This window comes from Silene latifolia, chromosome 11, assembly GCF_048544455.1.
Source record: "Silene latifolia isolate original U9 population chromosome 11, ASM4854445v1, whole genome shotgun sequence".
Classification (NCBI taxonomy): domain Eukaryota; kingdom Viridiplantae; phylum Streptophyta; class Magnoliopsida; order Caryophyllales; family Caryophyllaceae; genus Silene; species Silene latifolia.
Genome location: NC_133536.1, coordinates 64,989,585 through 65,061,673, shown reverse-complemented (window position 1 = coordinate 65,061,673; position 72,089 = coordinate 64,989,585). Strand labels below are relative to the sequence as shown.

The window sequence follows — 72,089 nt, the reverse complement described above, 5'->3', positions numbered from 1 at the left end:
CAATTTGTTACCTTGGTAGACTAGATCAACAAGTAGATATAATAGCCTCCCTGTGGATACGATACCTGACTTACCTATGTTGCATTAGTTAGAGCCGGTTGGTTTTATTTTTGAAAGGGTTGCGACAGCCGTGTCAAATTTTGGCGCTGTTGCCGGGGAGGCAATTAGCCTATTTACTTGTTTATTTCGGTTTGTCTTAGTCTCAAGGGATTTTTAATTCCTTGAGACAGTTCTTATTTATTTTCTCTTAGTTTTGTTTATGCTCAGGTCTAACAGATCAGAATTAGTACCAGCTGATCCTGAACCATAAAGGACTTTTCGCCGTAGACAGAACTTACTAAGAAAGAATCGTCGAGAGGAAGTCTTGAGTACTCTTGAACCTGTTTTAGAGAATTTTACATTTGCAGAAGATCACTCTTTAGAGGAAGACACTTCTATTTCTGCAACAGTTTCTAAATCTGCGAAGATGCCTAATATTGCTAGTCATTCTGAGCCAACAGCTGACTCCATTCCTAAAGGTTTTAACCTTACAACGGAAGATGGGAATACCTTTGATATTCGTCCATCTTACATTAATCTGGTTGAGAGGAACCTATACAGGGGAGTAGCCGGTGAGGATCCGAGGTAGCACATGAAGGTCTTTACGGATTATTATTCTACCATTCCCGCTACTAAGGGAGTGACTCAAGAAAAGATAAAGGAAGTCCTATTTCCTTTCTCTCTTACTGATGGAGCCAGAGAATGGTTAACTGATCTGGATAGGACTGCAACTGGGATTACTAACTGGGAAACCTTGGCTCTTGGTTTTTACAAAAGATACTACCCTCCACAGAGAACTAATGCATTGAGAGGGCAGATTACAAGTTTCAAATAGAGTCCTAGTGAGAACTTGTACGAAGCATGGTGCCGGTTTAATAAATTGGTTCGGTCCATTCCACATCACGGGTTCGACCAGTGGTTTTTGTGCAACCAGTTTTACAATGGGTTGTATGATGACCACCGTGCTATTTTAGATGCTGCAGCCAATGGAAGGTTTCATAAAAACATTGATGACGATAAGGACTGGGGTATTATAGAAGAGATGGCTACCCATTGTGCTGAATATTGGAATCCGAGAAGTGGTACACGAACAGTTTCTAGTGATAGTAGTGCACTTGTGGATTAACTGGAAGCCATGAATGCAAGATTTGATAAGTTTCAGTTCCAGGCAGCGGGGGATCAACAGACGGTTCACTTGTTGACTAGACAAGAGACTGTCTCATATGAGAGATGTGGTGGTAATGATGGTAATACTGTCGTGGATTTCTTAGCTGAGAAGGAGCAAGTCTTTGCCTTTTAACAATATTGGCAAGGACGCTCCTATTACAATAACCAAGCTGGAGTTCATCCTAACTTGAGATGGACTAGTCAAAATGTTTTGAATCTTACACCTCCACCGCAGTAACAATAAGCTTATATACCGCCTCATAAAGCTCAACAACAAGGCTTTCAAAAGCCTCCTTCTTTCCCACCGTTGCAACAAGGTGCCTCTTCTAGTGGCATAAGTGAAATGGCCGAGTTGAAGTTAATGTTGCAATCATTGACGATTCAATTGCATAAAAGTGACCAAGCAAAGGATGCTTCCATTAAGTCAGTTGAATCATAGATGGCTCAACTGGCTACTAATCAAGCTTCGCAACAACCATGTCATTTACCGTCACAACCTGACAAGAAACAACACGAGATGGTAAATCTGATTAATCTAAGGAATGGTCTTTCTTATGAGGGACTCAAAATGCCGACTGAAAATGTTGTATTTACAGACCCGGAAGTTGAAGTTGTTGTTCATGAACAGTTGTCTTTTGACGAAAAAATGCTGAAACCACGAGATGTCCTCAATCGACTGATTTCTGGTAGTCGATCGAGGTATTATGCTAAAAAGGTTATCAATCGAGAGAATGAAAGTGCTCGATCGAGCACTGAGGAAAATGTTGTTCTCTATCGAGTGACAAAAAGTGCTCGATCGAGCACTATTACTGAGAAAAGTACTCGATCGAGAGGTGTTGTTGCTCGATCGAGTGAATCTAATGCTGAATGTGATAATTCTTTGGCGAAGAAGATGAAGGCCTAGCTATTCCAATTACGGTCCCATTTCTGAGACGATTACAAAGCAAGAAGATTGAGCAACAATTCGGTAAGTTTGCCGAAATTTTGAAAAGTCTTCATGTTAATGTACCATTTGCTGAGTTACTAACCCAGGTACCCTCCTATATGAAATTTATGAAATATATTTTAGCGCATAGCAGGCCTATTAATGACCATGAGACGGTGGCTTTAACTGAAGCGGGCACTGCCCTTATTCAAAATAAGACCCCACCTAAGTTGTCTGACCTGGGTAGTTTCTCTATACCATGTCATATTGGGACCCATTTGATTGATAATGTTTTATGCGACTTGGAAGCTAACGTGAGTGTTTTACCATTGTCTCTTGCTAAGAGGCTCAGTTTAACAAAATTTCATTGTACTAATATGACCGTACAGATGGCCGATCGTACTTTATCACGACCCTTAGATGTCTTGGAGGACATACCTATAAAGATCGGGAAGTTCTTTATTCCCGTCGATTTCGTAGTCTTAGACATCCCCGAAGACTCATATACTCCTATTATTTTAGGACGACCATTTCTATATACTGCTCGTGCAGTAATAAATGTCAGGGGCAGACTTTGAATTTCCAGGTAGGTGATGAGGAACTGACCTTTTACCAGTCTAGTGTTCCTAGGGCCCCTATGTTGGTCAAGCCTTGCAATGTTATTCCCTCTACAGACCCTGACACGGAACCTCCAATTGATAATATTGAATCATGTGCTGCGATATTAACACCTCCGCCCCAGATTGGGAGCAAGATGGAGGACCATTCTGTCATTTCTGTTGTTACAGGTCTAGGCGGATTGGACATTGGAGATCCCGGCGATAAGAGTACAGTGGGATTTGAGCTCAATGGTAAAGCTGATGCCAAAGAAAAAGGTCATGAAAGGAAGAAGCGGGACAAAGTAAAGACGAGAATAAAGGCGTATGTAGATGCGGATTACTCTTCTTCGATCAATTCAAGTTCATGGAGGCCTAAAGGGACAGTTCGCGATGCTGAAGGGACCGCCTCCAATCAGAAGCCCTTTTTCGGGTTGTTCAAGTGTTTTGGAAGATAAGCCGTAGTGCTATTCGGCTTGTAAAAAACATTTTGTAATTTGAATTTGTTGGACTTTTTATTGCATTAGACAATAATAATAGCTTAGTTAGTTTTAGTTAGCTTAAGACAAAATATAGACTGCGTACTATTATTTTGGTATTTTTACGGGAAGTATTTCTGCGTAAATTGCAGGTTAGGGGACTATGATGATCTTTGGGAAGCGTGCTAAGAGGAAAGCACTCGATCGAACACTTTTTGTGTTCGATCGAGCAACTGTGCAAGGAAAGACCTCGATCGAGTAAAAAGAAGCTCTCGATCAAGGAGGCCATATTTGGGGGCTCTCGATCGAGTAACAAAAGTTCTCGATCGAGCAAATAACAAGAAAAGTTCTCGATCGAGCAAATGACGAGAAAAGTTCTCGATTGAGTGGTTTCAAATCACTCGATCAAGCACATTGAGCTGATATGAGCACGAGGGACTATCTCTTTCCCCTCTTTCTATTTCATTTGTTCATCTTATTTTCCCCCCAATTCCCTCGACATCCCTTCATCCCCTACCCTAATTCTTCAATTTCTTCCATTATTTACCAAATAATTTACCCAAATACACTTTCAATCATCAATTAAATTATTCCCCCTTATTTTCTTCCTCAATTTTCGACAATTTTGGGGCTATATTTGAATTAGGGTTTGTGAAAAATCGCCTTATTTCGACTTATTCGTGTTTTGTTGATTTTAATTGATCTTTTGCTGAGTAATCGTCATAGGTAAGTTCCATTCCCCTTTTCTTTGATGTTTAATTGCGTTTTCTCCTATAATTGCGAAATTAGGGTTTCAAAATGTTGAATTGGGGAAAATCTGTTTGGTTGATTGTATGTTGAATTTGGAACTTGTCTTTCGATTGTAGGATGGATAGTAGTTTGTCAACCATCTCTGCCTCTACTTCTTCTACTACTCTATCTGTTTCACAGATGGTAGTCCCTGTTGTTACCACCGTCACCACCACCGCGGCTACTGCTGCCACTGCTGTTACTACCCTGGTGTCGACCCCTGCTGCGTCGACACCCACACCCGTTACCACCGCCCTTGTTCCTGCTGTTGTTACTACTTTCGCTACTGTGGTCACTACGGCTGCTGCTTCGGGTTCTCGTTCTGGGACGACTACGGGGTTTCATATCGCTGCTTTACGGGCTGCTGCCCTACGCAATGCTGACACTTCCACGGAGACTTTACTTGAGTTTCCGCGGGTATGTTTCATTTCCCCGTCCCACAGAACTCAATTTTTAAATTTAATGGAATGTGACATGACATCGACCCGTTTCTTGTGTCGACCATCCTTAGAAAAGTTGGGAATTTTTGAGCCCGTTGTTGAGCTGCTCAACGGGACGGGAATGTCGGATTTGGCCACCATAAAAGAGCTCACATATCGACAATTGACCTTAGAATTTTTTAGCTCTTTCACCTTTTCTCCTCCGGCCTATGCGACTGACCCCGGGAGCAAGTGCATTACCTTTCGACTGTTCAACAAGACCATCACCTGGACCTTAGCTGAGTTTGGGGGGCGGTTGGGTTTAGTTAGTGACGGTCTTCTTGAGCCTCCTAGGAAGGGCCTACACTTGCACAGACTTCCTTCAGTCAGCGACGTGTTGCTCACGTTCAATTACCCCCAGCCCGTTACTTTCTCCATCTGCTAGGAGAGACCATTTTTTGTCGTCACGAGCCCAACAATGTTAACAATGTCGAGCTGTCTATTTTAGCGGGTTACTTGAACATTAACAGCAGTAACTCCCTTGTTTTTAACATTTCCCATTTGACTGCTCAACATTTTAACACTATCGGGCAGAAAGTGACGGGCATGATTGCTTGTGGTGGGTTAGTGACTCGCATTGCCCGCGGCCTTTTCACCGACTTTCCCCGTGGTCTTAAATATTTAGATAAGGATAGTGTCATTGATATTCCTTTCATGATTTATATGCAATGGTTAGCAGTTGCTTATCGGACGTGGAAGGTTGGCACTTCCACGTCCGTGACTTTACCTTCACCTAACCTACCCCGTCTTTTACCTTTGACTACTGTGTCGGAGAGGGGTCTACACCTACAAAGGCTGGGCACGGGTCCGCGTCCACGCCCACGCCTATCCCTACCCCTACACCTACACCCTCTGTCCCTCAGCCGGTTTTACCAGCTAATTTTGTTGCTCCTCCTACTTTTGAGGCACCTGAGGTCATGGACCAAGGGCGTCGTGATCCTTTACTTTTGGACATGTGCAGTAGAGCAGCTCGTATGGAGAGGGATGAGGCAGTTACCTTATTCCCTCTTTACGAGTACCACATGATGAGAGGGCGTCCTGTTCCTGCTGGCTGGCCACACCCATCCTTTTACCAGTTCCCGACTAAGGGGTACCCACAGCCTGAGAGCGAGGATGACTCGGCAGAGAGGGAGGAGCGGTTTAGAGCTGAACTTACTGCGGGAGGTCATCAGAGGAGGAGGCGGGCCCCACCCACGAGGTAGTTGACGAGGAGGCTGCCAAGTAGCTACTGGACTACTCACTTCCCCAGTTTTCTGACTTGTTTGGGGAAGTTCGTCTATATTGCAAGTATTTCTTGCTTTTTATTCTTTTTCATCTCCTTTAGTTTATTTATTCTGTTTGCATTTGGTTGTATTTTTTCCGTCCCCTATTATTCTGCTGATGTATGCTGGAGGACAACGAGGGCGTTGTCCGTTTTGGTTTGGGGAGGGTAATGCATACTTGAGTCTGCATCTGCATTTGTTTTGCATTCACGTTTACTGCATTTCAGTTTGCATTGTTTCTCATTTATTTCAAAAATTGAAAAATCCAAAAAAAATTAAAAAATTCGAAAATATTAAAATTAAAAAAATATCACGTTTATTTTTGTATATAGGTTGAGTCGGAATGGTGGATCTCAATGATGAAATTGTACTACTTTTGGTCCTTTTTACTTAAACCTTGCAACAAAATTGATATCTTATTAGCTTTGTCTTTTCGCATATCTACGGGTTAATGTTAAAAATTTAGCTGAACAAATAGACTTGACCTGAAATTTTGGCAATATGCTCATATATTCTAAGGTATTAGAGTCGTATAGCTGGTGTCATTTATGACCAGTTCATGTAGGATTGTGAGTAGTTACTCCTTGCATAGCATGTATCATTAATTTACACATATATGAAATTCAATTGCTTTTTGCCTATATACATTCGGGTTAGTGGTTGGTGTCACGTGCAGGGATGTGCTTACATTCCCTTTCTCTTTCATTTTTACCCATTAAACTCCACATTTAGCCAAATTTGCCTCTTGACTTTTAAATACATCCAAATTTAGCCTTGCCTTGCCAAACTAGTTTAGTGTATGTTTTTGCGGTATATAATTTATCGTGTCGAGTTTAGTTTGTTTTGTAAAGACGGAGTTTCTAATTTATGAAGAAGAAGGAGGATGATGAAATTAAAAAAAAAGGGTTGAAAAAATTCGAAGAAAAATGAAAAAAAAAAAACAGAAAAATGAAAATAAAACCGAGAAAGAAGAAAAAAAAAGAAAGAGAAAATTTGAAAAAAAAAAAAAAAAGAATGAATAAGATCGGTTTTGCTCCTATGTTTTATTTTCATCTTATGAGTACTACTTTGGTGTAGTGAGATTATATGCCAATTAAGGGCATTGTGCTTAATTTTTGTTGAATTAAGAATCGGATAAGGTTCATTTGGTTCTGTTTAGGTAGCTAGCTTGGCTTATTACCTCACGTTCCCAAAAATATTTCGCCTTTTCTTACCCACTACCTCACTTTCCCACACTTTTGTAAGCCCTCGGCTGTGACAGACTTCGTTTGGTTGGAATGTATGTACGGTAGTTAGAATTGTCTATCATATTAGTTACATGCATGTTTATGTAGGTCGTAGTTTAGGTGAGCGGCTATTTTTCTTTCTCTCTTACAATTCATATGCTTACCCTTTGCTTCATGAGAGAAGAGTGACCCGTGAGAGTCCATTATCAAAGGTCTTGCAAGGTCGACAGTTCAGCTTTATTATAAACATCTTACAACTCGTTTGCATTTGACAGTTTTTGCTATAAGTGTCAGTTTGTTTGCATTAAACCGGTTTAAGTTGACAATTTGTAGCTAGCTCTGAGTTTTCTATTCCGTTCCATTAGTTTTGCATATAGTTTGCTTGGGGACAAGCAAAGGTTTGGTTTGGGGAGCTTTGATACGTGCATTTCATATAGTCTTTTTGAGCCTTTATTGCACGTATTTCTACGTAATTTACGTAGTGTTATGCTACAAATGGCCCCCGAATAGTCTACTTTGGGTGGTTTTGCTTTTATTGCAGGAATGTACCAAAGAAGGTAGAATCATGCCTTTTTCTGTCTCTTAGCTTGGATTTATGGATATGGAAGAATTGAAGCGGAATTGCCTTTGCCTCGGGAAGCGTGAAGTCGTCTCGAAAGCCAAATCAACAAATAAGGAGCTGGCTCACTGGTATTTGTCTTGATCGAAGCCTTTTGTTGGCCATTCTGTTCGATCGAGTAAATGTAGATGGTGAGAAGACCTCGATCGAGACCCTGCTGTTCTCGATCGAGAGGTGCTGTTTTGGGGGTCCTCAATCGAGAAATGATGTTCTCGGGCGAGAGGTTTTGTTGGGAAGTTGCTCGATCGAGAAGATTGAAAGTGTTCGATCGAGCACTTTGATATTTGACGTGAGATTTTCTCGCGTAGACTTAATATCTTAATTACGTTTTAGGTTAATAAAGTGTCTCTCTTATAAATAAGAGAGACCCAATTAGGTTTAATGATCTTATCTTTCATTCACTAGTCCTGGAATATTAAGCAGACACTTTTCTTTCTCTTGTTCGACGTTACTTTGTTCTCTATTTCCGGATCCTAAAATTTGTAATCTCTCTTTACTCTCTTGATTTAATTTAATTCTCTTTTGCATTCTTAATCTCTTGTCTTTAATTTCTGTTTTATTATTATTGTTATTAGCCTATGCAAATTCTCCTTATTCATTTATACACTATGTTTCCTATAATTTTATCTATTTTTATTGTTTTATTCATCGCCATGAGTAGTTAATTTCTTAGTGTTAGGATTAGGGGAGTCATGATAGTAAAGCAATAATGTTATAATTAGATTAGTTGGTTTATATGTGAGAATTGATTTATAGCAATTTAATTGTAATTGTTTAGTTAAGTGCACGCTTCTAAATTAATTAATCCGGTTAAGTTCAGACCTAGATCGGAAGATTGGATTGAATAGACCTGTTATGAACAATAGACTACACTAACGAGGGCGGAAGCTAAGTTAGTAGTATTTTAGGGCGGATAGCGGATCGGAAGGACCTTTCCTTTACCCTTCTCATATCAGACCGACTGACCTTGCCATTAGCAGACTTGTGTGATATCATGGTGAACCGACATCCTGGCATTTCTCTCTTTATTTGATTACAACTTTATTTCATTTTACTATTTTCATCGTTCTCTCTCTCTCTCTTTGCTTTACATTTCGTTCAGTAGTTTAGAAAAAAATTCAAACACCCTTAATTTGTTACCGTGACAGACTAGATCAACGACAAGTAGATATAATAGCCTCCCTGTGGATACGATACCCGACTTACCTCTGCTGCATTAATTAGAGTCGGTTGGTTTTATTTTTGATAGGGTTGCTACAGCCTTGTCAGTGACTTGTACATAACTTTTGTAAGAGTTTTTTAATAAATTTCAAAGAACATGATATGAAAATAAAACGTAAATAATTTAATTAGCGAGACACCTAAAAATAAAATACATATAAAAAAGGAAAATTGACCATGATAGGAGTATTTCTTTTACTAATAGAAAATAGGTAAAAAATTTGCTCAAACCAAAGTTTTAATGCATGTGGATTTAAAAATGAAGGATATAACTAACCTTCTCTCCAACCTTTTTTCCTTTTTCCGTCTCACAACCGATTAACCTAATAAAAATTGGGTGGATAATAAGGCAAGTGCATCAACCATACAAACGATATTTTAAATGGTTGTGAGGGGAGAAGGTAGAAAAATTTTTTGAAAAGAGAAGGTAGATAGTAATTCTGCATAACGTAAAATCTAAATATGTCACTGCACATTTTGCAGGGGTAGCTTGTTGTACATTCTATTGAGTGGAGATCCTCAGTCCCATTTGGTGTCCCAATGTGTGTGCCAATCCAATCACCTTCTAACACATCAACAAATTAATATAATTATTGTAATATTTTATTTTACAACAAGTGATGTGTCAAAAGGTGAGTGGCGTGACACACACAATAGGACACAAAAATGGGATAGATGATTCTTCCTGCATTCTATTAGGTTATCAAAACTTATACCCAAAACAGAAAGAGCATAAACGATACTCTGTAGAACTTTATTAAAAAAAAATATAGTTTCTTTAAAAAAACCAACTTTTTCAGAGTCGGTCTCACTCAAAATCCAAATATAAAGAGAAATATTTATCCAAACTCAAAATCAACCCATTCCCTGCAATATCATAATTAGAATTAAAGTAAAACATTTTTATCTTGGATTACTTTATTTTTTAGTTATATATACAGGCCAACATTAATTTTAGCTAAAGTTAGTCAAATGCGGGTTTAGGTCGGACGCGGATTGAGCTAACATGATTTTTTAGACCATAGACATACGGGTTCATGGTTTCGTAGACCGGCCTTTGTAAAATTTGTAAATACATTGTCCAAGCCGGCTTTGTTAGCGGGTCGGACGGGAGAACGAAATTGGTCTAATGGGTTGTCCCTCGACCTGGCAAAAGCAACCTAATCCGATTAACCCAACTTGAAAAGGCTGACTTGAGACCCGAACTGACCCGAACTACATCACTCGAATGTGACCCAAAAAGCCGAAGTGACCCGACCCGAACATGACCAGATCTGAAACCACCATACCCGAAAATGACCCGACAAAATATAACTCTAATTTAACTGAAACGACTTGAAATGATTATTTTTCTATTATTCATTGACCCGAAAATGACCCGACCCGCTTGACCCGAAACCCGAAATGACCAGTCCCAACCCGAACTAACCCGAAATCAATGAGAGATCCGGACTGACCCAGCCCGAATCCGACTCGTTGACCTGTTTTGCCAAGTCTAGTCTTGTCCCGTCCATAAACATCTCTAACTTTAACATTTGTAACAACACAAAACTTCCTAAATATAAACAATTTTCATTAACGACCAAGTCAAAATCCCTAAAAATCCCAGAAAAAACCCCAATAATTCCCAACCGCCTTACCACCGCTTCAACTGCCGACTTACCTCTCCCGCCGGCGGCCTCATCGATTCTCTTCAGGTCGCCGGTGAGAGCCCTTCTCTTTTCTCGGTAAGTCGTTTTTTTTATTTCAGTTTTATACTTTCAATTTTAGGCTTTTTCCGGGGTTTCCAATCGACGATTTGATCTTTCTCCTGCTCTCAATCGGTATCTTTTAATTTGGTTAGACGCTGCTCAATCCCTTCCTCCTTGTCTTGCTTCAGTTTTATGCGCTTTCTGTTCTTTGGTTAGTTCGGTCTTCAGTCTGTTCGGAATTCCGTCTTGCCTCTTGTTTTCTCCCTGTTTTCTGTCTGAGCTGCAATGGATTTTGAGTCTTTCCTTCTCAAACTTTGTGAGTTGTTTGTTCTGGATGAGAACGATGTGGATGATGATGCCCTTATTCAGTGGATTATGAATATGGGTGAACCATCAATTTGCACTATACAGATGATGAAAGAAAGAGGAAACTCTCTTTTTAAAAATGGCAATCTATCTTTAGCTGCTAGCCTATACTAGCAAGCTCTTACTTTTTTCTGCTTCCTTGGCCTTCCTTCCGCTCATAGCCAGCCGGCTTCCTCTTCCCTAGCCCTATCCCTTGTGCTCAATTTAGCAGCTTGTGAGTTGAAGCTCTCCCATTATAATCAAGCATGGTCTTTTTGTAATCTGGTCTTAGATTTTGAGCCCTCCAATGTGAAAGCTTTATATCGTAGAGGCTTAGCTTTACAGAAATTGAATTTCTTTGTGGAGGCCCTCAAAGACTTTGAACATGCCTTGAAGCTTGAACCGAATAATAAGGATGTTCATCGTGAACTCAATTCTGTTGTTGACTGCCTTGCTATGAAACCCAATGGAAAACGGGTTGCTTATCATTTTGACCCCTTGGGCACTGACAGGAAAGGTAAAAAACCTCTTCTTAATGTTGATGCGGATGCTAAGTTACAGAACCTTGATCAAGTGGTCGAAGCCTCTTGCAGTAGAGTGCATTTGTTAAATAACGAGATGGACTATGATAATGACACAAGTCACACAAGCCTGCCGTGATTATGGATTCTGCTCCAATGCCGAAACTTACCCTCCTTACCAAGTCGGTGCGACACTAATCCGTCCGTCACCAAATCTTCCAATTACAGTTTCTCCAAGAAAAATCAAGCCTACAAAAAATTGTCCCTCTCTTCCAAAGACTACGAGAATTTGATGTCCTAAGTAATCTGCAATTTTATCATCCAAAGTCCTGGGCCTATATGAAGATTCGCCCCCTCACCCCTCAAACTTCTATCTTGACGGGAACTCCTCATGAAATTTTTTCATGGGAAGCAGAAGTTCCCTCCTTTTCTCCTTTGGCTGTGAAGCCTTTGTCGACTACAGACTTTAGGTCTTCTGTAGATTTGGGAAATTCTGATGACGAGGCAGTTTATCATCTTAATGTTAAGAGACAATGTTTGTCCCTAAATGAGAGTTCAAGAAACAACAATGTGGTTTGTGAAGTTGCAGCAATTGACAGCCCTCCTTCCGAGCTCGCTGATTCCTATCCTTTGCCAAGTCAGACTCATTTTGCTTTTTCAGCCTTGAAGAAGTTTTCAGGTAGCAGATGCAGCCGTTCTAGCCGATCTAGCCGTTCTGTAAAACATCATCTAGCTGCCAGCCACCGTTTGGGTCGAGATCGATCTAAGTTAAAGGGTAAGTCCTTGTTGGTGAAACGATTTGATTTTTGCAGGTTTACAGATACAAGGACTGTGGATATGGCCGTTCGCTATAAAAGAAAAGGAGAATGTTCATTTCACTTTGATGAACTCTACCATTCCCCGGTTAAGAAACGTCGTCTTTGTGTTGCTTAGTCAGTTTGTACTGTTAGTTATGTTTGTTCTAAAATAGTAGGTAACATGTAAATTGACTTTGTTTTTTAATATAATAGTACACCGTTGTCTAAAAAAAAAAAAAAAAAAAAAAAAAAAAAAAAAAATTTTCATTAAAGACGAATACTTTTTATTTTGGTAAAAATTAAAGTGAGAATATTCTATATCGAGAATCAAAAAACCCAAAAGCAGATAATTTATAATTTTACTGTTGCCAAATTTGGCTAAACAACACAACAAAGCAAGATAACAAACTTATCCAACAGACCACATTTCCCAGACATTCTCATTCCCTGTGAGGCTCACTATTCGTCACTCTAAAAAAACTTCTTAAAAGTTGTTAGTGGGAGAGTAAATAAGGAGAAATTGTGGGAGGTATTTTTGAAACAATTAGTCTCCCTTGTGACGGACGTTATCCGTCACAAGGTGAAGACGGGCCAAATCAATACCATATTAGCTAATATGGATACTAGTGGGGTATGTGTAGGTATTATTATATTCATAGGGTTCTTGGTAAAAGCAAAAAAAAAAAAAAAATGGAGGAGCTCCCAATATTCCGTTTGTGGCAGGAATAATTGTACTACACTATACCTCACATTGCACCTTCTTTCCTGACTCTCTCATCACTCTCTCGAATTTAATTGTACTACACTAGAACTGGCAAAAGCAACCCGACCCGAAAAAGCTGACCCGAGACCCAAAGTGACCTGAACTACATCACCCGAATATGACCCGAAAACCCGAATTGAGCCGACCTGACCCGAGCTTTCTTAACCCGAACTGGCCTGACCCGATCCGAAACCACCAAACCCGAAAATGACCCGACGAAATATAGCTCTAATTGAACCGAAAAGACTTGAAATGACAATTTCTCTATTATTCATTGACCCGAAAATGACTCGACCCGAAACAACCCGACCCGCTTGACCCGGAACTGACTCGACCAACAAACCCGAAATAGACCCGAAATGACCCGTCCCGACCCAAGTTAACCCGAAATCAATGAGAAACCCGAACTGACCCGATCCAAATAGACCCGACCCGAACCCGACCCGTTGACCCATTTTGCCAGGTCTATACTACACTATACCTCACCTTCATCACTCTCTCAAATTTTTATTCATCGGCATATTCATCACTCTCTATACTTTAATCTCCATTTTTAAAACCTAAATTATTTCTTCTCTCTAGAAACACAATTTTCATCTCCATCAAGATCTTCATCAAATAAGGTGGTAACATTTTCATCATAATCTTCATCTCCTACATTCCTCAAGACAATGGGTAAAAAAAAAAGCTAAAAAAACACATCCAAAGAAGTTTGGAAAAAACCAATCGAAGGTAAAAAGTTGATTATTGTGTTGGGGTTTTTTAAAATATGCAAAAATTTTAAATATCTATCTCATTTTTTACTCAAAGATAATTTTATTGGGGTTTTGTTTGATTTATGTTAAAAAAACTTGAATTTTTTGTGTTTTGATTTGTAGATCTGGGGTTGTTGATAAAAAAATGAGGATTTAATCCAAATCAGAGTGGTTTGGAGTTATAATCTTAGTTCACAATATCATTTGTAAAAAATTCACCTTGGTTTAATTATTAATTTTTTTGGTGTACTAATTTTTTGTTTTATTTTTACAAAATTCTTAGTTTCAAGATCTGAGTTTTATTTGTAAATATTTTTGGCAATTTTTGTTGGTTAATATTAGATTTATTTGTGGTGTACTACTAATGCATTTTTCTTGTCATGTAGTAGCACATAACGTCGTCATTAGCTACTGGCACAAAAAATAAGAGCAAGAGAACGATATGCGCGGAAGAGGTATGACTGTAATTTGGAATATATTTTTGCCATAATGTGAGAAAAATGTAACCACCTTAGTGTTGATAATGTGACCATATTTGTTGAGAAATGTACCTACATTTGAGTGTGTTGCTATTTATATTTATGTTTGTTTGGGTTTCAAATGAATCTTAACACGTTAACATAAATGACTAAACATGGTGACATATGCGTGTGTTAAAAATGTGACCAACTCAGCAGAAAAATGTACCTATGTTTAAGTATGTTGCTCATTATATAAATGTTTATTAGGGTTTAAAATGAATCCTAAAATGATAACATAAATGAGTAAACATGGTGACATATGTGTTAGTGTTGAATATGTGACAACCTTAGTTGAGAAATGTACCTATATTTGAGTGTGTTGTAATTTATATTTATGTTTATTTGGGTTTAAAATGAATCTTAACATATTAACATAAATGGCTAAATATGGTGACATATGTGTCTGTGTTGAAAATGTGACTGTAATACCCACGATGTTTAAAGACTCTTTTGACCGACCCTTTGACCAGGAAAGACCTTAGGAGGAGATAGGTAAAGATAAGTGCCTTACGGGAGTGATTACTCGACCTAGTAGGGACTACTCGGTCGAGTAGTGTGAATACTCGACCGAGTAGAGCTTACTCGGCCGAGTACGAGAGTACTCGACCGAGTATGGCTGCTCTTGACGCGTTCAGATAAAACGCAAGTTCGCAAGTTTCATTTCATTTTCGACAGTTCCTCTTTCTCTAAACCTAATTTATCTTTCTCTCATCTATCACCCATATCTCCATACACTCTCATTTAGCCTAGATCTCAACCATGGAAGGGGACGGGGTTTGCCTAGGAAGCATGCTTGCGTGGTCGTCGTCCGTGTCACCGTTGGTCCACGTCACTAGGTAAGTCGCAGTTTGGATGTCCTTTTCAGTAGATTGTTGGGGTAGTCGTATAATAGGATGTGTTTATCGTTGTAGGATGCGTCTCGAAGTCTTGCTTGGCTGTTTGTGGATGCATTTTCATGGTTAGAGATAAGGTAGGATTTCCCTACTCAGTTCCTGTTTAATTGATTTGAGATGTTTTGTTATACTGTGTATGATTATTGTCTGCTGATCATCGTTGGAGTGTTGGTGCGGTGGTGGTGTGGTGGTAGTGATGGTGTTGTGACGATTGTGGTGGAGTCACTTGCGGGAGTGGCTTCACACCCTAGTTCGCCCTCCGTGGAACCCGCCACGGGAGGGGATGTGCACATTAAGGGACAGGGATATCGCTTGCTGATGAGCGGGATTTAGGTGGGGATTGGTTGCGGTCCCCCACTGGCGGTGAGGATTACCTGTTGCGATGGGTAATATGGCAGGGCTTCACACTTCGGTGTGCAGTCGATTACTGTGTGAGTTCGGAAGACCGGTGGTGGAGGATGATCAGCTGGTTGCTTATTGTACTTATCTTACTTTAATTGTTCAGTAACTGACCCCGTGTTGTGTTTTCAAAACTGTGGTGATCCATTCGGGGATGGTGAGCAGTCTGTTTAGCAGGTACCTTTAGGCGGATGCTGATGGGTTTGGAGGGGTTCGAGTCACCACGCTACCGAAATAGATGTCTTGACGCGAGAGCTTTATAGTAGTCGTAGTTATCTCTTTGTTTCACGTTTTGTAATTTGGTTGTAATCGACTTATGTAATATAATATAAGTGTTCTTTTATTGTCTATTTGATCTACTACTTCGGGTGACCGAGATGGTAACACCTTCATACACTGGGGTGGTCCTTGGTAATGTATCCTGGTGTGCAGGGGTGTTACAAAGTGGTGTCAGAGCCGACGAATTTGGAACCTGAACCAATGAACCAAATGAACATAGGGTATCAATTAAAATGAACCTGGTGTATGTGCGTTGGGATCCCCAGCTGATGCTAGATTTTGGGTGATTAGGCGCTCTCATTTCAAAATCATGGCCCCATCGTGCTTAAGCCAGCCACAGGGAAAGGGTAGTTAGTAGGAGTAGTTGCTTGAAGAGTGTTTGTCATGTGTGATTGTTAGCCGTAATTCTTGTAATAATGTGAGTCTTACATGTAATGATGATGATAATTGCTAAATACCTTTTTGTTGTGGCATGACTAAGTCGAATGGTTTACTTGATAAATTGTTGTGTCATACGATGGTTTACTGCTAGATGAATGTTTATTGTAGTGTGAGTATAGGGTGAATTGTGGAATTTGCAAAAGCATAATTGTAAGTGAGATAATGTGGTGAATATATGCATACAAGTTAACGGTATGGTAAACGGTATAGAAATGCGCCATGAGGTGTGATGTTGTAGCGTTATAGACTGATCTTTGCAGGTTGTGTTGCTAGTCATAGTTGTGTGTATGGATCGTGCCGTAACTGTCTATTGAAATTGATGTGAGGAACGTATGTAGTTCGTCAACTGATTTAGCAATGGTTATATATACATATGTCGTGTGAGATGCGTGTTTATGTGGTAGAATTAAGTTCTAACGGTGACGAGCTCGATTATACGAGGCTCCGAACGTCGTTACTCGTTTTGCAGGTTCTATAATTTTGATATCTCGTTTCTGTTTCGTGAGAGTCGACCGAGTATAGCTTATACTCGACCGAGTAGGCCACACTCGGCCGAGTATAGTAACACTCGACCGAGTACCCAGTAAGTTCAGATTAAAGTCGCTACTGATCTCTGGATACTCGGTCGAGCAGTCTAAATACTCGACCGAGTAGTCCATACTCGGCCAAGTAAGCCCAATACTCGACCGAGTACGGTTTATCGTGACTCAGCCCGGTTAGCTCTAAAAACCTTATAACCCTTTTTTTCTCCTTATTTCCGCCTCCCACTTCATCTATACACTTCTAAAATCTTCAAAACCTTTCTCTCTCAAAGTTCTTGGGTGAATCCTTGTAATTGCTTGTGGATTTTTCCTCTTTGTTTTCTCAACACATCAACCAAGGTAATGTTTTAATCAATTTCTTCAATTTGTTCTTAATTTATGGTATACATTTACTCAAGTTTCGAATCCCTATCAGGTGTAAGCTGAAATTGGTGCCTTTCTTTTGATATTTTAGGTTTCGTTGTTTATAAACATCGTCTATGCCATCATAAACACAATTTCCTAATTTAAAATCGCTTCTCGTGTGATACAAATTTTCTAGGGTTTTGCCCTAAGTTGAATTTTGACCCTTTTGATTGTCTTATGATACCATTTCAAGGGTTCTTGATGATAAAAATACCCCTCTTGGTTAGAGTGCTTTGTGTTTTGTGAGAAAATTTCGCCTTAAAACTTCGTCTTAAGAGTATACAATCCAAAATCAGTCCGACCATGGCAAATTTTGTTATATGTACCCTTGCTAAATCCGTCTTTTGTAGCATGCCGAAAACAAGAGCCTCAGCCAACGAGCGGACTTGTGCTAACACCCAATTTGAGGCGGGTCAATCTAGTAATGAACCCGTCGTTCCTCCAGTGGACGAACATCCATCGGTAATCTTTTCCGACTTCAAGCACGTAAGGCCTTCATAGCTTTGATGAGTCGTCCTTTCAGACCAACTCGGTGTGTGAACCCCGAGATTTTGGAGACCTTAGGGGTTAAGGGAGACATAGTCCATATCTTTGAAATCTTGGGAATGGAGGGGCTATACCACTTGCGGAAGAAATCCTACCCTCACCTGACCTTGGAATTCTTGAATTCATTTGTGTATGACATGAAAGAGAAGACTGTTTCTTTTCGTCTCATGAATGAGGACCATGAGTTGACTCTTGATAAGTTTGCTGGCTACCCGGGCCTAGAGGCAGAGGGGGACGGGTATCTTAGTGATGTATCCAAGAACAGTGGCGCACCCCTTTACCTACCATATCTGACTGGTCGACCTGCTCCTAGTGCTAGTACTATGCTGATTAATGATGTTCAGCATGTATCCCTCCGCATGTTCCTTAGGATGATCACTTGCCTTTTGTGTGAGAGGGATGATGTGAGTAAGCTGAATTCCCATGAGGTTATGTTGTTGATGTCTTACTTGAACCTCCATCGGAGGAAGCCCTTTTACTATAGTGCTCCGGGGGTGGTATGCTCTAGCCTTGATCACATGGCACGGTCCCCGAACTGTCACATCTCGTGCGGGGCCATAGGGACCCGCCTAGCCCAGCGTCTGACTGACTTTGAGGCTTCACCTCCCTCCGGAGACGATCTATTCGAGACTGTACCTACCATGAACGCCAAGTATTGGTGTAAGAACAGATGGTTGAGAAAGATGGATGACGGGTCTTTTTCTTGGAGAGTGAGGGGATCCTCGTGGATGGTGCTTCTTGAACCTTCACGCCTTCCTGTAGTTTACCATCTAGCTGAGTGGGAGCCCGTGGGGGAGTGCTTAGACCCGGACCTCAGTATTATTTGATCGACCCCACCATTCTCCTGGACCTACCTGAGCCTTCAGCGGCATCTGAGGGACGACAGGCTCCTCCCCCACCTCGTGAGCGTCGTAGAGTTAGACAGCCTAGGGTGGACCCGGTTGAGACTGAGCCCTCTTACTCCACACCGGACTTTTACCCACAGCAGTACTCGCCCTACCCCACAGTGCATGATCCTAGGATGCAGGTGAGCGACTTGACTGAGCGGATCTCGACCACCTTGGTGCTCCGCAACATGCATGAGATGGCCCTTAATCACGGCATAGGTACTGAGCTAGCACAGCCCGTTTGGTGGAGAGGACCCAGAGTAGACACAGATGTCTTCCACAGCTATGGATTCGACCCCGGCTTTTGGAGGCCACCAGCGGAGACCGAGTTTGGCTACCTCGCGGGTCCGTGGGGAGCCAACTGCGGCAGCCAGCTATGCGGAAGAGGCTACTCAGCTGAGGGTTTTCAGGGAGCTGGTGCATCAGGGGCTGGTACATCTGGTACAAGTGGTGATGATGAGATGGAAGAGGGTCCTGGCGTGTGATTTTCTTATATTTCTAGACTTGTTTCAGTTGTGGATGGATATTTATCGTTTCTTGTCGTACTCTTTTCATTTGGATGACTGTATTTGGCCTTAAGGCTGTTACTTGTTTTCGTATACTATGTTTGTGATTTGTTAGACATGAACATGCAGCTGTGAATGGCAATCATGACTTGTTGCAGGTTAGTTTGTGGGCGAATATGTGCTTAAAATGATGAAATCGCTCTCTGCCCGTGAAAACTCGACCGAGTAGAGCCTACTCGGTCGAGTACACTTTTATACTCGACCGAGTATCAGGGTATCGCGTTTTATAGTGTTGCAAATCGTTTTAGCTCCATATGTTTAATCCTTTAGTCTTGGGTGTACTATGTTATCTTGCTAGTGTCTTCACACCCCGGTATAGAGTACCTTGTACTCCTAAATACAACTTATGGACGAGTTTCAGGTATAGCGTTAACGGTAATACGTAGCGTGATTGTGTTTGAGATGGCAGTAGTACCATGGCGTTCTATGCTTGTGTAGTTCTTTAAGTAGGATATGTGCATCTTCTCCTTGCTTAGTACTCGTAGGTGAGTTGTTGATTATGAGTATAGGTATGTGTGTGGTCGTGCATCAAGTATATGTCTTATAATGGTTATTGGGTTTTCGGGTAGTCCTTGTTATTGGGTGTAACGAACTTCGGGGACGAAGTTCATTTTTAGAGGGTTAGATAACATATCGCGATACAAAAGTCCGTATAAACAAAAGTGAAAACAAATTTCTTTGGTGTTTAGCCTTCTCTCCATATATGCCTTCTTTCTATGTTCATCTTTTCGGCTATGTTGTCACGAACTTAATTGTGGTAACCGACAAGAGAATTAGAATTAGATGCTATATTTGGATAATATGGTCGTGAGTTTTGTAATAGTCGGAGTCTTGTGCAATGAGTGTTTTGTAGTAGTGCATTTTGTATTGTATTGCGGTGGTCGGGGTTTGGTACGTCTCGGTGTTATATCGATCGTCACTTAGGTGGCTAACCTCGCCGTTGAGATGTATGGGTTGAACTTCGGGGACGAAGTTCCTTTTAAGGGGGAGAAGACTGTAATACCCACGATGTTTAAAGAATCTTTTGACCGACCCTTTGACCAGGAAAGACCTTAGGAGGGGAAAGGTGAGAGGCTAGGTGAAGATAAGTGCCTTACGGGAGTGATTACTCAACCTAGTAGGGACTACTCGGTCGAGTAGTGTGAATACTCGGCCGAGTAGAGCTTGCTCGACCGAGTATGGCTGTTGTTGACGCGTTGATATAAAACGCAAGTTCGCAAGTTTCATTTCATTTTCGACAGTTCCTCTTTCTCTAAACCTAATTTATCTTTCTCTCACCTATCACCCATATCTCCATACACTCTCATTTAGCCAAGACCTCAACCATGGAAGGAGACGGGGTTTGCCTAGGAAGGATGCTTGTGTGGTCATCGTCCGTGTCACCGTTGGTCTGCGTCACTAGGTAAGTCATTTTTTGGTTGTCCTTTTCAGTAGATTGTTGGGGTAGTCATATAATAGGATGTGATTATCGTTGTAGGATGCGTCTCAGAGTCTTACTTGGCTGTTTGTTGATGCATTTTCATGGTTGGCGATAAGGTAGGGTTTCCCTACTCAATTCCTATTTAATTGATTTGAGATGTTTTGTTATACTGTGTATGATTGTTGTCTGCTGATCATCGTTGGAGTGTTGGTGCGGTGGTCGTGTGGTGGTAGTGATGGTGTTGTGATGATTGTGGTGGAGTCACTTGCGGGAGTGGCTTCACACCCTAGTTCGCCTTCCGTGGAACCCGCCACGGGAGGGGATGTGCACATTAAGGGACAGAGATATCGCTCACTGATGAGCGGGATTTAGGTGGGGATTGGTTGCGGTCCCCCACTGGCGGCAAGGATTACCTGTTGCGATGGGTAATCTGGAAGGGCTTCACACTTCGGTGTGTAGTCGGTTACTGTGTGAGTTCGGAAAACCGGTGGTGGAGGATGATCAGCTGTTTGCTTATTGTACTTATCTTACTTTAATTGTTCAGTAACTGACCCCGTGTTGTGTTTTCAAAACTGTGGTGATCCATTCGGGGATGGTGAGCAGTCTGTTTAGCAGGTACCTTTAGGCGGATGCTGATGGGTTTGAAGGGGTTCGGGTCACCACGCTACCGAAATAGATGTCTTGACGCGAGAGCTCTATAGTAGTCGTAGTTATCTCTTTGTTTCACGTTTTGTAATTTGGTTGTAATCGACTTAAGTAATATAATATAAGTGTTCTTTCATTGTCTATTTGATATGCTACCTCGGTGACCGAGATGGTAACACCTTTATACACTGGGGTGGTTCTTAGTAAGGTATCCTGGTGTGCGGGGGTGCGGGGGTGTTACAGTGACCACCTTAGCTAAAAAATGTACCTATGTTTAAGTATGTTGCTCATTATAGAAATGTTTATTAGGGTTTAAACGAATCTTAACAAGATAACATAAATGAGTAAACATTGTGACATATGTGTTAATGTTGAATATGTGACCACCTTAGTTGAGAAATGTACCTATGTTTGAGTGTGTTGTTATTTATGTGTGTTTATTTAGGTTTAAAATGAATCTTTAACAAGTTAACATAAATGTCTCAAGATGGTGACAGATGTGTTAGTTTTGAAAATGTGTCCGCCTTAGCTGATAAATGTATCTATGTTTAAGTGTCTTACTCATTATAGAAATGTTTGTTTCAGTTTAAAATGAATCTTAACATGATAACATAAATGAGTAAACATAGTGACATGTGTGTTAGTGTTAAACATGTGACCACCTTAGTGAAAAAATGTAACTAGTGATAACAAATGTAACCATTGCACTATATGTTTGTTTAGATTTGAATGAATATTATAGTGATAACATCTAAGAATAAACATGGTGACATATGGTTTGTGTTAAAAATGTGACCATCTTAGTCTCGAAATATAACGCCTTTTTAAATATTGTCATATTAGTTAGAATGTGTGAATTAATATAATAATGATAACATTTATGAATAAACATGGTGATATATGAATTGTATTAAAAATGTTACCACCTTAGTCTCGAAATGTAGCCATGTTTTTAGTTGTTGTCACATTAGTTAGAATGTGAATGAATGTTATAACGACAACATTTATGAATAAACATGGTGACATATGATTTTTGTTAAAAATGTTATCACCTTAATATCGAAATGTAACCCTGTTTGGAATGTTGTCATGTTAGTTAGAATGTGTGAACGAATATTATAATGACAACATATATGAATAAACATGATGAAAATGTTACCATCTTTGTCTCGAAATGTAAACCCTGTTTGAAATGTTGTCATGTTAGTTAGAATGTGTGAATGAATATTATAATGACAACATCTATGAATAAACATGGTGAGATATGAAAATGTTACCATCTTTGTCTCGAAATGTAACCTTGTATGAAATGTTGTTGTATTAGTTAGAATGTGTGAATGGATGTTATGATGGTAACATCTATGAATAAACATGGCAACAAATGAAAATGATACCATCTAAGTCTCGAAATATAACCATATTTTAAATGTTACCATATATTAGTCAGAATGTGTTGCCATATATTTTGTTTGAAGGGCACTTTTAATGTAAAATAATGGTAAAGTTTCATACTCATTTCACAGAAATTCGTATGCAACCGCAGCACCTAAAAATGGACAAAACAAAGTCCGACGTTAGACAAACCTCAAAGCAGTTGGAAGTGCAAACAACAAAGAAATTGGAGGTCCTCCAAAGGGTGTTGCCAAGAAAAAAAATGAAGGGGGCAGAGGCCATTCATGGACTATTATCTGTTTAACTGTCAGTTTGTAATAAAACTTATGTTTAGTACTTGGTGGTTTGTTTTAGGGCTGAGCAAAACCGTATACCCGATACGGTTTTGAAAACCGTATCGGTTATACGGTTTTTAAATTCACAATTTTGCCAATACGGTTCCGACCCAGTTTTACCGTATACCCGATTTTTGTATACCCGGTTTTTCCGTATATCCGGATACGGATTTCAGTTGTTTGTTGTTCAATTTATTGCATACGCGATAAAACAGGTACACCCTAACTTAAATTTAATAATATGTTACATATTAAAATAATCAAAATTTCAATATTCATTATAAAAATGAATTAGGGAAAAAGAAAGTGGACAAGTGAAAGTGATTTTGGTTAAATTATTTAGTTTTTGTAAGATATTTTTGGTTTTTTTTATTTCTTTTCAAAAACCGTATATGAAACCGTATACCCGATTTTGTTTTTGCCCGACCCGGATACGATACGGTTTTTAAAAAAACCGTATCGTATATACGGAAATTCGTTTAATTAAAACTGTATACCGTACCGTATCCGTATATTAAAACCGTTTCGTATATTTTTGCTCACCCCTAGTTTGTTTGGGGATATGTTATTTTGGAACAGAATTTTAGTCCCTCTTGATGTCAAACATCTAAGACAACGTTTGTTTTGTGACCACTTTAATAATTAAAAAATGTCATCATTATCTATTTAATGTGCGCATTTTTTCTTAACAATTGTAACTATGTCATCATAAACGTCTAAAAGTGTCTTAATTTTTGTCGAATATATGACCACTGGAATTATAAAATACTTCAAAGAGTAGTATGTGACCATAAGAGAGTACAATGTTACCATTTAAGAGACTATAGTAGTATATTACCTTCAGTTCTAAGATAGTACAAAAATTTGTTTGTTTAATTTCTAATGTTACCATAAGATTGTACATTGTTACCATTTGAGAATGTATATAAAATTGTAATTAGTTGGTAACAGATTTATTTTAAATAGTAACATAACATAATGTTAATATAAGATGCTAATACGTGACCACATCAATAGTAAGATACTACATACTTCGTTCTTTGAATTTCTAATGTTACCATGGAGAGTATAGTGTTACCATTTAAATTCTACTGGTAGTTTGAAATGGTTTCCCAAATGATAGCATACTTAGCTAAACTGGTGACATACTGGAGTAAAATTGTAACATATTTAGTTAAACTTAGTGATATACTAGAGTGAAATGGTAACACTTTGAGCACTTGTAATTACAAAACGTAAGATGATAATGTTATAACAACCTTACATCACTATACAACATGTACTACCTAAAGTGTTTTCCCCAAAATGTAGTCGGATTGTTATCATATACCCTAATGCCCTTCTGCGCCTTTTATATCAGACACGGGAGAACATTGTACGCGAAACTGTTAGCTGCCCGCATCTCAGTCCCTTTCCTAGCCTTCTTCTTTCCCAAATACCCTTTTTTATTACGTTGGTTGCGCCCATTGTACTACAACGTATAGGGTCAATAATAGCAGGCGCCCGCAGCTCTATGGTTAGTTGATCTTCGTCCATATTAAAGGACACATATGTGCCACTAACATAGCCGATGTCTCGTTGCTGGTAAATATGAACACATTATTAGCATATAAACTTCAGATGTTTACACATTAACATTTAATGTAACCAGTTAATAGGTAGAATGTTACCATCTTAGTTATACCATTAAAATCTAACTGTACAAAGAAGATGTGATTGAATTTGAATAGAGACTTATAATGAACACATATATGCATTGAGATGGTGACATGAAAGTTTGTGTAAAATGTTATTATCTAAGTCAATAAATGTAACCATCTACAATAAGTTCTTTGATTTAAATGAATCTTATAATGATAACATATATGAATGAACATGCTAACACGTGAGTTTGTGTTAAAATTGTTACCATCTTAGTAAGTATGTGTTGCGACTTTACAGAATGTGTGCCATAAATATTACCACCCTTAGTAAAATGATATCATATTAGACTAAAATGTAACCATAATAACAATGCTTAATTGGTCTTAAAAATGTCAACAAATAAGTGGCAACATTTATGCAAGAATGTGGTGACATAAGACAATATGTCCAAATGTAACCATGTTAGCTTATGTTCTTACACACTAAGATGGTAATATTGTGACACATTCTCCTTTGTATGCATATTCAGGTAATAACATTTTGAACACAATCAAAAGATGTGCGAAGTTGGTCACGTTCACATATATGTCATTATGGTGACAATTGTATAATAGACAAAGATAGGTACATATTTATGATAAGGTGGTCACATTCACATACATGTCACCATGTTTAGTCAATTATGTTAACAAGTTAATAATATTTGTACGTTCCTAAAATATAAGTACATATCTTTAATAAGGTGGTCACATTTTCAACAATCACATATAATTCACCATGTTTATTAAATATGTTAATATGGTGACAATTGTATAAGCAGACTAAGATAGGTACATATCTCTGATAAAGTAGTGGTTACATTCACATATCTGTCACCATGTTTAGTCAATTATGTTAACAAGTTAATAATATTGGTACCTTCCTCAAACATGGTCACATATTTGCAAAAACATACTCACATTTTCAACAATCACATATAAGTCACCGTGTTCATTATATTATGTTAACATCCTAAGGATAATTTGTAACACCAAAAAAACATAATATTATTGGTACATATCTTTGATAAGGTCGTCACATTTTGAACAATCACATATATGTCACCATGTTTAGTATATTATGTTAACATGATAAGAATAATTTAAAACATAACATTGGTACATTGCTTAGCTAAGGTGGTCACATTTTCAACAATCACTTATATGTCACCATGTTTAGAATAAGTTGATATGGTGATAATTGTATAATCAGATGGTCACAACTGAACAAGGGTGTTTTGTTTAGAAATGACATCATCTTAGTCTGAACACCCCGAAAGATCAGTACCTATGACAAGAACAACCAAATTTAAAACTTTGGTTAAAATGGTAATACTGTACTCATAAAGGTGGTCACACTTTACGCTAAAATGGTAACATATATGACTGACTGTATAAACTTTTCAAAACGCATTTTATGCAACGTTAAATTAGTGTAGAATTCGGTTTTATAGACGTATTTGTGCTCGCCATTTTATGTTAATCTTCATAATTAACTAAAACCTCCATCTAAATTGAATCAACAACAACAAAAACAACATCTTAAAATCTCATCAACAAAATCTTAAAATCTAATCAACAAAAACATCTTAAAATCTCATCATCATCAACAACAACAACAACAACAAAACCAACAATCTTCCAAATTTTCATTTAAAATCTTCCAAATTCAAAAGTTTCATCTAAAATTTTAAACCTCAACAACACCCGAAATATATTATCCTAAATATCATCAACAAAAACAATATCTTAAATAATAAAGAATACAAACATTTACTAATCAACATCATCACAAATCTTCATCGTTACCATCAAGCAATACACCATCCTCGTTATACACATAAATAAATAAAAACATTCCCAATCTACATTCCCAGATCAAAACACATTCTCATATCTACTCATAAAAAAAGACACATTTGTTGCTCCAAAATCTCATCAATAAAGACACACAATTTAAAAATAAATAATACACTATCATTATTATCAACAGCACCCATATGATCTTCTAAAACCAAGCAAACATCCTCCTCTGACATTTTTTCTTAGTGATTAATATTTGTAAAAATAATGTGAGTATTTTCGTTGAAGTTTACATGATGTTACTGGTGAAGAATAATAGATGGAAGTTTGAGGATGAAGATGATTGAATTAGCTCTAGGATTTTTTTTTTTGGAAAGCAAAGTTTTGGCTGACAGGAGAGTGACTAACGTCACTAAAAGTGTGATGGGTTGGGGTTAGAGTGGCGTTGGGTTGCTAATAAAATATTTAGGCTAGCACAAAAAACGAGATAAGCTAATAATATTCTAATGAACCCACTTGCAACCCACCCACCCATTTCAACACAATATGCTACTATTTGACCCGTCTCTCCCTTGTGACGAATATAGTGCGTCTTCAATGAGAAATTGTGTTTTTGAAAACATGTCACAAGCGAGATTTACTGAATAAATATATTGATCAAATGTGCACCTTCATATATTGTTCATTCATTTGTATTGCATCTTTTTTTGCTTTTAAACATAATTTTTCATTAAAGATGACCATTATCCGACACCAGGTGAAGCCGGATTGAATAATATCATTTGAAATCAAAATGGGTTGGATAGTAGTTTAAGTTGGGTGATGGTTGTCAGAATCCCGATTCGATCCTACGATTTTATGATCTAAACTCGCTTGGTCGATCCCAGATCTTACAATTCTATTATGGTTGTAGAACCTTACGATCCTATTCATTTAAAAATTTCTAGAGACAGGATCATAATATGATCCTACGATCTTACGATCCGGTTTTATGATACAAGAATAAATATACTTCTATAATTTATATAATAACATTTTAAAATCCGAAATTTGTATAATTCGTAGAAACATGATCACACCAATGACAATTATATATTATCGATATTTGTATAATTCGTAGAAACATGATCACAATAATGACATAAAAATTATTAATTATCAATAATTTATCGATAAATATTAATAAATATGTATTTTGATTTTCAATTTTATGTTTTTACCAAGTAAAAACACTATATTTAGTTAGTTTGTAATATTTTACGATCCTACGATTTGATTATACCGATTCGATTCTATCTATTCCACTGTCATGATGGTCACAACTCAAAAATGGTGATTTGTGTAAAAATGATACTATCATCTTAGTCTGAAATGTAAACATAATAACAATCCCTTTCTTTGGAAATGAATGGATCTTTTAATGATAACATATTTGCATGAACATGGTTACATATAAGTTTGTGTTAAAAATGTCACCTAATATGAATAAAAAGGAATCCAATATATATTAAGATGGATCAATAGGTCTCCTGATGGACCGTCTCTCACTAATTTATTATGAGACATAACATGGAAAACAAAAGTTAAATAACTTCATCCCGCCATCATGTGAGAGGTCTATCAATAACGCAATTGAAAGACGGTCTCTCTAAAGTTTTTGTGAAGATTAGTTATTTTTTTATTATGATGACTCACAAACTTTTCCGCCATTTTGGAAGGGAAAATTCCCATTTTTTATGTTGGTTTATTGTGTGTTGTTTATTAACTAGTTTTAAACCCGTGCAAAATTGCACGGGCATGCTTTATCTAATTTGTGATTTTATTTAGTTTTTTAACAAAATTGTTATTACTCTGTATATATTAAGGTTTATATAATTCAATACGTTAAAGAGTGAAGTATGATAGTAACTGATTATCAATCACCCATACTTTTTGTCAGAAAATGTTGTATTATTTAATACGGAGTATTTTTCTTAAATTTTGTGCAAAAATAAAATGAGAATATAAAAAAAATGAAGGAAATAGTAAATTGTACTTCCTTCATTCCAATCATGTCTATACATTTGTCGAATATATGTGAGTTATATTTTAATCAAATGTATAGAATTGATTGTAATAGAGGAAATAAAAGATAACAAACTCTATTATACAACTATAATTGGTTCCCTTAAGACGAGGGGTATATTCGTCTTAAAAGTAAACGGGTAAAATATTACACCACTTACCTAGATAAGATAATTATTCTGCTAGTATCTATGAACTTTTCTTTTGTTTTAGGATTAATTGATAGGAATACTCTAAACTATAAAGGTGCTGCTCAAAATACTCTAAAATATGTTTTAACTACCAATAAATCCAACAATTACACACATTCCATTTGAATGGAATCGGTATCTCTTTAACCTATTATAGCAGGTTATTTTTAGCTTGGGCCCACCCTTATCCTATTCTTCATTTTCTTCCTTCCCCTTGTTACTTCTGTAAAATAAAAATAAAAATAAATAAAAATAAAAATTCTCTCTCTCCTCCATTTCGATTGTACTTTCACTCTCCCCATGTTCCTTTTCCCTTGTTATCTGTTGGTGTCGCCTAAATGTTTACAGGCACCCCAAAAACATTGAGAAAAACTATGATGATTTTCGAAGTCTCTACCATGTTTATCTCTTAACATCCTGAATATTGCCTTTGGGTTTAACTTATTTTGGTCCCAGTTTAGTCGACAAAGATGCTGAATTTCAGAAGTCCTCTCCAATTCACAGTAAATCTTGGTTACCTTTGTACAATTGATGGAATCTAGAACATGGCAAGTAAATAGATCATGTGAAAATCATATATTCAACCCATTATACTTCAAAACTAAAGCTAGCTGAATGCCAAATATCAATTTGGTAGATTGGCCGATAAAGGAGCTGCCAATTTTTTGAAGAATCCCAAACCTGCAACCTCTTTACTTCACCAATAAGGGTATAGAAAATCCCTAATTTCATCTCTCGATTGAAATTTAATGCATATATTCATAGTTAATTTCATCTTGACTCCAGAATTTCATCCTCAATCTGCAAATATGGAGAGCTCAAATTGTGCAAAATCGAATCACGTGACATTCTCGTCGATTAAGAAGAATTTATTGATCTTCGCTCTCATATTCTTAATTATCAACCGAAACGATGTCATTACACAGTAGGATTGAGTAATAATAAGTTTCGAAATCGGACTGCTGCGAATGATGAAGTTGCATACCCTAATTTATGAGTTTTATACAATTTGTGTGTTTTAATGGAATTAATCTTCTGCGAAAATAAACAAGATCAATCACAATATTGTTCGCGAGCAATAGAAGGTGAAAGAAGTGATCAATGAGGAATAATGGTGAGATTCATCAATGGTATTTTGAAGAACAACTGAGGTATTAATGGAGATTATGTGAAAAAGTAAGAAAAAAAGGATAAAAAAATTTACAGGAAAAAAGAAAAGGTAGGTGAAAAAGGTTTAAAAAGAATGGTGACCTGTTTATTAGGTCGCCGGTTAACCTATTATAGTATGAGCGAATGGGTATAATTGTTGGGTTTATTGGTAGTTAAAACAGAATTTAGAGTATTTTGAGTGGTACCCTTATAGTTCAGAGTATTCTTATCAATTAATCCTTTGTTTTATACTAACTATTTGACTAGTCTTAAACTTAAGACAGATTGACCCGTCTTAAATGAAAATTTGTGCAAACACACACCTCCTCAAAAATAAATAAAGCCACGTCATAACGTCCATGGACCATAGGCCCATCATTATTTCACTTAAAGTACTCGACCCTGGCCCATACCGCTCGCCTACTTCTTCTTTCAGTCTTGTTTTTTTATCACTTTCGCCTCCCTTATCTCGGCTCTTCATATCCCATCATCTAAATCCCTAAATTCATAGCCATCTTTCCCATTGATTTGTCTTTTAGTTTTTGAAATCGAGTAACCTGATACAAAAAGTAGATTGCGTTTGCATGGCTCAGAAGCTTAATTTTTGGTTAGTTATAATAAATTTTGATTTAGTTTACAAATTTTTTTTAGTATAAATGGTATTGGTATAATTTCTATACAAATTATTTACAAATATATGTAGTCTACAAATTTTTACGTAATTCACTATATTTATGATTATACATCTAAAAATTTAAATATATTTTAAATCTCATATTTTTAAATTATTTTATAATGTTGCTCCTTTAAAATTCAAATTGTTCCTTTGTTATTTTATATAATGTTGATAGTGTTGATTAACGTTTCATAACATTGAACATTAAACATGGAAGTTAGTTTTTCAGAAATTAAATAAAGATAAATTTATTCGAGTCCCGGGTTTACTTTTTTTTTTGAATAAAAAAAGGTTGTAAATGATGATGTGGGTTAATGAGGAGGGGTTAAATGTTTTTGTATTTATAAAGATAAGATTATTCTACTAGTATCTATGAATTTTTCTTTTGTTTTATCCTAACTATTTGACTCGTCTTAAACATTGACCCGTCTTAAATGAAAATTTGTGCAAACACACACCTCCTCAGAAATAAATAGTCACGTCAAACGTCAATGGACCATAGGTCCTTCATTATTTCACTTGAAGTACTCAACCCTGACCCATACCTCTCGCCTTCTTCTTCTTTCAGTCTTTTTTTTAATCACTTTCGCCTCCCTTATCTCGGCTCTTCATATCCATCCTTCCCCCTTTACCCATCATCTAAATCCCTAAATTCATAGCCATCTTTCCTATTTATTTGTCTTTTAGTATTTGAAATCGAGTAACCTGATACAAAAAGGAGATTGTGTTTGCATGGCTCAGAAGTTTAATTTTTGGTTAGTAATAATAAATTTTGATTTAGTTTACAAATTTGAGTATAAATGGTATTGGTATAATTTCTATACAAATTATTTACAAATATTTGTAATCTACAACATTTTTACGTAATTCACTATATTTATGATTATACTTCTAAAATTTTAAATATATTTTAAATTTCATATCTTTTAAATTATTTTATAATGTTGCTCCTTTAAGATTCAAATTGTTCCTTTGTTATTTTATATAATGTTGATAGTGTTGATTAATGTTTCATAGCATTGAACATTAAACATGGAGGTTAGTTTTTTTAGAAATTAAATAAAGATAAATTTATGCGGGTCCTAAATTTACTTTTTTTTTTTAAATAAAAAAAGGTTGCAAATGATAATGTGGGTTAATGAGGAGGGGTAAATGTTTTTATATTTATAAAGATAAGATTGTTAGGATGTGTTCTCTCACCTATTATTTTATTAACTAGTAAAATGGATCACTTTTTATCCATGTTAATTATATGCTATATAACCAATCGTTGGTTGGCGTAGTGGTAGCATGAGGCTGCGCTTGATAGGGAGGTCTGCGGATCAATCCCCCACAACTGCGATTGAGAGGGATTTAAATACCGTAATCCTTGGACACGCCCCAAAATCCGGATTAGTCGGTCCAATGTGGTTCGAATTACCGGATGGTTTAGACCAAAATTATATGCTATATAATTGATCCCTCTCTTGGGACGAATAGTTTTTTTTTTAGGGAAGACGAATAGTTTATATCACTAAGGAAGCCTAATTGTTTTTTCAATGAAAAATAAATGAATAAGTTCCAAGATAGAATGGAGAAGAAGCCACGCGCAAAATGTGCATTGTGCACATTAAGGGGGCGTTTGGTTCGGGGGCTTTAGGAAAGGGAAAGAGAATCAAATGGGACGATTCCATTTGTTGTTGTTTGTTTGACACAATCAAAGGGTAACTCATACCCTCCCTTACCCCCAAAACCATACTCACCCATACCCCTCCACCCCCCCGGTAACCCCATAACCCCCTTTCCCTTCTACTCCCTTCCACCACTGCTACCAACACCAACCGTCAACCACTTCCACCAACACCCACCGTCAACCACTTCCACCAACACAACCACCATCGGCGATGCCGGCGGTCCCTCATTCCGGCCCACTCACCGGCGCACCACGCCACCCTTGTTTTCCATTCAGACCCACATCCCCAACCACTAAACATCACACCAACACATTCAATAACTTTCCCACCCCACCAAAACTCCCTCCCTCGCCGGTAACCTCTCTTCCCCAACACCAGATCTTGTGTTTATTAGGGTGAGGGAGGAGTTTCGTGGGTGGTGGCTTATTTTTAATTGTTTGTGAGGCTTTGGGTTTTGGTGTCCGACAAGGGATAGGGGAACAACGAGGTGGTTGTCGGTGAGAAAACGACGGTGGGCCGTCGGTGACGCTACTGTTGGTGGTCTCGGTGTGGGTAGTGGTGATAGGTGGTGCGTGATGGCGGTGGCAGGTGGTGGAGTTAGTTTTAATGGTGACGATTCCCTTTCTCTTTAATATCCAACCAAACAATAAAGGATATTAGGGGTGAACCCATACCTTTCCCCTTCTTACCCTTTCTTGATTTCATTCCCTTACCCTTTCCCGTACCAAACGCTAAGTGATGAGATTAGACAGAGATGAAATGTGGCCTTCTGCATGTGAAGCCAAGTTGTTATCACGTCAACTCGTCAACTACTGTTATCGACTTATTACTGGGTCTATGGGTAGGCCCTTTTAATATTAATGCATTGTATGAATTGGGGCCTAGTTAGCTTTTGTGTTATACAATAGCCCTTGAGATTTGCGGGCCAAATTACCAAATTGGTAAAACAAAGTAGCACTAATTCTCAAGAAGATATTGTCTATAGTTATAGGCAGATATCTCCCGTTTATAATGAGAATTTGTGTAGCAATACATAGCATTTTAGGTCACTTCCTGATTGGTACTTTATTTTACAATTACTCCTAATGCCAATTTCTAACCAAATTCTTACGATAACTTGATAGTTTCGTAATACATGTGCTAAGATTTCCACGGTAGACTCTTCATTACATTTTTCTACAATAACATTTTCCAAGATCTCGAGGCCAGAAGACTAATCGGTTTGATGTACCCCGTGCACAAGTCTACCAAACTTGTCTTGGGTAAAAAAAAACTCCTACACAACCAATCGGTTTAATGTTGCATTCCTTGTTTATAATATGGTTGATGGCAAGGTTGATGATACAGAGTACAATCCTCTTACACTGAAGTCATTGGCTCCACTGAGTAAAAAACATACTGTTCTTAACAAACCGACTAAAGAAAAACAAAAGCACACAATGAGACAAGCAGATGTAAAATGAAGTACCAGATCACTTCCAAGTACCAAAACAAGTTCCAATAGCAAGGAAATGACACAAACTGTAACAAGTGATATAAACCACACAAGCAGCCAGAAAGTCAGGATGAGGGTCTGGCTATATTATACAGTGTCGACAAAATCAAACAAATTTATGAGTAGAGCGAATCCTGGGTAGAGAAGAAAAGATGAACACCCAGAGAAATAGATAATTGTCTCTCAGTGATGCATAATAAGTTCTTAATAATCAAGGCTCATATCAAATGGTGAGCTTATGGAAGTGATCGCTGGTATAAAGGCAAAGCTCCCAAAGTTTCACGTTCTTCTCTCTCGCGTTTTACCTGCAACAAGCAGAGCATTGACTTAACATTTTACGTCTGGGACCATACCCATGACAATACTATTCCGACCCTTCCCTTGGAATAAACAAAGGAGATTCTCACAACTAGAGTAACAAAAAACACAATGCAAATGTACGTTAAAAGTTTCCAGATGACGTCATTGAAGTCCATGAACAAGTTTATGAACAGTCCAAACCCAGCAAAGAAGACACGGGTTATCATAAGGTTGGTATAGAACATGCGATTAACGCATCTAGCATGGCCAAAACTTAACTCAAATACACCCAATTGACAGCATGAAATCATGAATCATACTAAATTTCAATGAAGTACTTACAAGAGCTAACATGTCCTGGAGATAGCTCCTAAAGGGCGTCTGCATAGCCTGAAAAGGAGTGCATATGTTAAAAGAGTGAGAAAAACACATGGAGGAATTTGTCACGGCGACAAGTCTACAACATCATCAAATCAAGATACAAATATGAAATACCTTAGGAATTCAATCACACGGTCAATATTACTAAATGAATGATGATCAGCACCCAAATTAGGTTCTCTACAGATCAATAGCAACACAAATTTTCTTCTATGTTCCCAATTGTTACTTGTTAGTTAGCTTCAACTACAAGAACTCAAGGAGAAATATTTCTCTTCTTTATAAAACTAAAGGGGCGTTTAGTTTAAGGGTGTGTTTGGAGGGAAAGGGAGGGGAAGGAATTGGAAGGATGAGAAATCCATTGTTTGGTTACCAAAATGAAGGTAGAAGGATTTGGAGGGAAGGGAAAATGGATCCCTCCATTTCCCTCCTAAAGGCAAATTATTTCCCCATCAATATAGGCAAGATTTGGAGGGAAAACCACTACCTCTTCCATTCTCCCTCCCCTCCCCTTCTCTTCCTTTCCCTTCCCTCCTTCCCCCTCCCCTCCCTTTCACTCCTTTTTTCCTATCCAAACACACCCTAAGAGTCTCAAGAAAGGGCATGGAAAGAGGTATAATCATTCCCTTTGTTAATGTTTGTTTCGCCAATTTTCTCCATTCATCCAACTACCCCTAACCTAACCACCAATACCCACAAACACCACCCCGACCTCTGCTTACCCCCGCCACACCTGCAACCTTCACAGCCAGTGACTCGTCCCTTGCCATCCTCACCCCAAAACAACCTCCAAGACAACCCTACACCCAGCTAACACCACCCCAACCCTGAGATCACCAACTCCACCACAATGTTTAAGCGGCATGAGCTTGTAAAGCCACCATAAAACCCTTGACAACAATCCTGAATAATCTAACTTCTAATTTACCCTTCACGCATATTGGAACACCTGAACTTCATCCCCATTGTAGTTACACACACGACCTGACCTCTATGAAACAACGTGACAAACCTCTCTTGAAACTACTCCCCATGTCATCTATCACCCCCTTTCTTTATTTCACAAGCTTTCAGTCCGACCAAACACCTGTTAGATTTTATTCATCACTTGCCTCTTCATGTGTGCCAGATACTCCCAACTCCAAAGTGGTGGGGGAAGCATGGTTGACGGGTAGGGTAGATTTTATCATCGCTTGCCATCTTCATTTGTGCAGCAGATATTCCCGAGAAGTGGTAGAGTTCTAAAAGAAAACACTTTCCTCTCTTTATTCCAAGTCCTCGCCACATCCAAAAAATTATATCCACCTACAGCCCACTATTACCCAAACAAAGATATTATACCGCCCTCTCCTCTTCCCTTTCCAAAATTTCCTAGCATCCAAACAAGGATAGACAGTAGCTAAACAATAAAAATTCACTACATCTGCTTTCGACAGAAGCCTTAGTGATAAATATACGTAGGGGAAGAGATCGGGAACAGCATCAAATATAAGCGTTCTGTGGGTTATTTCTTTTCCAACGTGGAAATGCAGAATATTGGTTTAAAAGTCCCAAGAAAAAGGTGATGAATCTATATTGAATGGAAAGAATACTCACTAGTCACAGTGACTACCCTAACCTAAACATAAATGCAACCACACTCAAACATAAACCACAAATTTGTAGCCTTTTTACATAAGCTTCAAGTGCAGGATGCACAATTTAACACTTCAATACAGAAACACAAATATGTAAGAAATGTGACAGAATCCCAAATTTTTAATCTCACTTACAAGACTTGTATAGTAATAGAGAGACAACTTTTTAATTAAGCAGCTAACATTACCCACAAAGCCGCCACTATCAGTTGCCACTACCACCTTCAGAAAACAATTAATTGAACCAGAACTTGAAAGTAAATTAACACGCAATTAACACCAAAGCCAACATAAACTAACTACATCACTCATTCTTCTTCATATTTACGAGTTGTTGTATCCGAGACAACATTCATGGATATTGGTATGCAACTCGTACCTAACCCTTATGAGTCCCGGACTTGCTCTACAACAGCCAGAAAAATAGGGTGGCGCAGCAAAGTAGAGGAGAATACAGGGTATAAAGCATTTAGTTTAATATTTAATAATTTTAAGCTTGTTTTCGATGGGGATGTTGTTGAGGGGTCAGATTTCTTCACATATCTAAGATCTATTATTCAAAAAGATGGAGAGTTAGACGGAGATGTGGCTCACAGAATTAAAGCGGGATGGTTGAAATGGAAGAGTGCTCCAGGGTTTTTATGCGATAAAGATATGCCCCAAAGATTAAAGGGAAAATTTTATCGCAAGGCAATTAGGTCTGCCTTACTTTATGGTTCCAGAGTGTTGGGCCGTGAAACATTGTCACATTCAAAAGATGAGTGTGGCGGAGATACGTATGTTGAGGTGGAGGTGCGGACATACAAGGAAAGATCGATTAAGGAATGAGGTGATTAGGGAAAAGGTAAAAGTGGCACGAATAGAGGAAAAGATGATGGAAAATCGACTAAGATGGTTTGGCCATGTGAGAAGGAGACCTATAGACGCACCAGACTTGGAGAACAGAAAAGGTCCCTAGAGTTAGAGGGAGACCGAGACAGACATGGTTGAGAGTGATAGAGCACAATATGAGATTTCTGGGGCTTGAGGAGAGTATGGTGACGGAGAGGGCACAATGGAGAGAAAGGATACATGTGGATTTTTAGTATTTGATGTTTTTTTGATATATTTAGTGTTTTTATTTAATCTTTAAAAAAAATTATTTGTTCTTCTCTCCTTTATTACACCTTTTTTACCAACCACTTTCTTATATATTTTACTTGTTTTACTTTTAAGGCATTCCGGATCCTTAATTCTATTTCGGTTATCAAAATCGTTTTAATCTTCTCTCGATTTAAATTTTAAGTTTTTATAAAAGAAATCCGGAATTCAATTTTAAAATCTGTAAGTTTACCTTAGACTTTGTATTACATTTTCGCTCTCCCTTTTGTTTTTTTAGCCCTTTACTATTCGCATTTTGAGGTGTGCGTTCACCCAGGAACGGTTCTAAAGGGATTCATGTGAGCCAACCCCAAATCATTTTGGGATTAAAGCTCCGATGTTGTTGTTGTTGTTGTTTTCTAAAACTTCTATTTCACTTCTTAAAATCGAAATATGTATAAAAAAAATGATAGTTCCTCCCTCCCCTCCTATTTCCACTAGGAGCACGGCACCACCTACCACCAATCGCCTCCACTTTTCCCTTATATTGAGCTTTATCACTCAACTAATTATTCCCCCATCCCAAGCAAGCCCATCAAGTTGACTCCTTTTGAGGTCGAAACGTAGAAAGGTACCCATGTCCAATAGCAATACCTTAGCCAGAGTAACATAGGCTTCAAAGAAAAAACAAACATTTGGTGCATCAAAATCTATGTATTTTTGGCAAGTAGAAACCAGAAAACCCACAAAACCGTTACTATGTAGTCTGCTTACTTAATCATACAAAACAAAAGAAAACAAAACATAAAACCCTAAATCATCAACAAGCAGTAAAGGGTAAACAAAATAATTAGAAATGTGAGGGATAAATAAGACGGTTAATACCTGGAGATCACTAGAAAGATACTCATGCTTCATGGAGAGATCAATGGCGCGCTTAAGACGCTGATTACGAGCGTCAACAATCTCGCGAGGAAGACGATTTAGAGCTTCTTTGATGTCCAGATCTTCCATTGGATCATAAAGATCATCGAACCTCAGTCCTAACAACAACAACAACAACAACAATAATAAAATCAATTGAACAACAAAATCAAAACATGTCAATATGTAATAACATAGATTTGATAAATCGAAATGGGTTTCAATCATACAAATAATCAAATGAATATAAAATTACAATCAAAACCAATAATCATGTAATAAAATCAAATGAATGCGAGATCAATATCAAAATTAAAATAAGATAGATTGAGAACCGTATTTTCGGAGGCGATGGTCGACGGAGCTCTTGTGCATGGCGGCTAAGAAGTTTTTTTTAGGATCAAGAAGCCATTTCAGAAGGGAGGAAGAGGCAGAGGATGCGACCGCCATTGTTGTTTGTTTGTTTGTTGTTGTTGTTGTGTGGAGGTAGTGTTCTTCCCTAATCGGCCTCTATTTTATTATTGTTTTCTCTTCTGGCTTGGGCCTTTATCCGTCTATTCAACGTTAATTGGGCTTTATATAAAACCACTCAATTTTCTCCCAAAGGTTGTTTTTTCATTGGAGATATACGAACTGGGTCAAACATTTGTGGTCGTTTTTGAAAGATCAAATGTATGCTTCGAATCATCCTTTGGTTTCTATTAGAATTGTTTTCGATTATACCTATCTTTTGTAAGTGCCGTTTGGCGTTTTATTAATGAATTAATCTTTTCCTTCAAAAAAATGTATGCTTCGAATCACAAATTGTTTTGTAAGGACCATTTTACTCTTATCATAAGAGTAGTCCATTAACTTCCATTAACTAAAAGTCCACGTAAATTACTCAATAAATTGTAAAAAAAAGTGTTTTTATTTTATAACCTAAAATTTTATTTTGATAACTTGTATATTTAAATGTGTTCGTTTTTATCATAAATTGTCGAGTTGTTAAAATAAAATTAAAATATAAATGAATTAAAATATTATATTTGAGCTTCTCTCCTTTTGGGTCGGTCTTATGCTATATGATGGTTCTATAGGAGAATTGTTGAATTTGATAATCAGTCTTTAAAAGTCTTACCCGAGAACCAAAATTAACTTGAGTTGTAGAACCTAATATGATTCGACATCCGAATTAATCTGCTCCGGCCCGAATTTGATCCGAGTTTTGTTGGACCAACAATTGACCCAACCCGAGACCACTCAACTTGAAAGTGATCTGAAGTGGCCCAAAGTAGCTAATTTGAAATCACCGCATCTAATAGTATTTGTAACACCCCCATTTATCTAGAAGCCTTTAGCAAGACATTCCCAGATAAATAAGATTGTTACCATCTCAATTTCCTAAGACAGCGATTACAAAGATAACAAACAAAAAGGTACTTATTGAAATATAACTTTAAATTGTTTTATTACAACTGAACTGTAAATCTAATTTAATATAAATTACAAAACTTGCAGCGGAAATGATAAAGACTTAAATGTAGACTAAATAAAGTCTGAACTAAGTGAGCTAGACGCTTAAGTCCCTCCATGCTCTCACACCCAAGCTCCCTTGCCCAGCTAATCAAGTACCTGTCATTATCTGCTTCCATGACGGAAACAGTAATTTAAAGACACATGAACACACACACAAGTCAAACTATGAACTTAAAATAAATAAACGGAACAATATGTAAATATAAATAAGATAAATAAATGGAAATGTATGTTAAAGCACACGACCTTAACCAATGTCACACCGCCACCGTCTCAAAACCATGAATACACAAGTAGTCTGTTGCCAAGGCTCACAGCCCAAGCTCAACCACGCCATGTGGCTTTGCCACGCCAGGTCTAGGGCCAACTCCGTACACCATGTCATGCCTGTCCTATCCATACCAAGGTCCACAGCTCTTCCACATCCCCATGTCTGGCCTATCCATTCAGGTCCACAACCACAGCCGTGCCCGACCTATCCAAATCACAAACCATCCCGCAAACGAGTTGCTAAACAATACCAAATGCCAACAGGAGCCGATACAATAATATATAACAATATAAATGCCAATCATAACTATTGCCACAATGCCAAGTTCCTCTTACATAAATGATATTAATATGCCAATGCAAGATTCAACATGATATATGCCAAGCAGTTATAATAACTTCCAATAGAACAATTAACAACATAGTGCTACGACCAAAGGCCAACACAATAGCTCATCAACACCAGTTCTCATGTAATGATTCATCAATGCCAATTACAAAAATTAAGACAAATAAGCACATAAAAGAACCCCGCAAGTAAGTGTTGAGTAGCTAGCCTACCTGATTAGCAATTCCAATAAAATTTAGCAGCGAAATCCAATTAGTAGTATTCCTCAATAAATACGTCACCTAAATAAATAATAATTATACAATAATTACTAACTAGACTAATTATAAAATAATTAAACTAATTTATAACAATACGTAAATATATAATTAAAACTCGTCACACTAATTAAATCACTAACAGAAGGTAATTACTAACTAACCAAGTGTATAAGACGGTATGTAAATAATTAACTAAGCCCGTATCAAAAATCAACCCAAACACCCCCATATCACACGGTTAAACCCGTGTTTGACAACTACAAACAACCCCTTTTTCAACTACTCCTAGCCACGTTAATACCAGCCCACGACACCACTTTGATCAGCCACCAAACCCATTATGCACAACACCTCAAGCCAACGCCGTAGCCGTCCCCTTATCACCACCATACACGGTTAACACCGTGTTTCAAGCACCACCCAACACACAAGGTTTTACCCGTGTTAACCCTATCAACAACCACCTCTAGCCACGACAACTACCACCCCGCCGCGCCTTCTAGTCAGCCGCCACACCCAGCACCACCATTGACTCCTCTCATAGCTTCAAACTCGTGCTCTAACCTGACACTCACACAACACCATCACCTCAACACTTGCACGCACACACTCGGTTACACCACCAACAAACCACCACAACCACCACCATGGACATTCCCTGACTCGTCGTGAAACACCGACACCAACCCCAACCCAGGTAATGGTCAAGTCGAGACATGATGAGTGTAAACCCTTGCTCAAAAACACGGCTCAACCAAAAACTCCCATAATAAACCCTAATCCTAGTTCTCACGGTCAAACCACCACCAATGGCTGGTCAACGGTGGTCTCGGGTCAAGGGTCAAGACGGTCAAATCACACAGCGGCCCTAGGTCTCGGGTGGTCAACGGTATAAACACACTAAAAGCGATAATTAGTCTTGACACGGTTTTTAATAAAACATACCTTTTAGATCTTGAGACAAATAAAGATGAAAGACTCCTCTTGTTTTTCTCCCTTTAAACTCTCTCTCTAAACTATTGGCGTGCTTGTAAATTTTAAGTGGAAAAGTGAGGTATTGAGAGAGGTTAGGTCTTATTTATAGGAAAAGGTGGTAGGTGGAAAGCTTCTAGGAAGCTCCCTTTCTTTATTATGTTTTATTAATATTATTACAAATATTATTATTGCTATTATTATTAGTTACAACCGTCACCACATACTACCCATTATACACGAGTAGCCTTACACGTACGCCTCCCTTCACACTGCTCATTATCTTATTTTTCTTATTATTTCCGTCTTATAACATAATTCGTAAAATATAATTTAAATATAATTTTATATCACACATTTTCCACATTCGTCAACAACAGTGAGTGATGAAAAAAGAAGTAATGTAGAGATAGAAAGAGATAGAAAAAAGAAAGAAAAAAGAGGGATTTTTCTAGGGTTTCTATTCATCGAAAACTATGAGAATCATCAAAGAGAGATCGCCTTAACGTACATCAATCACACAAAATTCAAAACAAAGCAATAAATTTGATCTTCTGTCATCTACAAGTCAAGAATATTTTCCAATTTTCACTAGGAATGAAGGACCCTAAAGTTCTGAAGCATCCGAGGAGAAGTCTATGGGATCCATTGTTGGAATTCCCCCTTTTCCGTTGGATCCTTTGGTTGAAGACGTGACAGAAGAGGAGGCTAGCAATGGAGATGCTCGTCATGTTGCGGGGCTTGAGGTTATTGAGGAAGGTCCTGATATGCTATAGTTTACTGAAGAAGAAGTACAGATTGAATTGAACTATTGGCGCAATTCAGTTTATTGTTTCATACTAGGAGCTAACCCTCCATGGGAGATTGTGGACGGGTTCATTCGTCGTCTGTTGGCTAATCACCGGGTAGATAAATTGTCATTTCTTCCTAATGGTGTGTTTTTAGTTCGGTTTAAGACTAAGAATGCTATGGAGCGGTGTTGAAACAAGGTCATTTTTTATTTGATAATAAGTCATTAATAGTTAAGTCATGGTATCTTGATATAGAATTGATTAAACATGAGGTGAAATTCGTTCCTGTATGGGTCAAGTTACATAGACTTCTTATGAGGGAAGGGGATTCCTCGGATTTCTGGGTTACTGGGTGATTTCATTAAATGTGATCAGGCTACTGATGAGAAAACCAGGGTATGCTCGCATTATGATAAAGCTTGTGTTTGGTAATCCATTGCCTGACAAAGTTAACTTCCTAGATGAGCATGGTGAAGTTGTTGAAATAGAGGTTGAATATGAATGGATACTAGTGGTCTGCACTAGGTGCAAAGGTGTTGGTCATAATACAGTTGATTGTAGGAAAGTTAAAAGGAAAAACACTCAGACATCTGTTGGTACCAAACCTGTTACTAAAGTGTGAAGACCTAAACCTGTAGAAAAAGCTTACTTTTAGCAAAGTAAGGGCAAGGAAAAAGTTCCCTTTACTCCTGTGGTTGAGGCTCAGCCTGGTCATCAAGTTGAAGTGCAATTAAAAACCTCAGTAGTGTGGCAGAGGTATGGGAAGTAATCCATGGGTCCTACACCTATATGACCTATTGTGAGGATGAGTGGGCAGGAGATTACAGAAGAAGCTTGCAGTGTTCACACATTTGGGCAGCAAACTTTCCTTGAAGCTTTGAATAGATCCAATGCACCCAAGGTTGGAGTTGGGACAAGTGGTAGTGATCCTCCCCAATTGGTGGGGAATGTATAACCTTGAGTTTTGGAATGTGAGGGGGCTTAATAATCCTACTAAGCAGAGACATGTAAGTGGTTTATGCATATGAATAAAGTAGGGTTGTTTGTCCTTCTGGAGACTAAGATAAAATCTTTGTCTCTAAATAGTCTTAAAGGTAGTCTCATGGATGGATGGAGTATTTCAACCAATAATAGATGGCACAAAGGGAGAAGGATTTGGATTCTTTGGAATCCTTCATTTTGGCTTTTGTATGAGAATTTAGGATGAAATTTCGTGTTCTCATTGTAGAAGTTGGAATATGGGGTACCACTTCTATATGCTTGGAAAGCATTCACTTACTCATTTATCCCTCCACATTCACTTTGATCATGTCCAAAAGTTTCACAACTCTCACAAACTCCATTTGGTAACGATGGTTCCATTACCATAGCATTGAGTTGTTGAGTCGGTTTGGATGAATTGGAAGCTTTTTACACTTGAGCTATGGCCTCTTTGAGCTTTAGATTGACGGTATCCATGTGGGAACTCAATTTTGCTCCAAGGTCGGCACTAAGTTGTGTAATAGAATCCACCTCATGTCTTTCTCCTCTAGTAAACTTTCGAGGCCTACTAAATTGGGAATTATGAACCACCATCTCCTCGATCTTACCCCATGTTTGATTATCATCCACTTCGGTGAACATTATATAAGACCCCATGTTAAATATGTTTCTCGAGTCTTCAAAGAGTTCATTCCAAAATTGTTGTACTATGAACCATTCGCTTTATCCATGGTGAGGACAAGAGCGACAAATAGAACTAAAACGTTCTCATGCTTCATATAACGACTCCTCTTCTCTTTGCTTGAACCCTGCTACCGTCGTTTTAGTATCAAAAATAAATACCTAATACTACCAACAGAAGTCAGTGGTAAGTAGGGTCGATCTCCACAGGGAGGCTAAAGTATCTATCGGTTAATGTCGTCTGTCTAGTAACAATGGAGGGTTTTTAAATTGGTTTCTAAACTAAATAAGGTCTAAGGCAAGAAAAATAAAGGCAAGAGCAATAAAGTGAGAAAAAACTAAGGATGCGATCAGATAAAGAGAAATATGTCAGGATTTCGGTTCACCATGGCAGTTCACTAACTCAGTCATAAATAGTAGTCCAGACAATCTACTGTGAGAAGGGCAAGAGAAAGGTCCTTCCGGTCCGATATCCACCCTAGATTACAGCTAACTTAACTTCCGTCCTCATTAGGGTAGTCTACTGTTCATAGCAGATCTGTTCATTCCAATCTTCCGATCTAGGAGCGAATTTAACCAGATTAAAGGGTTTAGAAGCGTGCACTCAACTAAACATATTACAGTTATATTGCTATGGGCACAGTTCTCACAATCAATTGTCTAACCTATTCATGACTTCATCAGTTCCCTACCATGGCTCCCCTAATCCTAACATAAAGGGGTTTAACTACTCATGCTATCGGATTTAACAACAATAACGATGAATTCACTAAGGAAAGACATGATAAAAAGACAATAAAGATGAAGCATAAACAATTGATCAAAGATAATGAGCAAGAGAACAATGATTAAGAACAAGCAAAGTATTAAATTAAGATTAAGAGAAGGAGAATGATTACAAAGTTTGAATCCGGAAAAGCTTAAAGCAAGAGCAAAGTAGCAGCAGTGATTAAGAGTAAAGTAGGATATTCAAGCGTCTAAAGTGTAATTATGACCTAATTACGACTTCCCTTATATAGGGGAGCGTTTTATTAACATAAATAAACCTAACATGAAATAATAATCCCGTGTATATAAGCTATCCACTCGATCGAGCAACTTTAAACCACTCGATCGAGTGATTCTCCAGAAAAACCTTTCGATCGAGCAACTTGGGCTCTCGATCGAACTCCTCCAAAATAGCCTACTTCGATCGAGTATAGTAGGGACTCGATCAAACATCTTCACTGCCAAAACTACTCGATCGTCTTACAAAAGCTCTCGATCGAGCAGATATCCACTGAAACAACCTTGAACTCGTCTGGTTAGCTTCCAAGGACCACCTTCACGCTTCCCGAGGTACGACATTCTGCTCCAAATTTCCATCTCCTCAAAATGCATGCTAAGAGGAACGAAAAAGGTACGATATCGCCACTTTAAGGTCCTTTTCCTGCAAATGAGGCAAGACGAACCAAAGTAGCCAATTCGGGGCATTTTGTAATACAAAACAATGTAAATGACACAGAAATGCGTGCAATAAGAGGCTAAAAAGACTATCTAAATTGCACGTATCAAACCCGGTGATTTGAGTTCTTAACATGTTCGTCTACTCCAGTGGATAGAATTTTTGGTAAAAAGCTAATGCAAGCTTCTTCGATAGTTCAATACCAACGGTTGCTCTATTCAAGGTTTTAAGCCATTGTTTGGCACTTCCAATCAATGAAAATGGGAATAATACCCATCTAATTTGATCTTGGGTCAGTATGGCTTGCAATATAGCATCATAATAGTCACAAAAGGTCTCCATATGAAGATGATGATCTTCACTTGGCATTCCTCCAAATTGGTTCACCTCCATTAGTTGTATGAAAGCCGACTTGGTTATGAAATTTCGGGTTAGATGAGCAGGTGTAGGAATTCCATTTGGTGGGGTATCTTCTATAGGAATTGAGTAGGAAGATAATTTAGGCATTTTTTGTTGATTGTTTTGTGGGTTATTTGGAGTTGGGTTAGGAATTTGGTTGTTTTCTTCTTCTCTTGCAAAAGGATTCGTGAATTCAACACTATCCACTTTAGTAATTCTTATATCAGTTTAGCCGTCAACACCCAAAGAAGTAGACTCCTCTGTAGTTGAAGTAGATGCTCCTCCAAGCTTTCTAAACGCCTTTCTTATACCTCTTAAAGTCCTTTCAATTTCCGGATCGATAGGCAATCGGTTGCCTATTTGAAATCTTCTAGGCATACAACAAATTAAATGCTAGAAAATTATTAGTACTACCTTAATGAAGGCAAAGAAAGACACAACTAAAAGCAAGTAAATATAACAATTCAAGAATACACCATCTCCGGCGCCATTTTGATTGGTCCCATATTTAGGGTTCTAGTTTTAACTAGGTCGTTAACTCACCGATTCAAACAATTATTTAATACACAACAAATAAGCATAACAAGTAGAAGTCCAACCCAAAGGATCGTTTATTGAACGGTCATCCAAATAAGGAGTATAGGCGTCTTGTGTCATGTGTGTTAGGTTTGTGTTCTATAATTACTACAAGAAACAACAATAAAATGTAAACTAATGAAAACTGAAGCAAGTATGGAAAGTAAGGGGTGTAAACAATATAGAGAAAACACTAGAGTGTGATCATTTCACAAGGGTAATCAAAGGGAAATCCACATGAATGAGTCTAGGTTGAGTCAAGGTTGTAGTCGGACTATGGACCGAGGCTCTCGATCTTACGGCCCTACCTAGGTCGAGTCGGGTTAGCACTCGCGTACACCCATTCTACCCACCAACATATAGTGCATGGTCAAACAACTCCTAAGGCTCTAAGTCTTATAAGAGTGTCGAATATATAAATAATCATACAAGTTTGTCAAAAAAGCATTTCATCAAACACTTAAGATGCACTAGTTGAAACCACAACTTTTAATCAATTATTAGACTCATTAAGCATAGATCTATCCTTTAATCATCCTTTAATCCCTCATTGACCGTAACTAAGAGACTACTCACTACTCATCATGATTATCATGTCAATAATATTGTCATACATCATAACAAGGCTAAACATGATGATTAACCAAAGTAATTAACAAAGGATCAACTAAGGATTAAGTAGATATTAAGTAATTATACCAACTCAAGAGATGAACAATAATGGAAGAGCAAAATAAAAGAAATCATTGATTAGAGGAAATGAAGAATTTTCACCTTCTTCAATAAAAACCCAAGAAATATCCAAGCACAAGAGTAGATCTAAGACTAATTATGGAATGATTAAGGAAATATTAAGCTAATTAAACTAATTAGTAGGCTAAATCTAGTGCCTTAGGTAGATAATTAGTCTCCTCTCTCTATTAGATTACAAGAAGGTATTTATACTAATACGATTTTAGGGTTAATTAAAGCCTAAGTGAAGTTTCGGCTCAAAGAAAATAACCGTCGCCTCACTCGACCTAGTGGTTGGCTCGAACGGGCTCTAGCTTGTTTGACCTACCCTGGCCTTGAGGTCGCTCAAGCTTTGGCCTGGGTCGCTAGAGCTGTGGCTCTGGTTGCTCGAGCTCTACGTGTAATAGGGTCTTTCTTGGCTTGGCAGCCCCAAGACTCGTGAGAGCTCCTCCTGGGTCATGGGGGTTGGCTCCTTATTGCCCAAAATCTTGTTTATTGACCTACAGGTCTTTGGCTTTGATCCCTACTTCATGCTTGATCGCTATGAACATCCATTTAGCTCCAAATTGCTCCTTTAATTCATGATTTCCGCTATTTTCCTACGAATTGCACAAAATCTCATAGAATAGCAAATAAGAAGCTAGAGACACAAGAAACAACCATAATTGGAACAAAAAACATGCGAAACGAGGCTACTTATGAGGCTAAAAATGCGTAAATATGAACAACATCAATATAATATATATAGAGGTGGGATCTGCTGAGGACACTTAAATATTTGAGGATTGAAGACTACTTGAAGTAGCACAGGTCTTCAATATAATAGCACAGGTTCTTCGATGAAATAGCACAAAAAAATCACACCACCGCTGGCGAAAAAAAAATAATTACATTTTTTTTAGCGCAAGAGTGGTGTGATTTTTTGCTTGAAATAGCACATGTTCTTCATACAATAGCACAAGTTCTTTGATGAAATAGTACAAAAAAATCACACCACCCCTGCTGGATTTTTTTTTTCTTTTTTTTTGCGCAAAGGTGGTGTGTTTTTTTTTTGTGCTATTTCATCGAAGAACCTGTGCTATTTTATCGCAGAACATGTGTTATTTTAAGGAGTACTCAATTGTCAAAAAGATAGCCACAAATTATTGTATATCTTAATGACCTAGTCTTATTACTCTTATATTTTTTTAAGTCATATACTCTTATATTGCGTACGTTCTTGTGAATACTCTTTAAATTATAAAATAAAAAAGTATGGAATCACGAAAAGAAACGAAAAAAATACACAAGTGACACTGAAAACCGAATACCATATATATGGTTTTTCGATATACAAAAACCGTGTATACTGAAATCCGTATTGGATACGGATACTAAGAAATGAGATTTTATAAAACAGGATATATGATTTATCTCACCCCAGTCTTACCATCATTTGTACATTTGATGTATAACAGTATAAAAAATATGAAAACTATAGCTTTGACAAGTATGTTCTTAAACAAAACCCTAATGTTATACAATGAGAACATCATCTTATTCTCACGATATTGTCCAAATACACAAATGGTTTTCTTATCCTCAACTCATCAAAGTGGTCATGGTGTCAGTTTATAAACACAACGAGAACAAAGAAACTTTTTATAGGTTTGGTTTCTTTTTGCGGTGATTACTGATTATGGTTTAAAAAAAAATCTTATGTTATTTGTTTCTATAAGAAATTCATGAAGTATTAGTTTTGAATAACAAAAAAGTTGGTAACTCGTGGCTTTCTTGTCACCAAAGCACATCCAAGTTGTCACAGAACTATCTCTCCCAACTCGAAAGTTTCCGATAATATTAGAAAAATGGATCCTCTGAGTGGACCTGAAATGGGATGACACGCAGAAAAATCAACCATAAGAATGATGAAATTTACATAAAATAATTTGGAAATAAAATTTGAAATGAGAATAAGGACATGTTATATGTTTTTGTAAATGCGGTTAAGTTAACATGAAGTAGCAGGTTACATTGGATTGAGGATGTCTCTGGGAGCTCAGACTTCTATGCTTCAATTCACCTCTGCGCGTAGTCATCTCATCGAAAACTTCCCCATCATACCTTGCTCTATCTCCATCATCGCTGCTCGTGTCGGTAGGGTCTGTCTCCTGTATTACAATATTCGGTGATGTTATTGCAATGAATTCTTTTATTTACTCAAATACACATACCTGATATGAAACCGTATGAAACAGAACTATATATACTTTATGGTTTGGGCCAAAACCCATCTCTAAGCTAAGATTGAGGATGCCACAATGTTAAGTGTCAAGAGTGAGAGCTTTAGTAACGTTGTGGTCCTACCAAGCCCTAAGACACACTAAATCAGATGGACTTATACGAGGATCTATGATGAGATAAACAACATAACATTTCTATTATAATCATACTGATGGTAAACTATCAGAATGACCAGAAGACTAACACACGGAGATACGATTTGGTAAGTGTGTATGGAAATGATCATAATATAAGTGTAAGTTAGGTTAGACATAATCATAGAGGGACTTGATCAAATATGTGAGATAAGCATTTGACAATCATCACTAAAGATGAGGAATTCAGATTAGTAACAAACCATTAGTGGTAAGTCAATCCTCGGAGAGCAGACCATGTCTTGGTATTCAGCTAAACAATCCTGCACATTATTGAAATCAATGTTTAGATCATCCCGACAAGGAAAATATTTAATGAACCTATTTTAACTTGGTAATTTTAGTATCACTCGCGTGGGGATATATATACAAGTGTTTGAATAAAAAAACAAATATACGAGTTCGGGAGCATACATCCAAAGAAAAATCTTTTTATAAGTCCTATATATATTTTAGATATTTGAAAGTGAAATATTTATCCGTGAAGTTTAACACTGTTATATATCACATTATATGTTTCATACACCAAAGTTTTATTAGCTGTAGCCAAGAGAGTTTATCTCTAAGTTTGTATAAGAGAAGTGTCGGGATCCTAAAGATCGGATACATATTTTATACCTTTATAGATACAGCTCGAGAGTTACAAGACATAGTCTTTACGCGGCGTGAAACCCCGACAACTTCTTCATATTCAGCAGCATCTAGTTCCTGAAGATATTCACTTGGAAAAACCTTGGGAAGCAAGTATTCTCTAATAGGTATGAGAAAGAAGAATGGTAATGGGAACAAAATCCCAACAATAGGTATCCATGTTATTCCAAAGCAGAACAAGAAGTATGCTAACTGAAATGCTGTAAATGCTGCAATATACTTGAATGGCACTGACTCCACAAATGAAGCATGGTCCCCTTCCAAAACTCTGCCACCACATAATTTGAAGTAAAGCACAAAAAAATGATAACATTACTTTAAATGGTAAGGGTATTTGGATTTACGTAACGAGTAACCTTGCCCTTGTGTTATATACAATAAAACGAGATTGTTCAAGATGACCCATAATCAAAATTGCATCTAAGGAGTGACATTCACAAATCATAATAATATCATACACGGGTACTCAAGATTACTGGATAAATCAAAGTAATAATGGTTGAAAGCCTGGAAAAAGGATTACTTACTTATATCTCCTACTAGGGGCTACAAATAGCAGTAAAAGTCTTTCCCAAAACTGATTTCCGGGAAGGCTATCAATGGACATGAATGCAAAGTACCCCCAAAGAACCGAGGTAGGGATTGTTTTTATAATGGGAATAGCTCCAACCGCTAATGCTACAAATAAAGACTGGATCAAATTGCTCCATCTTTGCTCGCTAACTCGGATGGGTAAGTGAGCATCAATGTGTTTTGTAGGATCAAATTTCTTGACATCCCCTCCATGATTTGTCAAGGCCTCTTTCAATCCCCTTAGCTCTCTCATCACAGAAACCTCCTGAAAAAAGACCCTTACTTTTCATAGTTTGTTAATTTGTAAAAGAAAGCCAAATTTTAATTAAAGTCAGGTTCTGAAAGATTCCTTATTAATTACTTGTAAGACTTACATTAGGAAAAGGGTCAATTTCCATAAATGTATCCTGTAACTTTTGATATATTTCCATATGGCTTGCGTTCTGCTGTATGCATTCTTTAGCTTTGTTCACCATCTTTTCTCGCATCAACTGTTTTAGTTCAAATATTTGACTCAAAAAATATAATGTGTGAGAGATATATATGCATTTTCATTTTCACTGACGTCGGGGACTCACTAATCAATGAATTCCGATTATGATAAAATATAAAACAAAAAGATTTACTAATATATATCTATGAGGTCGTATCCCGCGCTTCACGCGGCTTGTTTGAAAATTTTATTACTGTAATTGAATAAAAATAATATAATTCATATATGACATTTAATATATTTACTTATAAATAAAAATAAATTAACTTTCTCAACTCGTATTTTCTTAAGTTTAAACTTCAATGTTTTAAAATAAAATACATACCGTATTAATTATAACTAATAAGTGATAGTTAGCTATTCATGATAAACGTTATTATATAAATAATTTTGTGACTTATCAAATATCATATCGATTAAAATAAATGTATTCGAATAATGCAACAATCAACATAAAGTTCTTAAGTTAGATCGTTTCACGATACACTATGTTCAAAATCAATTAATATTTGTTCAAAGCGATGTGAATATAATTTAATGCATTTTTCAATTTTTAATGTATAACATGTGATGTTTATGTATCAAACATATAGGGTCAAAGCTCAACTTATTCGAATCTTTTGGTTGTACATGTCTTGCATATCCTATGTGTCAAATAGCATATTTATAAAAATTTGCACCATTTTTTTTAAACAACTACATATAAAATAGGGTTAATTGATAAACAATACCAATATAAGGACCCTTTTTCATAATCAGTACCAACATAATTAATAATTAGCAATCAACCAAAGTATTAACTTTTTTCTACGATAGGTATTAAGTCGCCTGAAAATCTCATCTTAACCTACTCGAAAAAGTCCAAAAAACCATCATACAAGTACAAATCTCCACTCGTTATCACATTATTTAAAACCTCTAAAATCGCAAATGTATTGAATTTGTCCAATATAATTTTTTCGTTAGCACATCATAAAAACTTAGCTATTAGTAGTTATCTTTTAAGTTTTATTTTTAATAAATATAATGACTTTTCCAAATATATTTTTCTTGATGGATTTAATGGTCTAAGTATTATAACTTTCTCAAAATGTTTTTCTTTAAGTAAATGTAACGCATTGTGAGACACTCACTTTAATCATCTATACATATCAAAATATTTCAATGAATATAATGAAAAGTATACTCAATTTAAAACATTTTTCGCAATAAAGCTAATGATTTACATTTTAGAATTTTTATTAAATTTTTTTTATATAAATTTAAAATTAAATCACCGTACTTGTTATATGTGATTTTATAATATATTTATTAAACTTTAATTAATACTTTGCTGAGATTTATGTAGCATTTATTATGTTTCTATTTAATGTCGAGCTATAATTAATATTTGTATTTAAGGCAGCATTGACACGTGGCGCAACCACAACGCTTCAACGCAGTTTTATATATATACTAGATAGTATCCCGCGCTCGCGCGGTCTGTCTGAATAATTTATTATTATAATTGAATAAAAATATTATAATTGATATATGACATATAATATTTTTCGTTATAAATGGGAATAGATTAATCTATTTTCAAATATTAGTTCTGTAGGCTTAACTTCAAAATTTTCAAATAAAATAGATATAATTTTAATTATATGTAATACATCATAGTTAATTATGCATGATCAATGTTTTATAAATAAGTATACAACAATTATTTGAGGATAATAATTAAGAAAAAGAAGCATCTTTTCTCCTTTTCTCATGTATTTTATCACGCACATGTCTAATATCATTATTTTTGTAGTGAAAAATAATATAGATGTCATGCCATATGACACATACATTCTCGTTACTATATTGTCTATACGCACTTGACCTCGTTATATGTATTTTGATATAGGATGTACATAAACTTTAGCGACAAAAATTGTTATTGTTAAAAACATACATGTCACATAAAGTTTTTTCAGTGTTTTTCATTATTTCGAATTTCTTTTACCCTTTGCCATATATATGGTATAGATTTAAAGAATATGTAATATCATATTAATTAAAATAAAATTTATTCGAACAATGCAACAATCAGCATTAAGTTCTTAAATCAATTTATTATTTTCCAAATCAATTAATAGTTGTTCAAGAGGATGTGAGTATAATTTATGAACTTTTTTTATGTATAACATATGATGCTTATGTATCAAATATATAGGGTCCAAACTCAACTTATTCGGATGTTTTAGTTGTGTCCTTACAAAGTTACATATGCTATGTGTCAAACATATTCATAAGAAATTTGCAAGTTTTATTTTTTTGGCACAACTATATAAAATGATGTTTAAGATTTTACTTATAAATAAAATAGATTGAACTTTATCAAGTATACTTTTTTGAGGTTTAATATCAAAGCATTTTAAAATACAACATATAAAATATTTAATTAAAATGCACCCTCTATCACTGTGTACATACATGCTCATCGTCACACTTTTTAAACCCCCATAAAATCTTATATGTATTTAATTTGTCACAATATATATAATTTGCTCATTCATATATTATAAAAAATGTTCTCTTAGTAGTTATCTTTAATTTTTTTTTACAAATACAACGACTTTTATGAATATATTCTGCTTGTCTGCTCGATGGATCTAATGGTGTAAGTTTTATAACATTCTCAAAATATTTTTTTTTACTTGAATGTAAAACATTGTGAAATACTCACTTGAAGTACCAATACATACAAAAATATTTCAATTAATATAACGGAAATTATACTTAAGTGAAAGCAATATTCGTGATAAACGTAATGATTTACGTTTTAGAATATTTATGAAAATATTTTTTTAATAAATTTATAATCAAATTACCGTAGTTATTTAATGTAATTAGTAAATACAGTAACATTTATTAAACTATAATTAATACTTTGCTGAGATTTATGCAGTACGTATTTATTATGTTCATACTTATTGATTAGTTGAAATTAATGACTATAATTAAGGTTGAAACGCCACGTGGCGCATCCACAACATTTCAACCTCGATTCGATATATATATATATATATATATATATATATATATATATATATATATATATATATATATATATATATATATATATATATATATATATATATATATATATATGTCTTATATACTGTGATGTAACAGTCAGTAAATGCAATACTCAACCTACTTGTCGCTTAAGAACTGCAAGACTCTTGGTGTGCATAGGAGCTTGAGGTAGGACACCATTACACGGAGGCAGTCCAAAACACCCACAAATCAAAGTCTAGCAAAATAAAATACAACCAAAGGACCAGATCAGTAATTATCCTGTATTTAAGAAATAAATTACTAAGTGCTAACAAATTTACTTACCATGAATCCAAGTAAGAAGAGATCATAGTGAAAAGCAGAAGGTTTCTTAAGATTAAACTCCTGCTGTTGAGCCATCTGTGACGCAACACTATGATCAAAGAAATATAGTCCAGCTATCATTAGCGCAGGTATAGATGCCGCTAAGATGTACAAAACTGGAACCTTGAACAAATCCTGCAATTCAAAATAATCAAAATTTGTAAATTAGTTTCCAAGTATAAAACATGTTCAAGATCAAAATTTCATCTAGGGTTGTACTCAAGGCATTTTATTTTCATGGGATTGGAAGGCTTTCTCCATTCAGTCAATATATTTAAACAAAATTGTTTTATATAGACCTTGAAAAGGTTGTCACACCATCGTTGACCTCGTGTATCAACCGGTGGAAGACCGATTATAATGTTGAAACCGAAATATAATACACTTGTTATAGTACTGTCTTATGAAATCACAAGAAATTCTTTCAGATGACTTCTATTGTTAACTCAATAGTTCTTTTTAGCTATATGCAACGGAGCAACATACCCATAAAATTTTGTTTCCGGGTCTAATTAATTATTTTAGAAATATTAAGGAAAAATATTGAAGCACAAAAGATGGCCTAAATGCACATAACATAAATTAATTTTCATATAACGTACATCCGTCGTAGGTACCATGAGTCAACACGGCACAACACTTCATTTAAAAGCCTCTATTCTTTTTTCACAAATTAGTTGAATTTGACATTACAAACTTACAGCAGACTTTGTTTAACATAGGTTATGGCTCAATATAGAGGAGAACGCTTGTACGACGATACAAACCTTGAAAACTGTCCAATGGGATAGAGATGCAGGATCCCAAGGGGATGGAACATCAAGCCTCCTTGGTACTCCAGGTGGTAGTTTGTTGGGGGTGGCATAAGACAGCGCTGTCCACAGGATTACTAAAATGGGAACCCCATAATCTGCAATAAAACTTCGCAACCATCCTGGAATTACAAACTATATGTCTGTTAGCTTAGCTAGCAAAATCATGCGCAATGGCAATCATGAGTCATGACCTTCACTCGAATCCTGTTAGCAATTAAGATGCTTTAATAGGTCCCTTTGCGTAAAAGAAACCAAACGTTCCATGTGATAATTTGTAAGACATGTGACAAAAAAATTTAACATACCAGTTCCATACTGCCATGATCTTGCTGAGATGCATTTCAAAGAAGTAAATAGTACCCCAAAAGAAAAGACGACTGCTAGTAAACCATTTATGTAATTCCATTGGGATTCTTCTTGTTCTTTTGTATGGTTTTCTCCGTGAGGTGCATGAAATTCTTCAATCACACCCTGTTCGTCAGAAATTAATATGAATTAGTGAATAATGTGGAGTAGTAATTCACTACATTATGAAGTTTTAAATTGGATCATGGTAGTGGTCGCCAATTGTGCAACTGTACTATGGGAATGTGGTATGTAAGAGGATTTTAAATCGTGTTATTGGTCGCGTTCATGGTTGCATAACTATTTAGACTATTTTATCATTTACCTAAAAAAAACCTAGACCAATGTACCAAAAAAAACTAGACCATAAAGAGTTTTATTTTAAAAAAAAGGGAGAAAAATATCGGGATCTTCATAGGCCCTATCTGACTGACGTGGTTCGACGATTTGACTCTGTAATCTTGGATCATTCTGTGCCATTTTTTATGTTGGTCATGACATACCGTGATATCTTGCATTAGCTTCCTCTGTTATAAATACACTTGCACAATACAATACATATCGGGTAGATTTTAATTTGTGGTTTGGACAATGAAATGATTCATCACGCCATTTTTTTACAAGAATTTTTGTGTAGAACAATTTTACATAACTATTTTTGTTAAAACCATATGTTATTCTACATAATAATCCCCACTAGTTTAACTTTCATCTACTACTATATTTGGGTGAGAAGGGCGTATATTGTAAAGAGATTTACAATGTTTTATTTCACTATAGAATGGTTTTATAAGAGACTTAATCTTTTTTTTTCAATAGGCAATAAAAGCCTAGTCTAGCTTTTGCCGAGTGTTATAACTTTGATATTAAAGTACCCATACAGAAAAATAAGTGAGAACGGTTTACATATGTGTTAATTGCACTTTGCTCCAATTATGATGTAATTAGTAATATACAGACCCATGATTGGATATTTATTGTATGGAAGTGAGAGGATGTCACTGAGTAGTATCGAGTCACGGTACTAACCTCTCACATATATGCAGAGTTCATTAAAAATACAGCAGTAGTGTAAGCTGAAAAACCTTTTACATGAACCTATTTTTAAAACTTTGTTCAACAATCACGTATCATATCAAACACACAAAACATACCTTAATAGCCTCTTGCATAAAAAGTACAGAAATCAACATGCCAAATAGTTCTCCAGCAAGCCTCGTAAATCTACATATAACATTACAAGCATTGAATATCGCAAGAAGGAAAAGAAAGAGAGCCGTCCATAGGCATACCCTAGTAAGAACAAAATAAACCGGTATAAGAACATATTTTTAGTTAGATAATACTGTATCATTGTCATTCAAATGACATTGCAATATATAAGTTTAAAACTAACCATCCTGCCCATGCTAAGAAAAGTTCCTTCCCCAAATTGTCAACTTTTTTTGAAATATTATATAAGTAAGTATACATTATAATTGTTGGTTCTGCCACTCCTAAAATCAGCAGCGGTTGCCCACCGACTATTGATTGAATGATTCCACATATGGCGGTCGATGTAAGTGTCTCCACCGTGCTCAAACTTCCATCTAATCACAATTCCAAATCACATTTTAATTTCACATTTGTTAAAACGAGGATAGATGTTGATGCCTATTATAGTTACACAGTTACGTAGACCTGGAAAACGGGTCATCCTGCTCGGGTACGGATCGGGTCATTTTTGGTTTTGCAATAATTCAGGTTAGATTGGGTCGAGCCATTTAGGGTTTTGGTCATTTGGGGTCTATTATTATAAAAAATTTTAAGGGATTATGGTCTGTTTGCAAAAATAAATATTTCGGTGGTGTTGTGTTGGTTAGGGTCAATTACGGTTCCAAGTCATGCTCGGGGAGAATTTGGGGTCTATTACTATCACGATCATATTTTTCACAATATAAATTTATAAAAAACTACTAATATTGTCCCTAATCTTTTAACTACAACTACTCCCACTCTCACAATCACATTATCCTTTTATTTTTAATTAAAGCAGTAGGGTTGTTATTTTACTGTTATTTCTAAAACTTTTTCAAAATAAAAAAAAGGAGACGATAAAAGTGAAATGAAAGAGTACTTTTAAATACTCTTTACCTTATTTTAATAAAAAAATAGAATCACAATAGAAACATAAAATTACACAATTAGAACTAACAATGGATACTGTGCATACGGTTTTCGGGATACACATAAAACTCGGATACAGAAACGATATATATGAAAATCCGTATCAGATGTGCGAGTACTAAAAAACAGATTTTATAAATTGATATCTGATCCGATTTTCAAAACCGAATCAGATATTCGATTCTGCTCGGGCCTAACTACACCAGTCCAAATGTGTGTTATAATGATATCTTCAATGTTATTTATAGTGACCCGACCTGTCACGCACTGTCGTAACTCACCCAAATAAGATGAGATGTGCGCCTCTAAGCCCATTATTTTGTCCTTAGGATAAGACCTTGTTACTAAATGGTGGGTGAAATCTCTTATAAATATATCACAACCTCCTTATTTTTTTCCATGTAGGACAACTATAATCACATTTCATGGGGTATTACATTATACATTAGCTTACTAATTTCTTGTCTTATAAATCAAAGTTGTTACTTGAAGAAGCGACTCTAGTATTTGTGTAATACCCGTGATTTCTAGAGGGTGCTCGATCGTGCATGAGTAGTTGTTAAATCGAGCAACCCCAAAAGTTAAGTCAAAAGTTGTTAAGAAAGTTAGAAAAGTTTCTGGTTGTTCTGGAGGGCTCAACTTGATCGTGCAGAGGGATGCTCGATCGAGAAAGGTGGGGTTTCTAGATCGAGCAACCCATGGTTTCAGCAGCACGTGTTTTTCCTTATTCCGCGACTTCGAGAATCTTATTCTATTCTTATTATATTCTTTCCTAAGCTCGTATAAGCCTCTCCAAACACTATAAATGCTTCATAATCATCATATCTAAGATCCCTTTTGCTTCTATTTCATGTTTTAAACAAAGCCTCATAATTATCTAGAAAGAAAAGAAAAAAGATCTATTGTTCAATCAATTTGGGCTTTCTTTCTAGCAAGTCTACATTCCAATTACTTATGTTGTAAGTACTCTAATTATTCACGTGAATCAATTATTATATACTAATTGCCTAGTTTATATTGTCATATTGATGTAAAGACTAACCCTCGACTTTTAATTAGAGAAACTAGTTATTATTGATTAATTAAGTAGAGTATGTAGTAATTGTATGAATTATATTGTATAGGAAGCGAATTTGTAGAGGATTAGTATTAATTGGCTTGTGTTTGACACGTGAGATTATTAAAAAGGTAGGGATTCGTCCTACTCAACTATTGCTTATATGTGTATTTGGTAATTATGCATGTGTATTATAGTTAGTAATGTTTCTGTGGTATTGATTGTTCTACTGAATTGAGGTAGTGAATTGTGTCCTGTAATTGTGAATTGCAACTATGTTAAGTATTGGTGGTTAGGCATTGTTGGTTACGGGAGTGGGGATGCATGGATTTGTGATCCGTGTCTCTTTTGGGGAGCGGTACGGGTGTCCATTATCTCTTTGGTGTCAGTTGATTAATGGTTATCCCTCAAAGTCTATTCTCTAGTAGGCTCGTTACTAGGGAGATGTGCACATTCAGAGTTGAGGCAGTGGTACGATGGATATTGGAGTGTGATGATACTATAATGGAGATTGGAGCGTGTTGGTTTGAGAATCATATTTTATGATGAGATTGATTATGGTTTTAATGAGACTATCTATTGTTGTTCATGAGATTGATTATGTTGTCTATTCTTGTGCTATATCCTATATTGTATGGATTAGTCCCTACTCAACCATTGGTTGACTTGTGTGCCTTTGTATGTAAAATCTTTTATAAACTTTTGCGGTGATGCATTTATTATTTTCGGCAGATGGTGAGCAATGAATCCTACAGGTGCTTAGTTGTGTGACGTGACTGGGGATGGCAGGGGAGGACTTGGGGCGTGACAAAGGAGGCCGAGTAGCAACGAGTAGCTTTGATTACTTAGTTGATTTAATTACATTTAGTTATTACCAAAACTTCCGCTGTTATAATAATAAGTAGTCGTTTGATTATAGTTTTGAAGCTTGTAAGACAGTTTAAGACGGTTTACTTATATTGATATAATAAAGTTTAAAGTACTCTTCTATTGTTGGCTTTGTTATGTACTACCTTGTGCAACCGAGATGGTAACCCCTTTATTTATCTAGGAAGATCTTGCTAAAGGCTCTTGGATAAATGAGGGTGTTACAATTTATGATTTTTTTTTTCAAAATTTTACCTAGAATTAAAGTCGACTTACCTTCAAATCGGTGACGCAGAGACATTGATGAAAAATAGTTTAAAATGAACACTAATTCGATAAGTAGTATATTAGAAAAAACATTAAAACGAAAAATTTCAAAAACCCCCTAAATTTAGCATAAGCTTCTTACAAGTATTCCATATTTTTCTTCCAATTCACTCCATTTTCAGAGCATTATATATAAATTTTAAAGTCTTTGTATTTCAACAATTAATAAACTACAAAAGTTCAATTCCATGGCGGTAAGCATTAATAGGAACGACTAATATGTCATTAAGGGTAATATTAATGGCTTGTTTCATACCATCGTTTTCCAGTGTCACATCAACATACATCATGTCACATGAAACTTCTTATTTCTCTTCAATGGTAAAAGTTTCATTTTCATTGTTTCATTGTGGTTCCCCTCCCTCCCCTCTCATTTTTCTGGCATGAAACTGGTCTTTTACTTTATAAATCGATTTTATATAAGAAGCTCCTTATTTAGCTCAATGATTAAAGAGATCCTTATGTATATGAAAGTTTTGGTATTTTCACCACTGATAGTCCCCTCACATCAGAGCTTGTAATGCCGAGTTGACGTCTAGATTAAAGGTAAATCGAAGGGGTTTCGTATTTCTATGCATTACTCTTGTCAACAGCGACTTCAAAGATAAATCAAGATTATATAAGTCCTCTTTTACTTTCACAAAACTTCTAAAGTCGGTACAACTCAAATTGGAAAATTGTCCTCACTTGCGCTGCTTAATTATATTGTGGTTTGTTCTCCTTGGTAGGTCTAGACCTGGCAAACGATCAATCAAGTCAGGTGCAGGTTGGGCCAATTTAGCTCCGGACATTTTATATTTGCGAGAAGTTGAGTCACAACGAGTCATTTTCGGGTGTGTAGTTGTCAAGTCATTTATAGAGAATAATGGTTAGTATGCGACAATAAATATTTGAGGGTAAATCAAATGAGATCAGGTCAATTCAAGTAAAGGGTCAAACACGGGTCCTATGTGCAACCTGAAAACGGGCCAAAGCATTTTTACCGAGTGCGGGTATTTTATTTCTTAGCTTATTAAGAAGCAAGCCACTATAGCTCGTTCTTATGTCAAGGAAAAACATAATGCATTGGTCACTATGACTTATTTGTTAAAGTCTCTTTAAGAGTGACATGGGGATCTTGGTGTACATTGTACAAGCGCCTTAAGAGTGCTTTGTGACTGTAATACCTTAGATTTATGAGCTGTTGGGTACTCTATCGAGTAAGGCTTACTATGTCGAGTAAGTTATTTTTGCGTTCTGGACAGTGTTCTGCCTGATGGATACTCGATCGAAAAAGGGCAACTCGATCAAGTAGGCGGTACTCGATCGAGGACCTCAGTTACTCGATCGAGTAAGTTGGTTTATACGGGTTTTTGGCCGGGTTTGATAGCAACGCATGAAATGATATATAAAGTATTTTTCATCAGTTTCTTTTACTTTTTACTTATTCTTAAACCTTTATAAGAGAAAACAAAAAACGTAAGATCCTTCTCTCGCATTGCTATCAAATCCAAGGGCTAGAGTCATCGGATTGTAGAGTTCTTTTTACCGTTGAGACCGTCGTATTGTGGGTAAGATCCTAGTACAGTTTTTATGTTAATTCGTTGGTTTTGGTTAAACCCTAATTGGGTAATTTGGAGGTGTTTGGTAGTATTGTTGATGATGGTTTATAATTATATGATTATATGTTGATAGGAGGTGATTTCATAGAGGAACGCTTTTGATCCGCTGTTTGTGTTGATTTTTGGTGATTGCATTCCAGGTAGGGTTTCCCTACTCAGTTATTGTATACATGATGTTAAGATGGTTGTTGGTTGTTGGCATGTGGTTATATCGTAATTGATTTTGGTATTGTTGATATTATAAGTGGTTATTTTTGATTGTCTGTGGTTTGCGAGGTGCGCCCTCGGCTGAGTGGAGTCACTTTCAAGAGTGGCTTCACGTCCTTAATTCGCCCCTTATGGTTCCCGTCACAATGAGGATCTGCACATTAAGGAACATAGGTTATTCGCTCGATGGAGATGAGCGGGCCTTTGGTGGACAAGGCTACGGTCTCCCACTGGTGGTGTGGATTACTTGTTGCGATTGGTAACTGGCAGGGCTAGATCTTCAGGCTAGCCAGATGATTGGTGATGTGACGGTGTGGAAGGATTGTGATTGTGTACTTGTTGTTGTATTATCTTATGTCGTTGTACAGTAACTGACCTCGTTTAATTGTTTTAAAAACTGTGGTGATCCATTCGGGGATGGTGAGCAGGTATGACTTGGATGCGCGAGGGTTAGCTAGGAATGAGTCACCACGAGTCAGCTAGAAGTCTTCCGCTGTTGTGTCACGACTTTTTTATTTATTCAGTTGGATTTTGGTTTGGAACAGTTGTTTTGTATCTTTCAGTTTTGGATTGCATGTAATCACTTTAACTATTTACTTAAAGTACGTTCTTTGATGGTTTATTTGATATACGTTACCTCGGGCAACCGAGATGATAGCATTCTCGTACATTAGGTGGTCTTGGTAAGGCACCTTGGTGTATGGGGGTGTTACAGTAACACTCAATCGATATTTGTTATAGCAAGCTGAATTTCCATAAACGAACAAAGCGTATTTAAAGAGATTATCACTTTGTGAGAAGTGTGATTTACCAGTGGCCTTATACTACCTACCTACGTACCTAAAACTAACCATTTAACTAACAGTTTTTTACTGAAGACGCTTATAAAGTTCATAACTCTTTTGTGAAAATTGGGCTTTCAAGACTTCACGCTACAACTTAAGGGGAAAAGAGCCCAAGAGTAAATCCGTGAGGGCTTGGTCCAAATCGGACGATATCATACTATTGTTGAGCGTGGAAACTGGCCCAGCAAAGCCCTAACAAGAGGATATTAACGTCCGGACAACAAATGGTATCAAATAAGGTTGACTTGGGTAAGCACAAGAAAAAGCATCATGCCTAAGACCTGAAGGTGGCGTACACTATAGAACTTCAAATCTCGAGAGAGAGAGAGAGAGAGAGAGAGAGAGAGAGAGAGCTATTATGTTCGCGAAAGGCGACATTGGGCAACTGGCGATGAGACAAGGCTGTCCAATAAAAGATCGTAATTATTCTTGGCGTGTGGCGTGCCGAGTCTTAATTTCGGTAATAAAAGAGGTCCATGGTAAGTCCAAAGACGGTCTGACATGGCGTTGATGCAATGGATGCAGATCCAATCCACGATATTTTGGAGACAAAAGAGAATGGTACGTTAGTGTAGCATAAGTCTATGAAGGGCCACATAATGTGTCTTTTGAGGGGACATATCAAGACTTGATGATAGCAAAACCGTATATTTGATACGATCTTCAAAACCGTATATCCGATACGATTTTCAAAACCGTATTGGATATCCGCTTCTCAAAATCTTAATTTTGAGTATCCTTATCTTAGATGGATTTTCCGTATATACGGTTTTCGTTTACAGTTCAATTTATGTAATTTTATGTCTTATTTTTATTTGCTTTGGTGATTTTATGATCTTTATTAATAACTTAATAGAATATTAAATAGTATAAGAGTAAATAACTTAAAAATGTACAAGAATAATAAGACCAAGTCACATATATAATCGATGTATCGTGGTTTGATAATTTTATTTTAATATTTTTGTTTAAAAAAGGAACTTTATCGGAAACCGTATATCCGGTTTCAAATTTTGCTAAAACCTTATCGTATATACGGAAATTCTAATCGGATATAAAGAAATCCATATAATTGACACCGTAAACCGTATCGTATACATACGTATAACAAAAATCTATTGTATATTTTTGCTTAGCCCTAGTGATACTAAGGGCGTGCCTTGAAATAGGAGTTGCAAGGTGTTAAGAGTTATCCGTGCAGGTCAAGCTTCGAGTTAAGATGATGTCTTTGGTTTGAGGGGAAGATTGTAAGAGTGCAAACTCAAGTCTTATATTGATTGTGTAAAGATGAAGGAATATTTTTATAATTGTCTATCAACTCTAATAGTATGAGGCAAAGAGTAAATTCGTTTGGGCTTGACCCCAAGCAGATAATATCATATTATTGTGAGCAATGGACACCGGCGCAGCATATACCCAACAAGACGTATCAACGCTTCCTAGCACAATATTCCAGAATCAAGTACCTCCTCATCCATAGAGGATTTGCTTTCACTGTAAAAACCGTAAGCTCATGAAATTTTTAAAAAGTTATTAAGAGTTTTAGGGAGGGTGTTAAGAAAAATCGAAAATATGACTCCCTCTCATCTAATCAATTTTATCCTCTTAATTTCTAGTGGTCTCCAACTCGTCACATTTAACTATTCATGTTGCATTCCTTCTCATCACAATATGAAAACCCTCTTAATTCATGTTGCCTTAAAACACAATTCTATATTCCTCACTTCAACACTTTTTTTATTTTTATTTTCGTATATCTTATTTTCTCCACCCAATATTAGTCTCCTTAGTTGACTTTATTAGTAACTTCTGGTAGAACTAACAATTATAATGTCTCAATATATACTATTTTGATAAAGTTAATTCTATTTTTTAAATGATGTAGAACCAAATGTTATATCAACGTTTTATAAAATTTTTTATATTGCGAGAAATAGTTAAAGTAATGAGATTTTGATCACGCGAGTCAAATCAGGACAATTTATTTCAATTGGAGGGACTAGCCTTTATAACTTAGTAAAAAAAACAAATGAATCGAATGTTTGCTTGGATGACAAACCTGTATCTCTACTTAATTGTTCTCCGAATGCAATTACTGGAAGTGCGGATGCAAAAAATATACACGTAGTGGGAGCCAAAATCCTATGAATTAAACAACATAATCAAATGTCAAATCACATGTACAATTCAATCTTATTTGTAGTGGGAGATAAAGTAATTAAGAAAATACTTGGCACCACAGCAAGCTCCGAACCAATCATGTCTATAGAAAGATGATCGCCCCTTTATATCCCGAATTACACCTTTGAGAGGGGAAGTTGGCTTGTCATCCATAACTAATGCATAAACAATGACTGTTAGATTTGATAAGATATATTCATTGTAGGCTTGTAGCATACAAAAAATTAATTTTAAACTATCGCTAATGTAATAAAACTAATTAAATAAACCAAGCAAATGATATGCATTGTGAAACTTAAGATATTAGTGAGAATACACATGTTGGGTTTAACAAAATCATATTTCGACAAAATATTTAACATTAACGAACTTAACATATTTGTATATATTTGTATATATATATATATATATATATATATATATATATATATATATATATTTATATATAAAAATAATGAACTAAATACAAACACTAGACAAATTTGTTTACCACATTATCCCATATCTATCCATTCTCTGGTATCTTGACTAGACATTGCTTTATTTTACATAGATCATCCTACTATCACATTTATATAGTCGTGATTTCCATTTTATTTATTCGAAAATAGGGCATTTTCTATACCTAGTGAAATAAAAAAAGCAAAACTTATCCTACATTTCTTATCTCTCTAATACAAGTAGGAACGCAACAATAAGGATAATGAAGTATCTCTAATTCAAAAGATAACAAGGACATGTTGTCATTATTTTTTAGATATATTTTCTAGTTAAAGTGACAATTTAAGTGGCGTGAAGAGAGTATAATTTATTACTCCCTCGTTTTTTCCCCTATGGTATGAGCCTCTATTTCTTATTTGTCTTATTCTTTGAAGTTGTCCTGTTTTTAATTAAACTCTAAATTTTTTTGAAAAGATAAACGTTAAATGACTAATGTTTGGCTGCACGTAAATAAATGATGAAATCAAGTTTATAATAAGGGTGGGGTTGTAATGGTGTGGTGGGTGGTACCACGACGAGTTTTAATGGTGAACGACAAGCCATCTCGGGTGTTTGTGGTTGTGCGCTACTGGTGCTTGGTGTGGAGTATGAAATGGTGGTTTTTGGCATTCCTTTCCTTAGAAAAACTAACCAAACAATAAGGTAGTTTTGGGGTAACCTTATTCCTTTACCTCTGTTTCCCTTTCTTAATTTCATTCCCATTTCCTTAGATAAACCAAACGCCCCCTGAATTAAGATGTATTTTTTTAAATGAAGTTACATGTTTATGTGATATCCATGTTCGATTAAAGTGTTCGACAGATGCACTAGATATACATACAAGAATATGAATATTATAGTTATTTTTACTTAGTTCACAATTTAAAACATGTGATTCTCGACTTTATTGAAATAACATATGAACACTAAAACATAAGGATAAATAATTTTATTCTTTAAGGACCAAGATCATACTTGAAAACTATGATCATACATCTAACTAGTACGATAAAGATCAAGACTCTTAATTAATTAGTACAAACATCCGGTTACATGAAACACAACTTGTATTTTGCAACATGCATTTTCTTGTACATGAAATCCATATCTGAAGATATCTCATATATTAAGCATGAGAAACAATGTAAACAAGTTATAAAACATTTATGCGAATACTCGATGACCGAATAAAAATGAAAACATCATCGTTAACAAAAATATTGATAAAAAACGTGAGATTATTAAAAAACTCCATATCAAAAATATTATAGTTAAGGGAAACAATTGAGGATAAACTTTCTTACATTAATTTTTAGCATAGGAATTTCAAAGAACACCAAATTATGTAACAAAAATATTGCACAAAATGTATGTTGCAGATGTGAATTGTGTTTTTCTTTCTTTATTTTCAAAAATCATATGATTATCAACTTTGATTCTTTGAAGCTCTTTTTTTTTTTTAAAATTAAGTAAATGAGAAATAAAAAACAAAAAAAAATGTGACTTTTAATTGAACCTTTTTCACATCCTATAAATAGCGTGCATCCCTATATATTTGCATTTTAACTAATAAATTATCATTTTATTTTGTCACTAAAAAAGCTCAATAATACGTAAATGTTGGGTGATCATCAAAACGCTATAAAGTTCACCAATTTCTTTTTTTTTTTTGGTGAAATGTTAATTCTATATATTAGAAATCAAAGTTACGTACATCACCACCATTTTATCATTACAACTTTTAGCATACATACCCACCCTTCAGGACAAAACTATTAAGGGGGTGTTTGGTTGAAACTTTTGGAATGGATTCAATCCATTCTAGTGTTTGGTTGTGGTGGTTTGGAATGGAGTTAGATACCCAATGGATTCTAACTCTACCCCCAACCCCTTGGAAACCCATACCCACCCTTCCACCTTAGATTCAAACTCCATTCCCCCCCTTCTATAACTTATGGTGAACCAAACAAGATTAGGCAAGTATGGATTTGGAACCCCACACTATTATACTATCAAACTCCATTCCATTACATTCCAATTTGTTGAACCAAACGACCCCTAAAAGTAATGCCTAGTCTAGAACACCATGACCTATCCGTTCACCCGATTTCTTATTTAAAAGTAATTTGTTTGATTCTGAGAGCGATTCATGAAAAGTATTCCCCCCCGAACTAAAAGTAGGGAGGACCTAATACTATTCACTAATGAATAGTACCATTGAGATGAATAGTTGAACTCCAATTGGGCGGGTTTGGTTGTAATGTTGACGGGTAGTTGTGTTAGGCTTGGCTTTTCTGCCTTTTCACTCCTCAGTCCAACACTTCATCTTTTTCACTCTTTGGTTTATCTTCTGTCCACGTTTTCAATTCTCATCCCCTTATATCTCTTTCCTTACTCTCTCAACACTGATTCATCATCTCCTTTCATTCCATCATCTGCATTTTCCTTCACCATCTCATTTCACCATCACCTTCGTTCTTATCTTTGCTTCTCAAACTACCAACAACAAGACACCCTTTCGTTTGACTTGAGGTAAATCGTAAAAAGTAGGGTATCATTATTCTTCCCTCTTATCTCCCTTGCCTCTGCCTCTTTCTATTCTCTCTTCCTCTATTCAATTCCTATCAAACCCAGAAAATTCTATTTGATTAACCAATAATTAAACGTGATAGATCATACTAAATTCAAGTTTCTTCATCCAAACTTGGTTATTTCCTTCATCTTTTTATTTTTTTGAATTATAATTGTTAATTTTAATTCAATACCCATTATACTCAGAAAATTCAAGATGTGTATACAAGAACTAGAGATATAAATGCAGAAAAAGATCATGTTTTTCATCAAGGCATTTTTTATTTTCTTTTTCCGTTTTGTTTTTATTTAAATCATAATATTGTAGTGTGAGAGTCACAAAGTATTTCTCATATTTTTTTAATTTTTTTAAGAGATTGGTTGTCATGATACTTTGATTAGTTGTAATGGGTTTTCGTAAAAATCTCATGTTTGATGATTTAAACCAGATTTATGGCCATTTCGCTGCACTTTAGTTTGTTCTTATTTGCATTTTTTATCACGAAAGATTAGTTCTTTCTTGGTTTATCGTAATCTAAGGTCGCTTTGCTGCACTTGGTTTGTTATTATTTGCATTTTTTATCATAAAAGTTTAGATCTTTATCATTTTTGTATGTAATTTCAGGCTGTATTGCTGCACTTGCGTTGTTCACAAGTTTTTTTTATATAATTAAGAAGACCTTAATTGCATTTTGTATCATGAAAGATTAGACCTTTTATCGTTTTTGTCGTAATCTATGGCTGTTTCGCTGCACTTGGTTTGTTCTCAAGTGTGTTTATACGATTAAGATGACCTTAATTGCTTTTTGTATCACGAAAGATTAGATCTTTATCGTTTTTGTCGTAATCAACAATTGTTTTGCTGTACATGAATTGTTCTCAAGTGTGTTTATATAATTAAGAAGACCTTAATTGCATTTTGTATCATGAAAGATTAGATCTTTATCGGTTTGTGTTTAGATTAAGGCTGTTTTGCTGCACTTGGGTTATTCTTAAGTGTATTTATTTGATAAAGATGACCCCCTTTGCATTTTGTATCACGAAAGATTATTTCTTTATCGGTTTATCGTAATCTAAGGCCGTTTTGCTGCACTTGGGCTGTTCTTAAGAGTATTTATATGATAAAGATGACCCTCTCTGCATTTTGTATCACAAAGTATTAGTTCTTTATTGGTTTACCATAATCTAGGGTCGTGTTGCTGCACTTGGTTTGTTGTCAAGTGTCTTCTTATGATGAATATTACCGTCTTTGCATTTTATACTATGAAAGATTAGTTCTTTATCGGTTTTGTGTGTACTGAACTTGATTCTCCTATGTATGTAATTAATATGATCCTAAATGCAGTTTGTCTAATGAAAGTTTAGATCTTTCACAAAAATGTGAGATATCGCAAGCTCAATAGCTCCATTACGCATTGTAAATTAAGAAAGATTAGGTTTTTCTCGTCTGTGTGAATAATCTGAGCTATTGGACTTGCAATCTTTCACGTTTTTACAAGGTAAGTGACAGAGTAATCAGTTTTGGATGCAGAATTTATTCTTTTCAGGTCCAATAAAACACTGAAGTTTTACATGAGAAAGTTATAACTTTGTTTTTGGTCTAAACAGGGACAAATTCCAAAAAAACAAAGTGAAACTTTCTTGTGTCCTGGGACGTGGATCTTTGAACATTGATTTCCCAATGGATGAGTTCTAAGGCTTGGTTTCAGAATATTTAGCGCGTAATGTCATTTGGAATGCTTTCATTTTATTCATTACTACTTTGACATTCTTATTGAAGATTTGGGGTAGTAGTTTATGTTACAAGCGTCAAAGATTCAATTTTTATGCTTCATTTTTGCGTTCAATCCGGTGTGGTTGTGGGAGTCAGTGTGTGTTAAACTGCTTTATATAGTTGGTTACTTATTTTCTTAAAAACTTGATCATGGTTTATTTTCCGATGTTTTTGTCGACTTTAACGGTCTATTGCTTTCGGAGTTTTACACAAGTGGGCCTTTGTTTATGTATAATTATAAAACTGTGGACATGGGCCTACCCGCACGCCAAGCCAATATGTGGACATGCGGTGGTTAGAAAGCCACGCTCGGTGGGGTAATAAATGCTTTCGACCGGATCATTTTAGATTGGTCGGTTTCGTCTCGGCAAGGGTCTCAAAACGATGTTAGAGATATTCGGAGTCGCCACCAAGAAAATGTGGGATGCTTGAAAACCGTTTTAATCCACTTTATACCTAGGTCAATCATGGCAAAAGCGTTGTTTGACATAGGTACTAAAGATAAGGAATTGTCCCTCTTTAACATCCTATCGCTAGAATGACTCTCGTTCGCCCTGGATAAGGTCGTCCACTATCCAACGTTTCTGAGTAAGAGGTGAAGGTACGATTGGGAAGCCCTTTAATCGGACACCAACTCCCGCCCGCGGTAGCGGCCTCTACTGATCGATCTTGGTTGGTTGAATGCAAAAGTTGATAAAACAGGAAAATACATGAATACGCATCCACAAGTTTAAACCTAACATGTGAACTTTGCTATGTCGGTTGTTTATCCAAATATCAAGTAATTGATGTCAAGTTGGGTTTAGTGTTGATTTACATGAAAGGCGGAAATTAAACATCCATTTATTGAATTAGGTTTATGGTGCATAACGTGATCCATTTGTCTTAGAAAAGTGTTGTAAATGCAAAGAAAAATACGGACTTGTCAATCTGATCCGTCTTGTATTCGGGTTAGCCGAAGTCGGGATCGTCCTAGACGAGTGCTGGAAAGGAAACGCGACCTGCATCAGACAGCCTATTAAGGCGCGAGCCATAGGGCGATGCAAGGGAGCCTGCCCAAATTTGAAAACTGGAAATCAGAGGGCCTAATTAGGTGCGAGGCAGGCGACGATCCAAAGGGGTGTCTCATGGTTGTTGAAAATGTTTGTAAAACCGTTTGTAAAAGAGTGTCAAAACCCATTTTGTTGAAAAAGGTCGTTGAGACCGTTTTTGTGCTAATGTGAAGAACGGGACTCGAATAATTATCATTATGTTGACTCGAATAAAAATGATTTGAAATGGTAAAAACCGGTTGTAAAATGAAATGAAAATGGAAAGAATGAACTCAAACACATTTGAGTTCTGACCTGGACAGCCAGTATAGGCGCGAGCCACCTAGTTGTGATTAGGGGCTATTGTTTCAGGTAAAAACTCAGTTTTGGCTCATTCGATCCGTATTTTGGACCATATTATGCATGTTTTAGCATGTTAAGATCATAAAAATAGATAAAAGAACGTGAAAGAAGAGTATTAATTACACCCTCATACTTACATGCTAGGTTTCTTGACGAGAAATTGACGTAAGTGTAAAAACTTGTTAGGTCAGAAAACTCGGTTTAAAACCGTTTTTTGTAAAGTAAGGAGTATTGCTTTGTTTAATGATGGTGTAGTTGGTCGAAATGGTCGGTCAAGTGATTTAATGCACAATGACGGTACCATACAATGTGTAAGGCTCGTATTTTCGATCAGTAGGTCGAAAATACGTGTCGTTTGTTGACTCGGGAAGTCGAGGTCTAAAATTTTAAGAGAGAAAAGAGATGGCGGACGCTCGCGTACCTTAAAATCGTGGCATTTGAGGGGTATTTATAGAGGATTGTGTGGTTGTGTGCGTTTTGAGCGACGTGGCCGTATAGGCTACTCGAAGAGGCGCGAGCATGTTCGGGGGTCTTCGAGCTGCCTTGTGACTATCACGCATTTGGAATCATGGTTTGTTCTATCCTAGGTTTTGGATGTCATGATTGTTGTACTTGACCATAAAATATACCGTGTATACTTAGCATGGAAGGTTTGTGATGTTTGTTTTTTGTGTTTGATTCGGTTTACTCGTTGTTGGAGTCGGGATTTGAATTTCGAGTCGGTATTTGGTTCGGTGTCGGTTTTGACTATAATTAGTGTCATTACGACCCCATCGTTGTGCATAAAATACTCCCAATTATTTTTGAAATGTTTTGAAAATGTTTTGTTTTCGAAATCGTTTTGAGTTTTTCGACGTATAGTTATACAAACTGTCGATTAAATGTAGCGATTCCTAAGCATGTTGTAGTTCGATAATCATCGGGTGTTTGTTGGGGAT

General features: G+C 36.4%; 2 protein-coding genes across 2 annotated transcripts; both read right to left on the bottom strand.

Annotated features, from left to right (window-relative positions):
* Nucleotides 1-33,638: 33,638 nt before the first annotated feature.
* Nucleotides 33,639-38,674, bottom strand: LOC141611708 (cytochrome b-c1 complex subunit 7-2, mitochondrial-like). The gene is made up of 4 exons (XM_074430310.1): nt 38,336-38,674; nt 37,962-38,119; nt 34,321-34,368; nt 33,639-33,983 (listed from the first exon to the last, which is right to left on the bottom strand). Exons 1-4 carry the CDS (start codon nt 38,448-38,450, stop codon nt 33,915-33,917), a joined length of 390 nt encoding a protein of 129 aa, XP_074286411.1. The 5' UTR covers nt 38,451-38,674; the 3' UTR covers nt 33,639-33,914.
* A 9,591-nt stretch (nt 38,675-48,265) lies between these two features.
* On the bottom strand, nt 48,266-66,883 carry LOC141614900 (putative boron transporter 7). The gene is made up of 15 exons (XM_074433585.1): nt 66,717-66,883; nt 64,982-65,087; nt 64,811-64,893; nt 57,078-57,270; nt 56,836-56,974; nt 55,642-55,807; nt 55,289-55,455; nt 54,483-54,656; nt 54,298-54,393; nt 50,989-51,105; nt 50,569-50,879; nt 50,009-50,309; nt 49,594-49,653; nt 48,986-49,123; nt 48,266-48,839 (listed from the first exon to the last, which is right to left on the bottom strand). Exons 2-15 carry the CDS (start codon nt 65,083-65,085, stop codon nt 48,813-48,815), a joined length of 2,076 nt encoding a protein of 691 aa, XP_074289686.1. The 5' UTR covers nt 65,086-65,087; nt 66,717-66,883; the 3' UTR covers nt 48,266-48,812.
* Between the last annotated feature and the right edge of the window lie 5,206 nt (nt 66,884-72,089).

Coding starts and splice junctions, on each gene's coding strand:
- LOC141611708 (XM_074430310.1), bottom strand. CDS start 38,450: ATGGCGGTCGCATCCTCTGCCTCTTCCTCCCTTCTGAAATGGCTTCTT. Junction 38,120..38,335: donor CCATCGCCTCCGAAAATACG/GTTCTCAATCTA, acceptor TGTTGTTGTTAG/GACTGAGGTTCGATGATCTT. Junction 33,984..34,320: donor TCCAGGACATGTTAGCTCTT/GTAAGTACTTCA, acceptor TGCTTGTTGCAG/GTAAAACGCGAGAGAGAAGA.
- LOC141614900 (XM_074433585.1), bottom strand. CDS start 65,085: ATGGATGACAAGCCAACTTCCCCTCTCAAAGGTGTAATTCGGGATATA. Junction 56,975..57,077: donor TTCTTAGCATGGGCAGGATG/GTTAGTTTTAAA, acceptor TGTTCTTACTAG/GGTATGCCTATGGACGGCTC. Junction 54,657..55,288: donor CCCATTGGACAGTTTTCAAG/GTTTGTATCGTC, acceptor TTTGAATTGCAG/GATTTGTTCAAGGTTCCAGT.